Genomic DNA, 60,948 nt, shown 5'->3' with positions numbered 1-60,948 from the left:
ATTAAGTGATGTATGTAAGAACAAATTGATGTTATATACTGTTTCACTTTTTAAAATGAATAAAGAAGTTAAAAAAAAAAAAAGATGACTACAAAGAGGCCAAAACCAGAGCAGGGCAGCAGCTGTACTGGGAGGTACTCAAACATCCCTTTTCCTCTTCTAGCACCCTTTCAAATGGCACTATTCACTGCAGGGACTGCCAATGGCTCCGATTGTCAGGATAACCCTAGGACAGGGGTGTCAAAGTCCCTCCTCGAGGGTCGCAATCCAGTCGGGTTTTCAGGATTTCCCCAAAGAATATGCATGAGATCTATTTGCATGCTAATAGATCTCATGCATATTCATTGGGGAAAACCTGACTGGATTGCGGCCCTCGAGGAGGGACTTTGACACCCCTGCCCTAGGAGGTGTGGAAATCTCTCTCTTGCATATGCAGTACGAATATGCTGAAAATCTGATCCATCAGTGGCTCTTAAAGTGACTTAGAGTAAACAGCGCTGCTTTAAAAGGTGTGCTGGGAGATTGCATCGTTATCTCCTCAGACTTCCCCAGTCCTGGTTTTGTTCCAGGCAAGGAGATGGAATTTTGGTTCCCTGCCCAAGGTAATGTGGATGACCTGCTAAGTTTTGCTAGAGCAGCCAACTCTTTTAATGGCTTGGGCCTGGGGGTCAGGTTTTCAGATGGGAAAATGCCAGTACACTTCCCCCTCCGTATTCGCAGTGGTAAGGGCCAGAGCCAGCCTGCGAATATTAAAAAAACGCGAATAATATTCAGGCCAATTCTACCCTTAACCCCCGCTAACAACCAGCTATTTTAAGCCTCCCCTCCCCTTAAGCCTTACCTGGTGTCTAGCGGATTTTCGGGGCAGGAGCGATCTTACCACGCTCCTGCCCCGTGCAGATAGCTCACAAGAAATGGCTGCCTTGAGCTCCCATCGTAGTCTCAAGGCAGCCATTTCCTGTGAGCGATCTGCACAGGGCAGGAGCATGGGAAGATCGCTCCTGGCCTGAAAACCCGCTAGAGCATCAGGTAAGGCTTAAAATAGCCTGAAAAATGAAAATGCATTTTTTGGTTTAAAACCGTGAATAAGCGAATCCGTAGATACAGAATTCGCAAATACGGAGGGGGAAGTATAATGTTCAGCCTCTGCCACCACATGGCCTGCAAGCAAAGCCTCAAAGAGTCACATTCAAATTTCTCCTCTTTCTTTTTTTGAAGTTTTGGGTTTATTATTTCTGCACTATAAAAACAGTCATCTTAGTGCCTGAGTTATCAGGGAATAGAACTTAAACAAAAGCTTCAGGGCCAGAGACACCAATCACATGTCAAAGAATGAACCTGAAGAGACCTTCAGTTTTTTTATGTGCACAGCCAGAACAGCACAAGGACTGTCCTAATTACAGATAACTGGCCTACAAAAATGGTGGGACTAAAGGCCCAAAATTAAAAAGAAAAGAAATCAGACCGGGTGTGGTTCTTTATGGAGTGCAAAGATAATCAAAGGCTGCAGTTCCAAACCTGCCTCTCAAAGACTCGCCCAGCCAGGCAGGTGTTCAGAATCTCCAAACTGACTACATGGGACACTTCTATATTCAGTGCCTGGCTAGGCCTCAAGCACCAGGCTAGGGAAAATCGGGAGTGTAAGAATTATTCAGAAAGCAGGGGAGAACACTTGGATTTATTCTCCAGAGGGTAGAAACTAATCACATCTCAAGTGCCACCTAGAGCAGAGTTCTCAATCTAATCCTCAGGGCCCACCTAGATAGTCAGGTTTTCAGGATACTCACAATGAATAAGCACGAGATACATTTGCAACACAAGACAACCGCTCTCCACTCTAACAAATTACTGTATTCCAACCTAGCACCTGCCATAGACAAAGGAAAAAGCCTCAGGTCCCAGGTGAGCATGGAGTAAGCTCAACCAGTCTAAATATCATTGGCATAAAAAAACTTTTGTCTTGTCAACCAGCATAGGAAAAGGAGGGAAAACACACACAAAAAAATCTATGACTCAGCACTGGTCCTTCCCGTTACAGCCAATGTTTCATGGTGATAGACCACTTCTTCAGGGCTTCTGGATCTCCATAGTTGCTCAACAGATCCATAATGTAATAAATTCCTAAATGTACCAGTCAACTATAGCATAGCAAACATGATATTTATAATTTTGTGCCATACTCACAGTTCCATGGTTCTACCATCTCTCCTTGCACAAAGCTTCAATATGGTGTCTCGGCGTCATAAGCTCCATATTGACCAATCAAGTCTCTCTTTGATCCAATAGGACAATGGAGCTAACAATCAAGGCTCAATTATGGCACATATGAGCTAATATCTTGCTCCAACAATTTGTATGTAAAATGTATCTCATGCATATTCATAGTAGATATCCTAAAACTCTGACTGGCTGGGTGTGTCCAAGGACTGGGTTGAGAACCCCTGGTCTAGAGCAGAAGACTCTTACTTTTGGAAATGCAAAACGTTTCTATATAAGTGCTCTCTTATCTGTAGAACAAGAAAAACTTAATCAGGGTTGAAATAAAAACCAAGTGTGCAGCTTGCTGGATCAATAAACAAAAATCCTGAAAATAAACTACACATCGTAAGAGTGATGTCAAAAAATAAAGCAGGATCACAGCTCATTCTCTGAGGGGCCACCAATGTCAGCTAAAGAGCATGCTGAGATCTCTGCTGGCCAGTACACCTCTTACTCCTTTCCTCCCCTACCTAGGGTTACCATATGGCTCCAGAAAAAGGAGGATGAATTGAGACATCCGGGTTTTACTTCCATTGCTTTCAAGGAAAGTAAAATCTGGAGGTCACAATCCGTCCTCCATTTTGTGGAGGACTTATCTGTAAGGGCAACAGATGACAGGAGACAGAAATTTAAAAGAGGGCCTAACCCCCTAAAATGTCCTAGTGCAGGGAGCACTCAAGACCCCAGGACCAGGGGTTTTGAGTCTTTGCCCTAAGAGGAGGAACGCATGTTATAAATATTAAAACCAGCGATCACATACAAAACAGAAGAGCTTGTAGGGTATATCTTTACCCAAACCCACAAAAGCCCCACAATATACAGATAATGCCTTTAAGGAGTGTGGTTATGGAAAAGGGATTCCCAGCAGCAGAGTTCCTTCCACGACCAGCAGAGAGACTGTGGCTCGTAGGAGTCTTGCCTCTCTGCCTTACAAAGTTCACAGCTTCCTCCTTTTGGAGTTGGTCAGAGAGAAGAGGATCACAGACACATTTTCAAATGCACAAATCAGCATCCCAGGAAACATTACAGAGTACAACTGAATTCTGTGAAACCTGACAGTTCCTGGGAAGATACAACAGAAGCTTCCATCTTAAAAATCTTATGTTTGCAATGGGGTTGTATCTATCCAGTCACTCTGTTAAAAAACACAGTTTACTTTTGATGAGTTAACACCTTTCTTTCTGGTTATTCTCAGACTGCAGTGGTTTACTGGCTGCTGCAACCAAACTACTGTATCTTTAGATATGACCCTAGATTACACAGGAAACCAGAGGCCTTGTCCACTATTGTTTGCAAATGACTGAACTCAATGAGGTATGTCTACTTACAACCAAACTGCACACCCCTCCACCCACACACAATGCACGGTATGTGAATATACCGTGCTACATGTAGGCATCATCAGCCATGCAAATGCACACGCAACACATGTACATACAAATCTCCTTCTCTCCCCACCTCTTCTGACAGTGCCAATGGAACTAACTGCCTTAATGCAGCTTTCTTCCTGTGGCTTTCAGTTTCTGTCCTCAGCAGGAAGAGTCCGATGTGACTTGCTGTACACTGTGTCTAGATCCAGCAATGGGCTTTATGAAGAGCGGCTCAGTAGAGAGGAACCTTGGCAAGAGACTGCATGGTTACACGAAGGCTGTGAGAACCACAGCATTTCATTGTAACATGAGGCCATTATCTCTCTGGCTGGCTGAAGACTCCTCGCTTTTTCCATCTCAGAAGGAATACTGATGGTACATCCAGCAGCACTTCCACCCAACACAGGGTGACAGGTAGGCATGTATCAACTTATGACAAAAGTGTTGGAATTTCCTTTGCTTTGTTTACCACACAAGTGGTTCTTGAACAAATGTCCACCACAGTAACTTATCTGCCACACATTCCATGGTGATCATTTATCGCCGGTAATGGTTGGGCGCATCAGCGAACATGTATTTGAGTCTGTAAGCCTCTGCCAGGAGAAGCCCAATCTCTTCGTTGCCCCAGTGTATTGTGGGTAGGTTCTGTAACAACATGAGAAGGCCCTGCACAGCAGAAAAGGGAGCATACTTAGCACCTAGCAATTAACTTGCACTTTGAAAGAGCAAAACACTACCTACAAAGCAGAACACCCGGACTAGGCAATTCAAACAAATAGAGGCAGAGAGAAAATAATCATGCATGGAGTACATGCAAACATCAGCTGATGTGGGTGTGGACCAAATACACAAAGAAAACAAAAAAAAAACTCTGTGGAGTGACGATGTTCCTAAATGGACTTTATTTGAAAGTGTCAAATAAAATAATTTCATCCACATAAAAATAAATCATCCACATAAGAGCCTTAAAGGACCTAGTCCGCTAGGGATACAGGACCCAACACGGTCCGTGTTTCAACAAAAAGTCTTCTTCAGGGGTCCTATAAATAATGAGGGGTACATTAAGAATGCATGTAAGTTATGAATAGCAGTGGTGATAAAATGTGAAACTGTGAATGATATCTGACATGCAAAGAGTATGAAAGATAAGTAATAAAGGACACAGTGAAAAAGACTTTTTGTCGAAACGCAAACCGTGTTGGGTCCTGTATCCCTAGCGGACTAGGTCCTTTAAGGCTCTTATGTGGATGAGCATTTGACCTAGTTGACCACACCTTATTACTACAGATTCTCGACGCCATAGGAATCTCAGGCAAGGTCTACAAATGGTTTCAAGGGTTCCTCAAATCTAGAACCTACAGGGTAAAATACAATGATATCAAATCAGAGCCATGGGCAAATCCCTGCGGAGTTCCACAAGGATCACCTCTTTCACCTACGCTCTTCAACCTCTTTATCTCCTCCCTAGGAGCCACTCTTGATACCCTAGATGTCACATCCTTCAGCTATGCTGACGACATCACCATACTCCTCCCTTTCGACCCATCAGAGACCGCCACCATAACAAAGCTAGAAACAACCTTAGATACAGTAGAAAAATGGATGATGGATCACAAACTAAAACTAAACTCAGAAAAAACAAAATTCCTTTTGCTCGAAAAGGCCCAAACTCCTACCATCACCAAACTGAAAATCAAAAATACCAAATACCCAATACAACCCGAACTAAAACTCCTCGGAGTTACGATAAGACAGATGTTGCACAATGCAGTCCCAGATCAACAAGACGACCCAGAAAGCTTTTCTAACCATGAGAAATCTACGTAAAATCAGAAAATTCTTCAACCAAGCACAATTCAGACTAATCTTCCAATCCCTAGTCTTAGGTCTGCTGGATTATTGCAACTCCCTATATCTTCCTTGTCCAGCCACCATGATAAAACAACTCCAGACCATACAAAACACCGCCCTCAGACTGATCTATTCACTTAGAAAATACGATCGCTTAACAACTGCCTTCTTAGATTCTCACTGGCTACCCATACAAGCACGAATTCAATTTAAATTCCACTGCCTAGTATTCAAAGCGTTACACGGCTCTTCCCCCTCCTATCTAAACAACCGCTTAAACCAGATCTCCACCTCAAGACACAGAAGAACCTCGAACCCTTTCGCCTTCCCTCCACTCAAAGGCACACAACGCAAGAAAATGTTTGACAACCTTCTGGCAACACAAGCAGCAAAACTCAACCATTCCATCTCCAATCTGATGACAATATCAGACAACTTCAAAACATTCCGAAAAGAAATCAAAACCTTCCTTTTCAAAAAATACATCCAAATATCTTAACCCCTCCTCTCTTACCTCCAGAAGATTCACCTACCTCCAGATAATTCTCCCCCAAATTAACCACCTAAACACCTTCCAAGTAAACAAACCCCAAAAATAGATTGTAATCTTACCCTCTCTAACTGTATTCCATTTCTCTCTTTCTCACAGTTCTGCACTGTCAGTTTAATATCCATCCCTTAAGTTCCCATAGGATTCTATCCAGCTATCTCCCTATGTTTTAAAAAAAAAAAATTGCATCTTCACTGGAAAATGTCCAGACAAATCTTTTGTAATCCGCCTTGAACTGCAAGGTATAGGCGGAATAGAAATCCGTAATGTAATGTAATGTAATGATTTATTTTTATGTGGATGAAATTATTTTATGTGGATGATTTCAGTGTACCTTTGGAACTTTGACACTTTCAAATAAAGTCCATTTAGGAACATCGTCACTCCACAGAGTTTTTTTTTTTTTGTTTTCTCTGGATTTTCTTCTTTGTGGATATTTTGGGGTCAATTCCTTCTGCTTTTTCCAAATACACAAAGAACACGGGGAAAGGAGCCAGATGAATAGCGAGGCCAAATGCAAAACCCTACAAAGCATGTAACAAAAACATACAGACAATACACAGAAACATGATAGCACATGAACGCCAAACGGCCTATCCAGGCTGCACATTCATACTAGGATCCTTTTACTAAGGCGCGCTAAATGTTAATGCGTTCATTAGATCCTATGGACGTGTTAGCGTTTAGCGCACGCCTTAGTAAAAGGACCCAATTATTAACTAACCTCTCCTTAAGGGACCCCATATGCTTGAATTCAGATACAATTTTTTCATCTTTCCCATCTCCCCTGGGAGACTGTTCCAAGTATTTACTACGCTTTCCATGAAGAAGTATTTCCTTAAGTTACTCCTGATTTTGTCTCCTTTCACTTTCATCATATGACCCCTCGTTTATGCCACAGTGATACTTAAATGTTTCTTATCTCTCTCCCCTCCTGCATTGCTTCCAAAATTATATATATTGAGATCTTTAAGTCTGTCCCCATATGCTTTATTACAAAGACCACTAACCCTCTGGACTGACTCCATCTTGTTTATATCTTTTTGAAGGTGTGGTCTCGAATTGTTCACAGTATTCTAAATGGGGACTCACCAGAAACTTATACAAGGATACCATCACCTCCCTTTTCCTGCTGGCTCTTCCTCTCCCTATGCATCCAAGCTTTGGTCGGCACCTTTTCTACCTGTTTGGCCACCTGAAGACTGTCAGGTACAAGCACTCCCAAGTCTCACTCTTCTTTCGTACTTCACATGCAATCAAGTGCATAGAGGGAAAAAAATACATGCAGACGGTGTTTAGGTCAGATGTGGAGATTATGTATGCACATATGTAAAACAAACAATTGTGCACACAGAAATGACTGCGCAAGAAGTAGCACAGACATATGCAGCTAGATTTAAAAGACAGCACCTGTATTGAATTCTCCACACTGACAGCTACAAGGGGGGGGGGGCGGAAAAGTTCTCAGCTCAACCAACCAACTTTCTAAATTCTGAGTGTTATTTTGCCACTATAGATGAAAAAGAGTGTTAAGTGCCAATTTGCCAAGGTCAAAAAATTCAATGTTTTGACCTTGTTTCAGATCATTGATTGACTCATATCCACATCATTCTCACAGACCTGGAATGCTCTTCCAATTTATTTACGAAGGGAGCAGGACCTAGGAAAATTCAAAAGTAATTTAAAAACATTTCTTTTTAAAGATGCCTTTGATATTTAATTTCTTAATACCCAGGTCATTGATTTTATTCTATTAATATGCTTTTATTTTTTGTTCCCTTATGTACCTTTCCTTTTTTGTTCTACTTTCCTATATTAAATTGTATTTCATTATCCCTTCTTTACCTTATGTTATGAATTTGATGAGTTAATTTTTAACCTATTGTATTGTCTTAAGTTTGTATTGTATTGTTCCCCTTTGAATGTATTTTAAATTGTTCATCGCTTAGAACTATGATTAAGCGATTAATCAAAATAATTAATAAACTTGAAACTTCTTGATTGGGCTGCAAACTTTTCAGCACCCCGTCAGCAATAATGAAAAACAAGAAAACAATCCACCTCCACAGCATCCCACCCAAAAAAGGAAGAGCTGGAGGGTACTGAATGGTGCACCTGAAAGTCCTCTTCATCCAGGATCTCCTTCCGCCATTTGATGAGGAAGGCAGCACAGACATACAAATGGAAATGTGAGAAGCCCTCGGGCTCAGCCTGCAACAGGAAGAGACAGGTCAGAACTTAACTTAAACCACCCGGACTGACTGTGGTATTAACAAATCGCAAACAGAGAGCACGATTGGGTCTCCTCTGCTGTGTAGAAAGCGGTCACATACTAGAAAAGTTTTGCCAGGAGCAGACATTCTCCCACTGAAGTTTCTGTTCTACAAGTTCTGGACTGATCCTGGGATTTCAGTAATGTGTCCACTGAAAGCTAGGGCCAGTCTTGGACGAAACTAGTCTGCACTTAGGTCCTGATGTACCTGGTAGGTGTCCCAGAGTCGGATAGTGCAGCGCAGGGGAAGCTCTCTCATCAGCAGATTGTTCATCCAGCGGAAGGCAAATTGCAGGTATTCCACCTCATACCGTCGAAAGTGGTTATGCACCTGATCTAAAAGAGAATAAGCTTCCTTTACAATATGAATCTGAGGAAAAGTTGTGCACACACATCCCGATGGACAGCGAGATAACCACAGGCACCACCCAATCCCTCTTATTCTTCAAATTCTGTACGCTGGACTCCATCCCCCCACCATGCGTCCCTCCTGTGGACACGCACCATCTATTCGGCTCACTAGCTCTTCCAGTGCTTTGACCTTCTTCTGGATTCCAGGTTGTGCAAATGTATAATTATCCTACAACAGAGGAAAAAGATTGGGGGGGGGGAAAAGATACACACCAGATGAATTTCAGAGATCTGACCGTTGCCAGAAACAACTGCACACACCCAGGATGATCCTGGGACAGTTCCAGCCAGGAAAATAAATATACCCAGGATGAGCTTAGCACTGCTGTCACCAGGAGGAGGAGGAGGAACCCCCCCCCCAGGAAAACAGAGGGCCTGATGGCAGGTAAGGACTGCAAGATGTATTTAGTGTACCAAGTGTCATTTAAACCTTCCAAATGATCTCTGGCTTCTCCTCCCCACCCTGGCTACTGATCACAGGCTTTCTTGAATTTCATTAGCATTTTATCTCTCCACCACATCCCTTGGAAGTCATTCCATGAAGAAATATTTTCCAGTGCGACTCCTGAATGTTATCTCCTTGGAGCTTTAACCCGATCTTTTATTCTAGAGCTCCTACCATGAAAAAATGTATATTTCTAACCTTAATGTCGAACTTGTAGCCCTCTTCCTTATCTCCCAGTCTTTCTGCTTCTCTAGAGTATAATATTTCAATCTGGCTTCAGATGTTAAGGTTAAACTCTGTACTATTTCAGTACCCTTTCTCTGGACTACCTCTAACCTGATTACATTCTTTCACAGGTATAGGTCTTGAGTACTGGACACAATATGTCCCCATAATGAGCTAGAACAGCTTTAAGAAAGCACAAGCACCTGAGCTACCTGCAGGATAAATACTGTACCTGGCATTAGCCTGGACTTTGCTAATGAAGATTACCTGGATTCCATCCAGTAGTTTGCTCATACACCAAAAGCTGTCAGCTTCGATGCTTCGTAAGATGTCTTTACTCAGGCTCTGCACAGCAAAGTTTTCCACATCCTCCTCTGCAAACAAGGAAGTAGGCTTCAGTCCAGGTCCAAAAACAGAGAAAGGAAGAGGAGAGACATGGCATGCCAGCCACTGCTATGCAAATAGGACAGCACTGGAAAAATGATTCTTTTTGGCATCTTATCAGGCACTTCACCAGACAGTCCTGCAACCAAGGCTGAGAACCGGGGGAACTGGTTTAATTTCTGCTGCAGCTCCTTGTGATGCTGGGCAAATCACTAACCCAATGCACCAGGTATAAAAATATAGACTGTGAGCCCAAAAAGGACACTTTCATTATACCACAGAAAAGCAGTATATCAAATCCATGACCTGTCACCCATGATTCCTTTAATAAATGGTGTATATTGATGTTTAACTTTATTTGATTCCCAATATACTGCTTTTCTGGAGGTACAACCAAAACAGTTTACATATTGCATTCAGGTACCGTAGAGAATTTACACAGTGACAGAATTAATTACCGTTCCCGTCCCCGTGTCATTCTGTAAGGGAAGAGGGAATAATCAGAGTATTAATGGCCATAGTCACTGACCCTCAAGCCCTGCATTGAAGAATGCTGGTGTAGAAGGACTGAGAGGTTGAGACAGACACCAAAGAATGACAAGGGATGGTTTCCCGCAGTTATCTGTGGGGATAGGAATGGTGGTTAATTCTGCCACCATGCCATTCTCTACTTGATAGCAGCTTGCTACCTACCTACCTACATTTTCCTGGATTCTATGGCTATATGAAGTACAGAGCAGAAAGCCTGGAAGATGAGGAACAGCTTTTCTTTAGGCCAAAATCCTTCCAGTTCCCTTTTATTTATTTATTTCATTTTCCATATCGTTCTCCCAGGGGCGCTCAGAATGGTTTCCATGAATTTATTCAGGTACTCAAGCATTTTCCCTGTCTGTCCTTGCGGGATCACAATCTATCTAATGCACCTGGGGCAATGGGGGGGTTTAAGTGACTTGCCCAGGGTCACAAGGAGCAGCGTGGGTTTGAACCCACAACCTCAGGGTGCTGTAGCTTTAACCACTGCGCCACACTCTGTTGACTCCAGACTGTAATTCTGAAGTACTTAGAGGCAGGTGTTCCCTTAGGAAACACCAAAGATTAACATAGTCTGTGCACTACAAAGCGTCTTTCTTTAGTGAGTAGGAAACAACCTGAGGGTTAGATTTAAAGACTGAGCAAAACTCACAGAAGGGCAGGTGCAATGTTTTATGCAGTCACATACTGCTCTCCCCCAGCTCCCCCTCCTTCACCAAAAGCAACCCCCATATTAAAATAGAGCAGTTCAGGGCTGGCTTGGTTATCTTGGGTTTGACTTCTGGCTCAAGTTTTCCTCTCCCTGGTACAACTGGGCTTGGGGATTGGGGGGGGGAGGGAAGTTGAGGAGAACTGCCAAATAACTGTGGTGCTTTTTGGCTGGATTTAGGATTCTGTGATTGGAGAGTTCCCAAAAGAGCTGCAGTATATGACTCCCAGTCCAACCCTGTCGCTACAATGGTTGAACTAATATAAACTAGGAGGGTGTATTAAAAAAAATCAGGGGAAGAATCCCCAATTAGTTGTGAATGAAGGCTCATGACATTAAGATTCCCAGTTCTGAGCTGGAGGAAACTACTAGTTCAAAAGAGAAAAAAAATTGCAGGCAGACAGACATCAGACATGTATCGAATGGAAGAAGAACAAGATAAAGGACTCTCACTATTCAGTTTCCTGTGTGAAGACGGTAAATACTTCTCATAATATTCTCACATACGGGTTACATCATCCACAGAACCTGGTACAGACTCTGCCAAATACACTGTCACTTTAAATCTTTAGGCAGTGCCCGTACTATGTATGTGCCTTCCTATCCACTGTTGGTTCACAGGCCATCATTTCTTACATTACCATGGAGCCAAGAAGCTGGGTCTTTGGTTCCTCCTCAGCTTCAATATCTTTTTGTGCTTTCCCAGTTTCATTTTATTGGACTTTACTTCATAATTCTTCATTTTTTAAATTTTTGGCCTTCAGGTCACTTCTACAAAATCCTGAATGGAGTAGAATGGGTACAAGTAGATCAATTTTTCACTCCATCAAAAATTACAAAGACTATGAGACACTCGATGAAGTTACAAGGAAATACTTTTAAAACCAATAGGAGGAAATTTTTTTTCACTCAGAGAATAGTTAAGCTCAGGAACGTGTTGCCAGACGTTGTGGTAAGAGCGGATAGCGTAGCTGGTTTTAAGAAAAGTTTGGACAATTTCCTGGAGGAAAAGCCCATAGTATGCTATTGAGAAAGACATGGGGGAAGCCACTGCTTGCCCTGGATCGTTAGCATGGAATGTTGCTACTCCTTGGGTTTTGGCCAGGTACTGGTGACCTGGATTGGCAACTGTGAGAATGGGCTACTGGACTAGATAGACCATTGGTCTGATCCAGTAAGGCTTTTCTTATGTTCTTCTAATGTTCTAGCACTGTGGTCTCATCACAAACAAGATCTCCATATCAATCTTCTAGAGCTGCAAGCGATAGGGAACACTCTCAAAATATTCTAGGACTGCCTCCTTCAACAGGTAGTACTCATCCATACAGACAACCAGATTGCCATGTTCTATTTGAACAAATAAAGAGGCACAGGATCTTATCTCCTTTGCCTGGAGGCAGTTGCGATTTGAACCTGGGCCACTGCTCATGGGATACATCTCGGGCGGTTTACTTGGTAGGAAAGCAGAATGGGTTGGGAGACAAGTTGAGCAGACTTTTTCAGCCTCACAAACGGTCTCTCAGCACAACAGTCTTGCATCCGATTTTCTCTCAGTGGGGAACACTGAACATAGATATCTTCGCTTCCCCTTGAACAGCAAGCTTCTACAACTTCTACAGTTCCAGACTCTTTGCCCCCAATCGTATTGAGTCAGACACCTTTCTATTTTACTGGAGGCACAAGTTCCTCTATGCATTGCCACCAATCCCTCTTATTGTGTAAACTCTACTCAAACTTCACCAAGATTGGGGCACCATGATCCTCATAACACCCATTTGGCCACGACAAGTTTGGTTTTTACTCCTCCTAGAGCTCTGATTAGGAAACTGTGAAAATTGCAACCATTTTCATCATTGCTAACTCAGAATGAAAGGTTCCTGCTTCATCCCAACTCCAGCTCATTAGCACTAACAGCATGGAATTTTTCACTGAACAGTAAAAAATGCCTCTTGGCTGCAATATCCGTTGTCATTGACGTGTCTAGGGAACCTTCCAATTAGCGCTGTTATTGCTTCAAGTGGACTTGCTTTCCTTCCTGCTGTGCATTACATTCTCTAGAGCAGTGTTCTTCAACCTTTTTACACCCGTGGACCGGCAGAAAAAAAATAATTATTTTGTGGACCGGCAAACTACTAGGACTAAAATTTAAAAATCCCGTTTCCGCCCCATCTCCGCGAGCTCGGTCCCCACAAATCATCTGATCCCATCCACACAAGCCTCAGTTATGATTTTATATTGAATGCATTTTATTAAAGTATAAAAAGAAACAATATTCTGTAGAATTGTCATTTTATAAATACAAATAATTCAGAGCAAGGATCAACAAAACCCCTGTCTCCCCTCCCCTTCACATATATCCCCTCTACTATCAAGAAAACTGAACAAGCCAAATTATTACAGAATGCTACACAGAAATATCATGCTAACAGAATACTGAAGTAACACATGACAGGAATAGTTTTAGGGGAGTGCAACTAGGGCAACTGCCCCCTGGTCAGAGAGCGCCCTAAGCCAGCTGAAAGCTAAAGAAGCACTGCCTGGGTTTTGCAGTCCCCAGTTATGTCTAACACCAGCTCTAGCAGGATATATATTTCAAATCTGATATATTCTAATCACAAAATAGAAATAAAATTATTTTTTTCTACCTTTTGTCGTCTCTGGTTTCTGCTTTCAATCTTTTTTTCACTCTCTTCCTTCCAGCGTATGCCCTCTCTGTCTCTTCAATCCAGCATCTGCCCCTTCCATCCACTATCTGTCCTCTCCCCCTTCCATATGGTATCTGTCTTCTTTCTATGTCCCTCTCCCCTTTCCATCCAGCTTGTGCCCCTCTCTCCTATTTACATGATTCATTCCAGCTTCACTGCTCTCTTCATTTTTATCTCTCCTACACCAGATCTATCATCATTGTCCCTCTGCTTATTTTTCTGCTGACCCCTTCCTATCATCAATCTCTCTACTTTCTCATGCCTGTGTCTCCCCTTCCCCTCCTCTAATCTCTCTGCCAGCTGTTTCCTTCCTTTTTTCATTCTCCCTTCCCTCCTCCTCCTGTCCAGCAGTAACTCTCTTCCCTTCCTCCCCTCCCAGCAGCACCTCTCCGTCTCCCTCTCCAGTAGCAGCTGTCCCTTTTTTTCCTAGCCCAGCAGCTTCCTAGATTCCTTTCCCTCCTCCCCTCCCAGAAGCATCTCTCCTTCTTCTCCCTCTCCAGTAGCAGCTGTCCCTTTTTTTATCTTGCCCAGCAGCTTCCCAGATTCCTTTCCCTCCTCCCCTCCCAGATGCATCTCTCCTTCTCCTTCTCCCTCTCCAGTAGCAGCTGTCCCTTTTTTTTCCTGGCCCAGCAGCTTCCCAGATTCCTTTCCCTCCTCCCCTCCCAGAAGCATCTCTCCTTCTCCCTTTCCAGTAGCAGCTGTCCCTTTTTTCCCCTGCCCAGCAGCTTCCCAGACTGATAGTGGTTTTCTCCCCTCCCAGCAGCTCTTCTTACTTCCCAGCGCAGCGATTCACGAAGGCAGCCTCGGGTCCTTTGTTGTGTCGCGCCGCCTCTGAGGAAAGAGGAAGTTGCATCATCAGAGGCAGCCGCGACTCAGCAAAAGCCCCGAGGCTGCCTTCGTGAATCGCTGCGCTGGGAAGTAAAGGAGAGCTGCAGAGAGGGGAGAAAGCCACTGTCGGAGGCTCCCCAAGATCTCTCCGGCCCAGCGCACGCTTCCGATGCTGATCTTGCCGGTCCTACGCGGACCGGCAGGAAGTTCAAATGAGTCAATCTTGCCGGTCCTGCGCGGACCGGCAAAAATTTCCTGCGGACCGGGACCGGTCCGCGGACCGGCGGTTGAAGAACTGTGCTCTAGAGCCCGTCTCATGTCCACCTCTGACCATCCTCGACTATCTTCTCCACCTCTCTAACTCTGGTCTAAAAACCAATTCAGTTAGAGTTCATCTCAATGCCATCAGTGCATTTCATTCCCTACTGGACAGCAAACTGCTTCCTGTACATCCCTTAGCCCATTATGTGAAAGGCCTATGCCACACAAAACCCATATTATTATTACCGTATCTATCAAACCTCCTCCTTTCACTTGGGATCTTAACATGGTTCTCTCTTTTCTTATGAAATCTCCCTTTGAGCCGCTTATATATTGTTCTCTCAAACTACTCATTTGGAAAGTTATTTGCCCTCATAACCCTCCCATCTGCACATCAGGTGAGTGAACTTCAAGCTTCTTATATACAAGGTTCTATCATGACAGGGTAGTCCTTTGAACACATCCAAAATTCCTCCTTAGTTTCAGAATTCCACCCCAATCAATCCATCGTTTTGCCTATTTTATTTCCAAAGCCATATTTTCACCCTGGAAAAGCCTTTCACAGCTTAGACTGCAAATGCACTATGGCACACTAAGCCACATAGAGGGTCCTCCCAGCTCTTTGCTGCCTTTAATCCTAATAGGCTAGGAGTTACTGTATCCAAAAGAACCATCTCCTCTTGACTAGCGGACTGTATCTTCTTTGCATTCCAGGCTAGTACAATGAATTCATTTTGGAATGCTCTTATTCCCCAAGTCTTACTATTTATTCAGAAAAATTCTTAAAACTTACCTGTTTGATAAATATATGACTTCATTGCCAATTTTGTATTTTCCGAAAAATATTTGATAAGCTTATGCATGTAATTCACTGTTTGTTCAGCCCTTTCTGGTTGTAAACCGCCTTGAATTAATGGTTTGGCGGTATATAAGAATAAAAATTATTATTATTGTATATACTCAGGCTGGGTTGATGCTACAAAGCTGTGTGACAGCCTACAATGTACGGGCTATGGCTGCCTTGGTAGCTCATTTTTGTTCTGCATTTATTAAAGAAATCTTCACAGCCGCTACTTGGTCCTCAATCCATTCATATAAGACTTTGGTGAGACCTCATTTAGAATATTGTGTACAATTCTGGAGACTGCAACTTCAAACAGATATAAAAAGGATGGAGTCGGGCCAGAGGAAGGCTACTAAAATAGTGCGTGGTCTTCATCATACGGCGTATGAGAACACACTTAAAGATCTCAATACGTATACTTTGGAGGAAAGGGGAGATATGATAGAGACGTTTAAATACTTATGTGATATATATGCACACGAGTGGAGTTTCTTTTATTTGAAAGGAAGCTCTGGAATGAGAGGGCATAGGATGAAGTTAAGAGGCGATAGACTAAGGAGTAATCTAAGGAAATACTTTTTTACAGAAAGGGTGGTAGATGTATGGAACAGTCTCCCGGAAGAGGTGGTGGAGACAAAAGACTGTGTCTGAATTCAAGAAGGCGTGGGATAGGCATGTGGGATCTCTTAGAGAGAGGAAAAGATAATGGTTACTGCAGATGGGCAAACTGGATGGGCCATTTGGCCTTCTGCCATCTTGTTTCTATGTTTACTTCTCACTCTTGTTTAGAACACAAATCCAGAAGAGACATCAGTTTGGGTAAGTCGTTCTGCAAAATCTATTCTCTACACCCTATAGGGCTTTGCCAAGCTTATATACTGTATATATTCAATGTTTAACCTCTTCCAGAGACTTGATCCTTGCAGCTTGAAAGTATCATATGTGAGAATATTATGCCTGCTTGAGCTTGGAGAAAGCAAAGATACTTACCTGTAGCAAATGTTCTCCAAGGACAACAGGCATATAGTCTCACAATCTGCCACCTCTCCTAGCTGGCTTCTTAGCTTTGTTACTGAACTAATGATCCTGCGAGCCAACATTGGGCAAGAAGATACCGGCACATGTGTGGTAGGGGCACTGCCTAAAGATTTAAAGTGAACATGCACTTGGCAGTGTTTGTACCGGGTTCCATGGATGATGTTACCCACATGCGATAATATATGCCCGCTGTCCTTGGAGAACACCTGCTACAGGTAAATATCTTTTCTTTCCCACTGTAAGGCCGATCAACAAGTCCCAGAAAGCCCACAGTGAGAGCCCAGCACATAAAATAATCCAGGCTGAATTCAGATAGTTTGATTTTTAACTATAAGAAGGAACTTCCATTTCCGATGGATTCTTAGACTAGATATTGTAAAGCCCCTGTAAAAGGCACCTTGGTTTTTCCCTTACTGGTAACACAATGGGGATTTTGGCACTTTTGTTTATGCTTTTCATATATAGGAGATACAGATAGCAAGGGACGGGTGCTTCTTGCTGGGTTTTGTCGATCAAGCCTCTTGAGCTTTCTGTGTACAAACCATAAAGCCGCTCAGAAAGCCTCCAGCATAGTTTCAGTATCAGATGTTCCACCTCAAAGCCTGTCGGTACAGTATTGGTTTTCCTCAAAACATCGAAAGCATGACTTTAGCTGCAGAATTAATTGTTATGAATTCTATCCTTTTGCCACATTTATTTTTGTTCAAGTAGGTTTAACATCAGAACACACACAAGGATAGATAGTTCAGGGTTTCTGCAAACAATGGCTGGAGAACAAGTGAAATTTAAATTTTTGGATGGATTTCAAGAAATCAGGAAAGTGAAATTCTAAGAAAGGAAAGGCACGCAGGACTTCTGAAATAAAGCAACACTGCCCTATTGGAAATGCACAAATCCAACAGGCTGAGAATCTCAGACCATTCTCACAGATTTAGGGCGCTGGATCTTCTTACCAACATGTTCGGAGAGGAAGACAACAAAAAAGGGTGTGACGAGGTCATTTATTCCCTGCACATAGCCACTAGCCGGATGTCGGATTGCCCAGATAAACAGGATTCTTTCAAATATCTAAAAAATTAAAATCAAAACAAAACTTTTAAAAATCCAAAATCAACCAACCCCCCCCCCTCCCCGTGTCACATGTCACTCCATAATTGGTCTGGTGGGAACAGCAGCAATACCATGCCCTCAGTGTGGACGTAGCTTAGAGCACAAATCTTCTCCAACACTGGGACAAAGGAGATGCTGGACCCGGGAACATACAGAGCAACTTCTCTCCAGCTTAATGCTCTTACTAGGCCCAGGTTCAAGCTCTGTCTAGAAACTAATGAAACAAGAGGCAAGAGATCTAGCCCACACGTGACCAAATACTGAAGGCCCTCCTGTCCCCAGGAGAGGAACTGGGCACACACAGAAAGTAGCTCAGACAAAGAATTACACATGGAGGTGAGGATTACACTGTGGATGGATACCCAGACTGAACAGGGAACTTTCCTCCTCCCAGACTAGCATTTCCTCACTAGCCTTGACGGAAGTCAGCTCTTCGTGTAGCACCTCAGCCCCTCCATCCGTTAGAAATGAGACTTGAATCTGAGTGTCCCTGGCTGGAACAAACTTCATTGAAGCTCATACAAGGAAAGACAAACTACCCTCTGTACAGAAATCCCAAACTTTCACTACTACCATGAGTTCCAATAGGCAAATCCATTCATTCATTGTGATCTATTAATCACCATGAAGAGTCACAACAAAAATTAAAATTAAATTATCACAACCAATTTACTGTAAAAATGCATTCTTCTAATCCATTTTGTTAGATACATTCTCATATCTCCACCTCCCCAAAAGCCAAATTGCCAAAGCCAAGTTTTTATCAATTTGCAGAGCTGCAATTAGTTTCTAGACAAATCCCATTCAGAAGCCTATTCCATCACATCGGACCTACTAGGGAAAAAGTTCTTATCTCTAATACACTGAAGATGCGCTTCCTTGGAACCTCCAAAAAATTTAAGTTACAGCTTCGTGAAAGCCACTAAGCAGCCCTGATGTGGTGAAAGCAGTTAGCTTAGCAGGGTTTTAAAAAGGTTCGGATAACTTCCTATAAGAGAAGTCCATAAGCCATTATTAAGATGGATGTGGGAAAATCCACTGCTTATTCCTAGGATAAGCAGTATAAAATGTTTTACTCTTTGGGACCTTGCCAAGTACTTGTGACCTGGGTTGGCCACGGTTGGAAACAGGATACCGGGCTTGATGGACCTGCGGTCTGTCCCAGTAAGGCAGCTTTATGTTCTTAAAGCATGTAAGGTCTTAAATATGCAACATTAAAACTTTAAAAATATTCCTATATAAATACTAGTGGTCAGTGCAACACCTGCACAAGGTGAGGGAAACATGATCCTGAACATCTAACCCCCCTACCCCGGTAGTTACACCACAGGAGTCCCTTACCTGCACAAGTGTATTTAAGGGCATTTTTTTTAGCTACTTAAATTCAAAAAAAAGAGACAGAGCTGAACAAAGGGCATCTTTATTTAATTTTAAAATTTATATTCCGCATAGAGCCTAGAACTTTCATTACAGATGAAAGATTCAGAGACAATCAGCTGGGATAGAAAAGCCCTCCCCCCCCAAACACTACATAAAGGAATTGCAGAAAAATTAATGCAAGGCTTATCCAAACATAAATCTGCCCCGAATCTATTGATAAAAGATGAGCCCCCTTCAGTAAAACCCTGGACTATCCTAGAGCAACAGTAGCTTGTTACTATATAATAAAGGTTATGTAAATACCAATATCATTTTTTCAAAAGTGAGAAAACAGTTCAAATCAGTTGGTTCACTTCCTTGGACTAAAGACAGAGGGAAAGGCTACTCACCTCCTGTACTAAAGGCTGCTGAAACAGGGGGATCAGGGGGTTCGTTCGTGGAATGTCGATATGTATCTGAAAAGTCAAAAGTAGTTTAGATCACATACCTGGACTGCAAGTTGTCACAGACACACACACACACACACACACACACATATATATATATATATATATATATATATATATATACACATAAGCTCATCAAATCACACACGCACCATAACTGGATTACATGTCTTTTCTCCAGATCACAAATTATGCAGAAGGGAGATAGTGGAGGAAAGGGGGTGGGTGAAGGGTAAGAGAAATCGAGAGTATGAATTAAGAAAGGGGAGAGGAAAGAACTGAATCAATGAGTAGAGAGGGTTAGAGCAGATATGGCAAAATCTGGCCCGCCAGACATTTTCAACTTTATACTCAATCTGGCCCGCCGGCACGAACTGCTGCCACTGCTGCTCTTCATTCACATCTGCCTTCATCTGATCGCCTCTTCAAAGCAGCCTGCTGAGGATCACTGGCCAGCTGTAGCGAATCTCACAGGCTGTTGTCAACCTCGGTAGCACATTTCCTCTGATGCGATCCTGTATGTCAGAGAAGGGGTGGGATTGTGTCAGAAGGAATGTGCTACCAGGGTCAACAGAGGCCCTGCGAGGTTTGCTAAAGCAGGCCAGCGATCCTCAGCAGGCTGCTCTGAAGAGGAGACCAGGCGAAGGCAGACGCGCGTGAAGAGCAGCAGCAGCCGCTGCTGGCTGGCCAGAGACCAGGAAGCCGGGATGGAGAGAGGGTAGAAACGGCAGGCCAAATATGAAGGTGAGACCAGGAAGAAGGGGAGAAAACATGCAGGCCTTCGGGAGGGGGGGTGGGCCCTGGTGTAAATACCCAGAGGGAGAAAAGGAAGGGTCCAGACGTGCATGTGCCGGACTGAGGAGGAGTGACATTGCTGAAGGGTTAGAAGGAAAGGTTTGCCTCTTTGCTGATGATACCAAGATTTGTAACAGAATAAACACCAAGGAGGGAGTGGAAAACATGAAAAAGGATCTGCAAAAGTTAGAGGAATGGTCTGATAACTGACAACTAAAATTCAATGCAAAGAAGTGTAGAGTAATGAATCTGGGGATGTGCTGGGAGGCGAGAGGCTGATATGCATAGATGGGGATGGGGAGAGGGACCTTGGAGTGAGAGTGTCCAAAGGACCACTAAGTATCTTCATTAAAAATTTGGCCCGCGACTTAGCCTCTTTTTCAGATTTCGGCCCCTTATGTGATTGACTTTGACACCCCTGGGTTAGAGGAAGGCGAAGGGATCGGCTGCACAGCTCCTACCTGTCTGTACGTATCCTGATGATGCTCCTCATTTCTAGAGTCATAATACTGCTCAATGAAGCCAAAGTACTCTTCCCGCTTCCTCTGCAGTGTCAGCTTCCGCCTCTCCATGTTTGGAGGGAGATAACCCTAGAGTCAAACAAAATACACTCGCAAATATCCTGCTTTAGGTTCCAATCTAATTACACATCACGTACGATGACCACTATGTAACTCCCTATATAAAGGAATCACAGACTTCAAATCATACCAAATACAGCAATAAAACTTATAATGAAAGCAAAAAAATACGACCATGAAACTCCACTACTTATAAAAGCACACTGGTTCCTCATCTCATACTGAATTACATATAAAATGCTACTCCTTACATTTAAGAACTTAAAAACAAACTCCCCTGACTTTTTAAACCGACTATTAATCCCCTTCACACCATCCAGATTGTTAACCTTTTCCTGTCGTGTGTCCCGGATGACGGGACATTCCAAAAATGACATAGACAGTGGATAAAGAGTCTGACTGGACTAATAAAGAGCCAGGAACACAAAATATTTGAATTTACAGACTTATGACTTATTTACATTACGTTTACAATAGCCATAAATGATAAAGGGGAATAATACAAAACTTTGCTAAAATAATTATGATTGGAACCAGCGTAATGTAAAATTTATTACGATAGGAAAAAGTTAAAATCACAATCCCAACATTTACTTACAATACCCTCTCTTCATCACATAAACTACGAAACAACCCGATCTTCTATCTTTTCGGTAACAGCTCCCACACTCTGGAACTCTATTCCAACTTATATAAGAGAAGAAAACCAATTAAACCTCTTCAAATCTAAAATAAAAACCTTCCTATTCACCAGTGCGTTTGAAATCTGAAAATTTTTCTTCTGGGCTAGCCCAGATTTAAAAAACTAAAAGTTTTAAAACTCCCCCCAAAAACAACAAAACAAAACCCCTGAATTACTGCTCAAACAAGATCCTCCCTTCCCTTAAATGTTTTACTAGTCTATATATTTTATGGATTTCCCCCCCATATCCTTCTGTCTCTAATATGTCTGTAATGTCTTGTCTGTTTAGTTTTATATTACCGGTATCAGTTTGTAATTCTCCTGGGTTGTTTTTTTTAAAAAATTTTCTGTACACTGCTTAGAAGTACGATAAGCGGTATAACAAATTTTAAATAAGCTATAAACTATGTTTATGCAGTGTAACTGCCGTAAATAAAAGGAGCATGAGCCTTGAAGTGCAGATGGACCATCACGTCTTATTCAGGTACACAGATATACAATGTTTCTTGCTACTCACCGAAAGAAGCCTCCAGGTAACAGGCCGCACCTCTCTTGGGATGCCCGGCCAGCTGCATTTCCTCAGTTCTTCTACAAACGCAAAGGATATTTGCTTGGATTACAGAGCAGGGTTTCTGATCAATGTTCTAACACATGAACCAAACGACCTCCCCAGTCCTCCTCCTCTTCCCTCAGAGACCCCTGCTCAGGCTCACCCAGGTCTGTGTTGGTGCTTGACAGTAACTGCTTAAATTTTTCCAACCGTGTTTTCTCCCGGACAGTCATTGGGGGCATCCCAGAAGCATTTTGGTCAGAAATCCTAGCAACTAGTGGAATGATGGGTCGGAGTGGGAGTGACTGCTGTTTCTGGAGAGGGTTCCTTGCCAAAGAGTCGCCTAACAGAGGAGAAAAAGGAGAAAGAATTGTATTGAGGGGGGAAAAAAGGATGTTACATCAGCCAGAGCTCTTTCCATCACACAAAAGTTCCAGTTAGAGAACATTCTGGCCTCCTGCAAGTCGCATCACTTTGATCTTCATCCTGGTGGGAATCTCACACTGTGATCACTTGCATCTTTCAGTTCTCTACATGAGCTCGGTAACAGAAAACCCCTCAAAAAAAACCCACCCTATCGGGGTCTTTTTTTAGAAGGGTGAGCACAACTAATCAAAAAAATTCCTCGACAAAACCTACGCCTTCCAAGCCGCCAAAATAAACCCTTGGCTAGCCCAAATGGCCCTCAAGGCCTACAACTACCTCGACTTTAGAAAACTGTTCAAAACTCACCTATTTCGAAACCAAGACCCTTAATGCCCCTTTTATAGCCCCCCCCCCATCTGATCTTCGATCATTTTGATATGTAACCTCTTGTAACTACTCCCTCCTTACTGTTTGCAACGCTATGTTCAATTTGATATGTTACCACTTGTAACCACTTGTTCAATTTGATATGTAACCACTTGTAATCTTTGTCTAACTAATGTGAACCGCCTAGAACTCTTAGGGGTATGGCAGTATACAAAAATAAAGTTATTATTATTATTATTATAATCTAATCTAATCTAACGCTTGGCTTTATATACCGAGACATCAGTCCAAGAAGCTCGATTTGGTTTACAATAATTATCTTAACTAATAAAAACCATAAAAAATAAGACTAAGGGCTCCTTTTACGAAGGTGTGCTAGCAGTTTTAGGGCACGCACCGGATTTAGCGCGCACTAGACGAAAATCTACCACCTGCTCAAAAGGAGGCGGTAGCAACTAGTGCGCTATTCCGCGCGTTAAGGCCCTAGCGCGCCTTTGTAAAAGGAGTCCTAAGTTTCGGAAGATTCATTTTCAAAGTGTTTAGCAAATAAAATGGTTTTTAAAGATTTACAAAAAAGTTGGTGTGAACCGGAACTCCTTAAAAGGAGTGGGAGATCATTCCAAAGCTGAGAGAGCTTAAAAATCAGAGACTGAGTGAAAATCTTGACTCCTTTTACCCCTTTCTTGGAAGGAAGAGATCATTTCAATTGTTGATGACCTCTTGCAAAGGAAAATCAAACGTTCCAAGATAAAGGAAGGAGAGGAGTAAAGATACCATGTAGGATCTTAAAACACAACACAAGCACATTTGAATTGAACTCTAAAATAAACCGGGAGCCAGTGGAGACTCTGGAGCAACGGAGTCACGTGGTCAAATTCACGTTTCCTAAAAATCAATTTTGCAGCAGTGTTTTGAATCAGTTGCAATCTATGAAGACAAGTTTTTGTGATACTGAGGTAAAGAACATTACAATAATCGAGACAAGATAATATAACCTTCCATGAAACGATTCCGTACGACATGAAAACTAAACTACAAATCTACTTCCCAAAACGACCACTGAGGTCCCAAGGAGAAAAACGACTGACCATACCTTCTGGCCGTTCCCTCAAAACTGAAACTGCCCGCAAACGCTCCTACTCACATTTCATCCCCAAACTTTGGCACACCATCCCTCCATCTATCGGATCACTAGATGGACTCTGGAACTTCAGGAAGGAACCTTCCTCTTTACTAACCCAGCGCCTTAAAGTCATTCACCCTGAAATGCCACCCAGTCAACTCACCTTTGTCACTTAATTTCACCAGATGCTACTTAGTACATATGTTTTATTGTCATGTCTATATTGTAATTTATGTAAACTGTCATCTATATTGTAATTTATGTAAAATGTCATCTCTGCTCTGTCTGGATTATTATGGATGTACTTTGTAACCCGTTCTGGGCTCTTTTGGGAGGACGGGCTAAAAATCGAATAAATAAATAAATAAATAATTGACTGAACTAATATGGAAAAATGTTGATGATGAAAGAGATATCTAACTTCCTCAATAAACACAGGTTAAAGAAGCATTTTTTGACTACAGAGTTGATTTGATCCTTAAAAGAAAGAGAGGAGTCAAGAAGGACTCCCAAAAACTTAGCAGAAAACTCAATCTGTAGAGAGGTACCAGAAACCAGAGCTACAGAAGGAGGAAGACAATCCAATCTTGGGCCTTTGTGAATTAAGAGATCTTCCACCATTTGTGTGAATTAGCAGGGGTTATTTCTCCAAGTACTAGTTTCAGTAACTTCACACCAACTCTTGAAAGGCCTCATTCACTGGGTCAAGATTTGACAGGACAAAATGTAAGTACTAGACCAGATCTGAGGCCTCTTGATCCTTCTACAGTTTCAGGATGATGCTTGCATGGTGCTGGATCTAGCTAGTTCACAAATGCAGTTATTATCCCAGGACAAGCAGGAAGTATATTCTCACATGTGGGCGACGTCATCCACGGAAGCCGGTATGGACAGTGCAAAAGTATACTCTCACTTTAAACTTTTTGCAAGTTTCAAGACCGCCCATGTCTATGCTTTCCTGTTCGACGTCAGCCTGTGGGACCATCAGTTCTTAATTTTCCGCAGAGCTAAGAAGCTATGGGTTGTTTTAGTTTTGTGGGGTTTTTTTGTTCTATCAAAAGTGTGTCAAACTCGTATTTTTGTGCCTTTCCAGTTCTTTTTTCCTCATTCTTTTATTTCATTTTCAATCCCTTTTCTTTGAAGAATTTTATTTTTCCCCAAGGTTCATTTTTTGGGCCTTCAGCCCACCCCATGCCTTCCCTCAAGCCAGAAGCCTCAAACTTTTTCAGATTCATTTTTACTCGACCTCCTGGACCATAGAGTCCTTTGATCTTGCATCGGTGGTCTTTCCCTCCATAAAATCTTCTAGTGTATTCAAGTGATGCACTTGGTGCAACAGAGCTATTTCTATCACTGATCCACATAATTGGTGCATTCAGTGTCTTGGACCTGACCACTGTGTAGACACTTATCAATGCTGCTCTCAACTTCAAAAGAGGTCACTGAAGACTAGATAATGTAGTTCCAATTTGAAAAATTTTTCAGGTCAACATCAGGAGCATCGAGAATATCTGCAACCTTCAACGCCAACACGCAAGTTCCATCTTCAGTATTGAAGCAGGCACCGATAATAATGCCTCACTACAACCATTGGGAGATACCGGTAAAAAGGCAAAAAAGCATAGGCATGCTTCTCTCTCCAAACATGCATCGGCATTGTCCCAGGCATCCACACAGATGCATTCAAAATGTTGACGCTTGGGAACAAGGTCACCATCTTTGCTGGTATTGTCTCCTACAAGGCATGCCTCTTCATCGAGGTCACCAACACCTCGACACCCAGTACCATCTGTAACAATGACTACCACGGTACCGGTGCCTTCCCTCCAAGATCAAATCACGGAGATACTACAAAAGGGAGTTGGCTGGCATTTTAGATGAAGTCAAAATAGGTATAAGTTTTGATTAGGTTGTCACTGAGCTGATCACCCACGATCAGTTTAGCAGCCCAGGCAATCCGTCCGTCCCCCCCGGCGAAAACTACCTGCCGGACACCCCCCACCCTCGAATGATCGCCAGCAGGAGAGATGCCTGTGTCCAGCTGGCAGGTCCGCCTTCACAGGAATGGCGGGCCTGCCCCTTCTTAGTGCATCTTGGGATTTCAGTTGGCCCAGGAGTCTAACCTTAAGCGCCTGGGCCAATCAGGGCCTTTACCCCTCTCTGATGCATCCCAAGATGCACTGGGAAGGGGCAGGCCTGCCATTCCAGTGAAGGCAGGCCTGCCGGCCGGATGCAGAAAGGACCTGTCCATCCATCCATCTAAAAAAGGTTAGGGGGGGTCCGGTGGGGATGGGCTCCCTTTAAGGAGGTGGGGAGTGTCCGACAGGAAGGACTGGGCATCCCTCCCACCAAAGAACTTTCAGGGGTGGGGGTGTCCAGCAGGAGGGACTAGGCATCTCTCTTACCAGTGACTGATGAGGGGGGTGGGGGGTTGTCTGGCAGGAGAGATTGGGCATCTCTCCTGCCGGTGATCATTGTGGGTGGGTTCAGGGGTGTCCGGTAGGAGGGACTGGGCATCCCTCCTGCTGCTGTTTTTGCAGGGGGGGGGAACGGATTCCCCGATTCTCTAACCTGTGCTTATGACAGATGCCGGTTAGAGAATCGTGCTGTTAGGTGAAGGATTGGCCCCGCCTAAAAGGTCTTGGTTTGGGCATTTGAGACTTGGGCAAATTTCTGGTTGGGAATATGTTTTAAAGATGGACGTAGTGGCGGTCTGGGCAATTAAACACCTGAACATACAGGTAGGTCATCCTCGAAAAAACCCCCACATTTAGATGCTTTTTTTGAGAATGGACATTTCCCTGTTGCTGACTTTAGGCACGTAGTGCCTTAGGCCAAAAAGGGACTTGGACTTTTTTTGTTTAATTGTGCACCTCACTATGTTTAAGAATTGGGAAGTACCACTTCTAGTTCCTGTGGTTCCAAGGGAACTCTTTGTACAGAGCCCAGTCTTGCCCAAGATTTGACAGACCAGAACTCCAATATCAATCACTGCTTGTAGAATCTGCACTGAAGAAGGCTAGCAGCTCCAGAACCTATGCTAGCACACCTCCTGGCAGAGAAGGAAGAACACTGGACAAATCTGGCCGTAGACATTTTCAAAATTCAATGCTAGCCAGAAGAATATTGAATTACAATTTCTATATGACTTTTTATAGGAAGTCTCTAGTTCAGAAATTATCTCATTATGATCAGTATCAATTGTCTGATTTTCAACACACTTTTAATGACTTGTTAGAAACAAGGAAATAAGATCTATGTTTAATGCTTTTGATGTCACTTCAAGAGCATCAGCGTTATCCATCACCATGAGGAGACAAGCATGGCTAAGAGTTTCTGATTTGGATGCCAATATCCAGGAGCACTTGGTCAACATTCCATGCTTGGGTGATGAGCTCATTGGGGACAAGACAGAGGAGGCCACCCAGAAAATTACAAGGCATGAGAAGTCCATGTCTACTTTAAGTCTTCAAAATCTCACCCTGCCAAACGATTTTATAATCCTAAGTGCTCTTCCTATTAACCTAAGTGCAGATACATACCATCATCTACCTCTTCTAGAACTCCTCCACAAAAATGCTCAAAATATCAAAGGACTCAGAAGCTCCAGTCACAGCAAAAATTGCAGCAGCCCTTTTGACTTTCTTCTAGAGAGCCTAGCCAATGTAGTTCAGCCTTCACCACAGACTCTGCCCATCAGGGGTCATCTCACTCACTTCTACCACTGTTGGTCCCTCATAATAATCAGACCACTGAGTCCTACAAATAGAGAGACAAGGTTATGCTCTTCAACTGAAATGTACACTTCCAAATCACCCCCCAAAAGTGTCTACTTTCAATTCCTATCAGAACACACTTCGCCAAGAATTCTCCACCCTCTTCCAGTTCAACACAATAGAACAAGTTCCTCTGTAATTCCTCAGTTCATACCTTCACATCACATTACTGTCTGCAGAATCATTCCAGACAAGTTAGTTGATTTAGCCAAGCAGTTCTACAAACTTTATTCTCAGCTTAAAAGCCAACTACCCTTCAACCTTTTTGTTTCTAGCTAGGGAGTCCCACATGTGAGAATATCCTGGGATAAAGCATGGTTACTTACCTGAAATAGATGTTATCAGAGGACAGCAGGCAGATATTCTCACAACCCTCCCACCTTTCCTGTTGGCTTCTTAGCTTTTTTACTGAACTGATGGTTCTACGAGCCAACGTCGGGTGGGTAGGTACGAGTTGATGTGCAGTATGGGCAGTCTTGAGACTTGCAAAAAATTCAAAGTGGCTGCATACTTCTCCTCAGTCCGTATCAGGTTCCATGGATGACATCACCCACATGTGAGAACATCTGCCTGCTGTCCTTGGATAACACATGTTACAAGTAATTAACTGTGCTACATGTGCTCACCAGTGGAAAGAAATACCATACCAACTCTTGTATCCCGCAAATGTCAGCTAGGAATCATTGCAGCTTACACAATATTAGAATTGCTACAGAGACATGAATATCACTTAAGTGGATTAGAATGATAAAGCTAACCTTATAAGAGAGAAAACACCAACCCATGTAAAGCTGTGGCTAGCCATGTATCCACCTAGGATTTCAGCTATGGTAATCTGGAACAAGAGACCATAATTATGGAAAACAGCACACAGGTTGCACCATTGTCCAAGAAATTATCTTGTAAGGACCCAGAAAACAATTAGCAGTCTATAATTTACATTGATCAGCATAGTTAGGGCAGGATATTAATGAAGCCAGAGTGCTTACTGGAGGCTCTGGAGAGGTGGGCTTCGCTGCTGGACTTGATAACCTTGCAGTTGATGGGCACCTCATCTGAGATGGACTGAGACCATTCTGGCTTCTCTCGCAGCTTGCTATGGTTTTCAAGCACTTGGGCTGCTGTGGCCAAAGCCACCTTGGAGTTCAGGGCCTCAAAGGATGGAGGGGGGAAATCCTCCTCTTCATCGTCACCAATGTCCCAGGCATCACTGGTGCTGCGAGCAAATTCATGGAAGCTGGAGGCTTTCTTGCCCTTCATAGGCAGGGCATTCACCTTGGAGCGATCCCTGATGAAACTTGCAAAGAACAAGACATAGCATTTAATTATTAGCCTATGCCTCTCCCACCTCAACATAGTCCACTCTGTTTTTAGGGGCTGGTTAAGTACAGACAGTCCCCGGGCTAAGAACAAGTTACATTTTTAAAGCTGTTCTTAAGTCGGATTTGTATGTAACTCAGAACTTGTAGATTTTAAGATTCTTGCTGCTTCCCTCTGCTCCCAGCTGACAAAAGGGCCAACTGTCCCTCTAAGGTACAACATTCACAACCACACTGTTCTTTAATGTGGCCATGCATTCCTGAATCTGCTACAGGAGAAGTGTAGGAGTCTATGCCACTGGAAATACTGCTCAGTGAAATCAAATGAAACCACAACCATGTTCTTAAGTATGAGTTGTACTTAAGTTGGGCGTCTGTAACTCGGGAGACTGCCTGTACTAAAAACTATGGAAGTAGTAGAAAATACATATGCTTCAAAACAATCAAGAGAGTCTCTTATATCCTCCTTTGTACAATGTTCTCCCCCGTTTCCTACCTACAATTTTATGCAGTACACCCAAAGGAGATGTCATGGAGAACAGACAGTTTGTGCTGTACAGTCATCCTCAACATTTTATCTCCATTCAAAATATGAGAGGCAACCAAGTTTTCTGCAAGCAAATGACTAAACATTTGTATTATGGCTGAGTTTTAGCTCCTCTTTCATCAAAAGAGAACCAGGAAGTGATATTCTAAGGAAGTTGTGCACGACTGCTGATGCCAGAAAACCAGAAGGCTCTTCACCTGCTCCCAGGCCCAACACCCAAAGAATTCAACTGAATTCTGGCAGTCAATAGCTCCAGGACAAGAGAAATTCAGTAAGCTCACAGGAAGCCGGTGCTCTAATATAATGTCATGCAATGTCTATAGAAGTCTCCACAGCAATTCAAATATTACACTCACTTTTTAGTCAACCGCTGATCCAGGGGAGGGTGCTGAGCTCCATAGACAGGCTGTATACTGTGAAAGACACCAACATTTAAAAGCGATAATATGTATTTATAGTGCACCTTTTATACAAACATATGTTTAACGTGCTTTAGTTTTGAGCTGGAAGCACCCAACTGGGTTCTGGAGCCACATCCAACAGGGTCTTCAGTGCAGGCAAATCTCTCTCATAAGCATTTATGATGGACTTCCTGAAAGCAGAGCAGCTGGCTGAGGCTCCAGGATCCAGTGGGAAATCAGTGCTTTCTGACACTTTATAAGTCCATGCATGGGACAGTGAGCTGGAGACATATGTCTAGTATTGCCACTGTGTCCTGTCCTCCCTAAGAACTCAGAATGGGTTACAGGTTAGCATACATAATATGCCCCCTCCCATGGCTGCGCCTCCTTTGGAGGTGCACCCTAAAATCTCAGCCCACGTTATAGAATGGTGCATAGGGCAGATTCATTCATAACTCCTCATGAGTGTCAATTAACAAATATGGATTGTTAATGCCTCATTAACTAGTTTACAAGCAAATCTGTGATCTGTGTTAGGCAACCTATCTAGAATACAGCAGTATGCAACTAAGCAAGAACATAATTGTAAAATACATTAAGTATGTGGGAATCTATCTATATCTATGTCTATATTATTTGATTGGGGGGGGGGGATTGCGGAATGCCATCAGTAGGCTCCATCTTCCACAGCAGCTGCAATAAAGATAACAAAGCTGGGAGATGTGGCAAAAAAAAAAAAATTCATCACTATATATATTGCATTTTGTAACTCTGTCCTTTATTTATTTACTTATTCAATTTTCTGTCCCGTTCTCCCAGGAGAGCTCACAATGGTTTATGTGAGTTTATCAAGCATTTTTCCCTGTCTGTGCTGGCGGGCTCACAATCTAATGTACCTGGGGCAATGGGGGGGGGGGGATTAAGTGACTTGCCCAAGGTCACAAGGAGCAGCGTGGGTTTGAACCCACAACCTCAGGGTGCTGAGGCTGTAGCTTTAACCACTGCGCCGCACTCTCCCTTAGTATTTGTGTGTGACATTTAAAGCCCACAAAACCCTCTTTTATTACCATAAGAAACTTCCATTTATCATAACAGTTTGCATTCCAAGGGCAAACTTGATCATATTTTTCCTATTTGCTTTTCAGGTCAGTGAGGTAAAAGTATTTTGACTTTGTGTTTACAAAATGTGGATGCTCTCCCTGATCATGTGTTTTGTTTTCATTTTTCTTTTTATGAGATTTTACGACATAGCTTTGTGGTCTCTCTTTATATAGCATTGAGAATTAAATAAATAAATGTATGCACCGTACTAGCTTTTGGCAGGTATACGGTCTGGTACCGATACATAAAAACATAAGAATAGCCTTACTGGGTCAGACCATTGGTCCATCCAGCCCAGTATCCCATTTTCACGGAGGCCAATCCAAATTACTCAGTATGGTGATGAACCCTTTATGCCTCCTTATGAAGTGCAAGAGAAATCTTAATGCTTCCATCCTATAACCCAGGGGTGTCCAATGTCGGTCCTCGAGGGCCGCAGTCCAGTCGGGTTTTCAGGATTTCCCCAATGAATATGCATTGAAAGCAGTGCATGCAAATAGATCTCATGCATATTCGTTGGGGAAATCCAGAAAACCCGACTGGACTGCGGCCCTCGAGGACCGACATTGGACACCCCTGCTATAACCCTTCTGTGTATACCCCACTCCTTTCTTAAATCAACTACCATTACTGTCTTGTCTGGGAGAGCATTACATGGCTCCGTCACCCTTTCTATGAAAAATATGTTTGTTTCCTGAGTCTGTCCTCGCTGGCCCAATGACCCTTGATTGTTGGCTATCAAGAAGATATTCCTGTATCCTGACAGTCCCCAAAATCTAGATGTGACATAAGAACAGTCAAGGAGGGTCAGACCAATGGACCATTTAACTCAGTGACCTCCCTCACCCCACTGCAACCGAACCAGCAGAGGCAGATTCGGTTTTGCGCCATGACATGCAGAGAGATCTGTGTAGCTCTGACATTCTGGAAGTCCATGAGGACTACGACTCCCTACATGCAACGGGGCAAAACCTGGTGTGGATCGCCCTGTTCGGTTGACCGGGGGTGGTGGGGAAGGTAGGTGACGACCCTCGTCGTGCGCGAAATTCGGCATCAAGCGAGCTTGCCTCCGAGTCCCGAGAACTCTGGCCGCGCCCGTTGAAGCTGGCCGGTGACCGGAGCGGATCCGCGAGGCGGTTCATCCACTCGCCCCCGGGGGGGCCAGCTCCTCACTCACCTCCCCGGAAGCTTGGCACTCCTCTTCCAAAACTGCTTGCTGTGATCCGCGGCCATATCGCGTTGGGAGCTCGAGCGTCCGGGCGGGGGGCCCAGCGCGCTTCCCCGGACCCCAGGGGCAGAAAGGCCGCCGCCGCCTCACTCAAGACACCCGCTCTCGCGCTCCGGGGCAGCCATCTTGGATCCGGGCACGCAGCGCTCTGCCATTGGCTGACGGAAGAGGCGACACAGGCGGAGCCAATCGGAGGCGCCGACGCTGCGGGGTGAGCCAGCGAGGCCTGGCAGGGGGGGGTAGAGGCGGCTTCTTGTGACAGGTGGTTCACGTGATGGGAGCTGCAGCGTATCCTGGTTGGCGGCTGCGGTCCGAGCGAGCTCGTGAGGGTTGCAGAGTCGCGCGCGCGAGTCCTGTTCCCAGGCGCAAGAGGAGAAGGGGGAGGGGTAAAAAAAAAAAGTGCATCCTGCTGAAAGAGCTGTGAAGTTTGGCCTGCTGCCTGTTCCTAGGTCAATGCCGCACTGCGTACAACTGCATACCTTTTGTCTTCTTTTATTAAAGAGAGAGTTAGAACTATAAACGCGCACGACTGCGAATTTAGGGGAAGGGGTAAAACGCGGATCTTCAAAATGTGAGGCGGCCCTAAACTTGACCAACTCCCCACCTCCATCTCCCTGTCCTCTGGCTCCACTCTGCAGCTGGAGTCCTCAAGCAATGTTCTGGGCATCATCATCGACTCCACTTTGTCTTTCAACGACCACCTCAATTCCTTGGCCAAAAAAAAATGCTATTTCAGCCTTCACATAGCCTATTTCCATCAAAACCACTTTACTGTTCTCGTCCAATCTATCATCCTGTCCAGATTGGACTACTGCAACTCAATCTACCTTACCAAGAAAAGCCTTCATAGACTTCAGCGGATCCAGAATGCCGCGGCCAAGCTCATCTTCGCAAAAAGTAAATTCGACCATGTCTCACCGCTCCTGTCCAAGCTCCACCGGCTTCCGATTATCGCCAGGGTCCACTTTAAATGCGCCTGTCTAACTTTCAAAATCCTCCATGGCATCCTCCCTCCCTTCATCCCACTCTCCTGGAACTCCTTAACCCTTAATACCACCAGACCCACTCACAAACTTAAATTATCCTTTCCTTCGTTAAAAGGCATTTCCCACGCAGGAAAACTAGGGACCTCCCTCCCCTTCAGACTCACTGAACTCTGGAACAACCTTACCTCCCCCCTCCGGACCCTGAGCTCTCTCCAACTCTTCCGCAAACATCTGAAAACCTGGCTGTTTTCAAAAATGTAATACTTACCCATCTTTGGCATCGTAAGCCCCAATCACCCTTTCTCTATACCCATAAACCTTCATGGAGTTCCTTTCTCTCTCAACTCCTGTAAACCGTGCCGAGCTCTACGATTGTGGAGATGATGCGGTATATAAACCTAAGGTTTAGTTTAATTTAGTTTAGTCTCAGCCTAGGTTATGGCTCTTTTCCTTATAAAGCAGAACAGAAGTCAGAAGGAAATTCAAAGTAACAAAAAGCTGACTTCCATAGAAAAACTGTCTATAGAGAGTGATCAATTAAATATATAAAATGCTCAGAGACATGAAACTCTGAAGGGAAGGCTACTAAAGCTCCCTGCAATAAGAGTTCACCTTCCAGTCATTGCAACTTCATAAATCAATGATCAGGGCTCTAAGACACAAAAGAGCTACTGTATTTATATAAATGTCAACATTTTTGTAATCCTTCAAATATATTGAGAGTGATATCTTCTCTTCATTTATCGAAAAACAGCCATCGCTACGTTAATTAGATGTATTAATGTTCACTTAGCTTTTAAGCTTAGTTTGAGGGGTCCCAACGTGGCCCCCGTTTCGATCTCTGCTTCAGGAGACCGGATTGTAGATTTTCAAAAAGCTTAGTGCTGTAAATTGTAATAGTTCTTTAAACTTCATGACGTACAGTCACTGTTAGTTCTGAAGGATTACAAAAATTTTGAAATTTATATAAATAACTCTTTTGTGTCTTAGACTTAGAGTGTGATCATTGATTTATGAAGTTTATTTGTCACCGTTCCTGAACTCGCGGATAAACGCGGGAAATAATCCCATGTCATTTTCTAGTGCCTATTTCAACCTTGGTCCTTCTACGCCAGCATTCTTCAAAGCAAAGCTTGTGGGTCAGTGGTTGTGGCCATTCATACTCTGATTCTTATGTGAGCCAAGGATAATGAAGCCATTGTGACATCACTGATGTAATTGGCTCTTAGGCACTGGTGGAATGAGGCATTATGACATCACAATATCTGCTCTGGATACCAGAGACTGTCATTCTGTAGTGTCTGTTTCAACCTCAGTCCTTCTACACCAGCATTCTTCAAAGCTTGCGGGTCAGTGGTTGTGCCCAATTATACTCTGATTCTTCCCTCTCTCTTAAAGAATGACATGAAGATGGTTTACCGCGGTTATCCGCGGGGACGGGAACGGTGATGAATTTTGTCACCGTGTCATTCTCTACTGTACATGCAACTATTTTTTCTTATTTCTATATTTTTAGTATTTATAGCCTAAGTGGTTTACATTCAGGTACTCAAAGCAGTTTTCCTTATCTGTCCCAGAGGGTTCACACTCTACCTAATGTACTTGGAGCAACAAGGGATGAAGTGACTTTCCCAGGGTCACAAGGAACAGCATGAGATTTGAATTTACAACCTCATGGTGCTGAGGCTGTAGCTCTAACCACTGTGGCACACATCTGCACCTGGATGGGTAAAATTATTTCTAGGTGAATAGATAAGGTGTCTGTGTGAATGACTGATTGATTAGTACTTATATGTGTGTGTATACTTCCATAGTGCTTGTGATTGGGATAATTAAAAGGCAGGCTACAAGAAAAGAACATAGTCAACAAGAGAGAAATAAAAGACTAGAAAGCCAGAGAAAAAGAGTCTTTGAGGGGGTACTGAAAAGTTCTCAGCCCAACCCACCAACCAGATCATTGGCTGAACCATATCCAAGACATTCTCATCTCGGTTGGGCTGAGAACTTTTCAGCACCCTCTTGTAGAACTGAGATTCCAGAACTGAGATTGTGATGTCATAATGCCTCATTCCACCAATAAGAGCCAACCTCATCAGTGATGTCACAATGGCTTGATTGTCCTATACTTGGCTCACTTTTATTACATACAAGGGGGGTGCTGAAAAGTTCTCAGCCCAACCCACCAACTTCCTAAATTCAGAGCTTTCTTTAGCCACTGTATTTCATTGAGTGCCAATTTGCAGAGATGAAATTCTATGTTTTACATTGTATCAGATCATTGATTGAACGATATCCACATCATTCCCTTCTTGGCTGGGCTGGCAACTTTTCAGCACTCCCTCATATGTATAATAATAATTATATTCTTATATACCGCCATACCGAAATAGTTCTAGGCGGTTCACAAGGTGAGCTAATACATGGGATACAGATAAAATACAAATTAGAATAATGGGCTTAAAAACAGATAAAGTCAGAAAGCATTTACAATATAATGCAGAAAATACTGGCATGGCAGGGAAAGAATACATAGAATGGATAAATGTAATGTAATGTAATTTATTTCTTATATACCGCTACATCCGTTAGGTTCTAAGCGGTTTACAGAAAATATACATTAAGATTAGAAATAAGAAAGGTACTTGAAAAATTCCCTTACTGTCCCGAAGGCTCACAATCTAACTAAAGTACCTGGAGGGTAATAGAGAAGTGAAAAGTAGAGTTAGAGGAAAAATAAAAATAAAATAAAACATTTTAACAAGACAGCATTGATCTAAATACTTTGGAAGGTAGAAGAGAGGAGAGAAAGGAATAGAAGCAGAAGGGGGAGCCGTTGAACAGTAGAATTCTGGAGAAATTTAAATGATAGAAATAGAACAAAACAAAGACAAAAGGCAAAACAATAGATAAGATTAAAGATAAATCATAAGCTGGAAAGAAAAATACATCAAGTTGAATATAAGGAACTTGCTTGAAAAGATGAAGCAGAATGCATTAAGAAACCAGCCTATGAAAGGCAGGTGTTTGTGCGAAAGAATTCCTATGAGCATCAGAGCACTTACCACGCTGTCCCACACTAAAAGCCTCTAGCACAGCTTGATAAAAGTGGAGGGATTCGATTGTAAACCCTCCAGGAACAGAGAAATACTAGTGTACACCTTGAACAGGCGGTAGTTTTCAGGCCAGTGCCGGGGTTAACACGTGATGAGAAGTCACGTGCGTTAACCCCGCTAGTGTGCCTTGATGAAAGGAGCCCTGAGTGGAGGATACAGGGCAGGCCAAGGAATGGTGAGAAAGGGCTAATTATTATTAGTTTATTATTAATAGATTATTTTTATATATTTGGATTACTGTAACTCTTTGTTAAATGGATTACCTCAAAAAGAACTTCGACGGTTGCAACTTATTCAAAATACTGCAATAAAACTAGTCTACAAAATAGGTAAATTTGAACATGTCACCCCTCTTCTTAAAGAAGCTCATTGGCTCCCAGTCACACATCGCATAACCTACAAAATCTTACTGCTTACCTTCAAAATCAAACAATCCCACTTACCTTTATTCCTCGATAAATTATTAATTCCCAAAAGCTCTCCCCGATCCTTACGATCCACCGATCAAAAACTTCTTTTTGTTCCGTCTCTAAAAGAGTCCTACTATACTAGGAAAACTAACTTCTCTATTACTGCTCCAACCTTATGGAATTCTCTCCCTCAATTTCTTCATGACGAAAATCATCTACAAAAATTCAAAACCAATCTTAAAACTTTCCTATTCCAAGATGCCTTTACCAAATCCTAATCCTTACTTCATCTATTAAATTTTCAACACTCTCACGATTCTCATCTTCTTCATTAGGGCATCTCATAACATCACGCACAATTACCCTTCATGTTCTTTCCCTTCCCACTATATCATTTCTTCTAATATCATGTAACTTTTCCCCTCCTCCCCATCCATCCTCACGGTCGTGTTTGTCTGTATATGTTTAATATGTTTTCCCTATACTCTTTAATACACTATTAACTCGTTCTTACTCTTTTATTTTAAATTTTTATTGTTAACCGGTCAGATATTTGCTTTATGATCGGGATATGAAAAACTAATAAACTTGAAACTTGAAACTAGCCAAACCATCAGTTCATGGCGGTTTACACAATAATAATTACGCTAGGCAATTAGAAATACAAAGCCATGTAACAATTATTATAAATAAAAATAACACAGTTCAGAGTAAAAGGAAGTGGATTTTTTTTTCCCCATTAAATACCATAAGAACATTAGCATTGCTATACTGGGACAGGCTGGAGGTCCATCAAGCTCAGTATCCTGTTTCCAACGTTGGCCAATTCAGGTCACAAGTACTTGGCACGATCCCAAATGAGTAAAACCCAGTGGATTTTTCCCAAGTCAATCTTAATAATGACTTGTGGACATTTAGGAAATTTCCAAACCTTTTTAAAACCCTGCTAAGCTGCTTTTCCACATTGTCAACAAATTCCCATTTTATTTGTTAATTTTTGTATTGGGGTAATCAGTTCAGAGTGGTTTACATGAGCTTCTGAAATGATGTTACAATACATGAGCTTCTGTAAAGGTGTTACAATGCAGTTAGCATTTTCTGAGATAGTTTTCAAACACATATCATAAGCATCCTACGGATATACACATATAATACTAGTATGGTGTACTATGTTCATACTAAACCCTACTTATTTGCACACATAATACCTGTATCGTGTTCTATGTTCATCTTAGATTTACATACTCCTGATAATTTGTTTTGAGTGGGGGTGGTTTATCGATGTTTATTGGTTAAAACCTAAAATCAGAAGCCTTATATATAATGAGGGCAAAAATTATTTACCTGAGTAAATAACTATTGAAAATGTCCCACCCTCCCTAAAGATGAAAGCGCACACTGATAGTTCTTTGAGTTTGCGTGATCAACTGATGTGCTTTGACCTCAGCTATTTGTCACTCACCAGAAGCCCTATAGCATTTTTTTTGCTACTTCAGCTTGTCTGTGGGGTGTCAGGTCAAAAAGCGCCGGGACAAAGGCGCGCGCAGACAACTGAGCGCAACGCGGAGCCCTGCGCCGAAGAAAATGACTGTTTTAAAGGGCTCCGACGGGGGGTGTGGGGGCGAACTCCCCCACTTTACTTTATACAGATTGCGCCGCGTTGTGGGGGGTTTGGGGGGTTGTAACCCCCCACATTTTACTGAAAACTTCACTTTTTCCCTATAAAAACAGGGAAACAGTTAAGTTTCCAGTATAATGAGGGGGGTTTCAAACCCCCCCCATGCCGACGCGATCTGTATTAAGTAAAGTGGGGGGGGGGGGTTCCCCAACAAAACCCCCCGTCGGAGCCCCTAAAAACACTATTTTTCTTCGGCGCGCGCTTCCGTCTTGCACTCAGTTGTCGGCGCGCACCTTTGTCTTCGGCGGTTTTGTCTATGAACCATCTGCGGTGTTCTTTGCTCACGTTTCAAGACAATAGACTGTTTTCAGTTCAATTCTTTATATGTGAGTTTGCAAACCATTGGACCCCTGAGGAAGGTGTGTTCGCCGAAACACGGACCGTGTAAGGTCCGGTTGGATTTTTATCACTGTATTTTTTATCATTGTATATTTAAATTGAATTTTTATGTTTTTATATGTCAGTGTATAATAAATTATCTCCAGAACATCTGTATCCACAGTTTTTTGTTTTTGTATTCGCCAGAAGCCACCACTCTAAGTGACTCTCTAGTCTGCGTAGTAGTAAGATAGATAGAGATTACTAGTAATTGCTTTGGAAGAAAGGCAGAAAGCGAGATAAGTCCACAGTTTATGGTCTAAATGCCTGCTTTCCGATTTCTAAGAACTTGAAATGTGCAGGATGTTTCTGCAACCCCTGATTATCTGAAAAAGCCATCAGCTTTCTGGGTGAAATTAGGCCCCGTTTCCTGCCCTTGCTGCTGGGTTTGCAGCTCTCTTCTGAGGTGGATCATTGCGCACACATGCAGAAGGCACGCAGTGCTCGTTGCCATCTTCCAGTGCAGCTCTGGAGGCAGAGGAGACACCTGAAAGGAAGACTGCAACTCATGATAGAATACTTTAAGGCCACTGCTACTTTGAGAGGCCTCTTGACGAGTTTCTGTGTGATTGCGGCAGGATTAACTGTTGGGCAGGCTCTAGGCAAACAAGCATGCCGCTCTTCCCTCCATACCGTCATAATATAGGTACATTTAAAAACTCACATTTTTATTGAAGGAACAAAATAAAAATACATTCATATAATACATAAAGATATTCCTTACAAATAATTTCACATAGTTAAAATTCCAATCCATATAATCTATAAAATATTATCATAAAATACTATAATTCTACCAAACAATTTATATAACAAACCATAATCCCCCCATTATCACCCCCCTCCCTTCCCCTCTCCCTCCCTCCCCTTCCCCCCTCCCTCCATCCCATTCTACCTTCCCTCCCAGGATGGAAGGTGACAAAAACAGCCAGGTTTTGGAATACAATGAAGGCAACCATAGTTTCAATGTAATTCATTAAGAATTTTTTATTTTATTTTTTATTTTTATTAATTTTTTTCATATAACAACAAGTGTATCATAAAAATTCATACAATTACCTTAAGTATACACTTGATATCTCCATAACATACTGTACATACAACATATCTTATATATTCCTTACTACAATTTTAGACATCCTATAAAATTTAATAATTTTATCAACTATTATTCAATTATGAATCCCTTTCCCTCCCCTTATTTTGTTAGTTGCACACAATATAACAACTATTATGATAATTTATTTATATTTTATATCAATCATTACAAAAATCTGTTAATGGTCCCCAAATCTTCTTAAACTTATCGATATATCCTAAGAATTAAACTTCTTGCTCTAGGTCAGGGGTGTCAAAGTCCCTCCTCGAGGGCTGCAATCCAGTCGGGTTTTCAGGATTCTCCCAATGAATATGTATGAGATCTATTAGCATACAATGAAAGCAGTGCATGAAAATAGATCTCATGCATATTCATTGGGGAAATCCTGAAAACACCCCTGCTCTAGGTGAAAGTTTTTGAATATAGGGGGTCCCAAATTTTCATAAAAAGACGAGTTTGTCTAGGAGATCAATGAATCTCCCAAACCTCAAATAAAAGTAAACGATGTAATTGATTCCTCCATTGCCAAAAACTTGAAGGTTCTATCTGTAACAATATTGCAAAATACATTTATGATTTATCATATATGCTTTCTGAAATAAGACATCTCCCTTATATACCCCACAAGCAGCTGCCTTACCAAAAAGTACTCCCTTTGGAGATCCCACAACAGTACTACACATCTCCCTCCGTATCCACGGTTTCCATATCTGCGGATTCGCTTATTTGCGATTTTTTGGCTGCTGAATCCCCCCCCCCCCAAATTACATCATCATTAAAGTTATTTTTCCTTTTACTGTACCGATAAAAAAGTTTATTGCTTACCATTCACTCAAAAAATCGCTGCTTCCATGCTTTCTCCCACAAAATCGCTGCTTCCCTGCTTCCCAGTGTGCACTGAGAAAAACGCTGCTTCCCAGCATCCATAGAGAGAAAGGCTTCTTCCCAGTATGCATGGAGAAAATCGCTGGGAATCGCTGCTTGCCTGCTATTAGCCCTAAATTCTCAGTACTGTATTGAACTCTCAGTATTGAACTTTTTTATGCCCTGAGATTATGACTGTACAGGTATTGTTGTATAATAAAAATTTGCTAATTTCAATAGTAGTAATAGTGGCTTATTTCAAAAACCGCGAATAACAGTAGAAAAGTTATTCGTGGTTTCAATAATAAAAATGACATTTTATCGTGAGTGTTATCTTACTCAAGTTCAATTACATAAAATGGGAGGTATTGACTCTCCTCTATGCCTGAAATGTGGCCGGGATCCCAATACTCTAGCTCACTCCTTTTGGGATTGTTGGACTATACAGGTTTTTTGGAAGGCTATTGTTCACTACTTACGTGGCTTATTTTTGAGCACTGTTGTGGGTACTGTGGAGCAGTTGGTTCTTGATCTTCCTGGTTTCTTTTGCGGCCTTCCTAAAGGGGGTCCCCTCTGGTGTCGTAAGGTGTGTCTCCTTGCTCGCAAATGTATTTTGAAATCCTGGACTATTTCTGAGCCTCCCTCTTTTTGGACCTGGAGAGCTCTGGTGCATACTTTGGCCATGTGGGAGGCCCGAGAGGCCGTTGGCCACCCTCGTTGCCGCCGTCGCTTTTTGCTTGTGTGGGGAGTCTATTTGGACTCCTTAACTCCTGGCGGGCACAGTTTCCTGTTGAATCCACTTGCTTAGTTTTGTTGAGATTCTTTGCACCTACTCCTCGGGATCGGTCACCGCAGTTTTTTGGGTTTTTTTTTTTTTGTTTAGTGTGTGGGGGGGATGTTCTTCTCATTGGGTCTGCCAGGGGCCACCAGAGCACGGGCCTTTGGCAATTTGGAGTTTCGTCTTTTCGTTTCTGTTTGCTTCTTGGGATGGGGGTGGGGGTTGGTGAGGGGGAATTGGGTTGCTCGGGGGGGGGGGGGGTTGGGGGCTGGGGGTTGTTTCTTCTATTTTACCTCTAAGCCGCATTGACTCTTGTATTGTTGGTAGCTTCTTTTGTTTTTTTTGTTTTGTTTTTTTCTGACATTGCTGTCATTGTGGTTTGATGTTTTGTATTCATACCAATAAAAAACTGATTTGAACGTAAAAATGACAACATTTTCTAAAAACCGCAAATAGCATATAAAAAGTTATTCGTGCCTATGGTCTGCCCGCATTCCCCATGAATAGAGGGAGAAGTGTATACATTTATATAATACAAAAATATATTCTTTACAAATTATTTCACAAATTTGAAAATTCTAATCCAAATATTCTATTAAATACTATCATTCCTCCAAAATTTTATATGATAAACCCTAATCTCCCCGTTCCCTTTCCCCCCTCCCTTCCATTCCCCTCTCCCCCCCCCCAGGATAGAAGGTGACAAAGACAGCCAAGTTTTGGGATATAATGTAAGCATCAAAGGCTTCACGTTAAAAAAACAAATGCAGTTTTTAGCGCAGGCAGTTCCTATGAGCGTTGGGAGCAGCGCAGAGCATTCAGTGCGCGCCGGCTTGCAGTAAAAACTGCTTTTGCGGTTTTATAAAAGGGAGGGTGAATGAGGTAGAGTTAAAATCACTCAATTGAAACTTAATAATAGGATGACCGTGAAACTGTGTCAAAAACATACTTAATAACAGCACTGAAATTCAAGTAAGGGAGATATAGTGATGTACCAAAGGGGGGGTGTGGTCCGCCCAGGTTGCACAGCTTGGGGGGGAGGGTGCACAGCTGGCCAGGTCTGGGTCCTCCTGCCCTTCCTTTCCCCCGGTCCGCGCCTGCAATCTTACCTTCCCGCTGCTGCTGCTAATTGCCAACAAGAATTCTTCTTTCCGACGTCAATTCTGACGTCAGAGAGGACGTTCCAGGCCAGCCAGGCAGTAATTGGCTGGCCCGTAACGTCCTCTCTGACATCAGAATTGACGTCGGAAAGAAGACTTCTTGTCGGTGATTAGCAGCGGGGAAGTAAGATTGCAGGCGCAGACCGGGGGAAAGGAAGGAGAGAGGCGCTTTATTTTTCTGCGTCAGGGAGGGAAGGATGTAGGCAGGCAAGCTGGCTGACTTTAGCGCGGCAGGGAGGGAGGGAGATAGGTAGGCAGGCAGGCAGGCTGGCTTTGGGGGTGGACAAAATCTGGAAGGCAGTGGGGTGACATAAGGAGGCACTGGGGGCACTAAGGACACGGGAAGGGGGCACTGGGGGCACTATGGACACAGGACGGAGGCACTGGGGTCACTATGGACACAGGACGGAGGCACTGGGGGCACTACGGACACAGGAAAGAGGCACTGGGGTCACTATGGACACAGGACGGAGGCACTGGGGGCACTATGGACACAGGATGGAGGCACTGGGGGCACTAAGGACATGAGAAGGAGGTACCAGGGGCACTAAGGGCACAGGACGGAGGCACTGGGGGCACTAAGGACACGGGAAGGAGGCACTGGGGCACTAAGGACATGGGCAGGAAGGAGGGAGGGAATAGAAAGGGACAATTGTTGGGGCTGAGTGCAGAAAGAAAGAAATTAAAGAAAGGATACACAGTCAATTAATAGATGTCCCTTTTTGATGAAAAAAATTAATGGTCATGTACCTCTGACTTACTTTCTCTGCAGTAGAGTCGGCAGCCGCGCTGAGGTGCAGGAAGGTCCCGCAATGACTCGTCTGCCGGCTCTGCTCCAGAAGAAGTAAGTTACGTCGGAGGGGGTGGACCCGGCAGATGCAGTCATTGCGGGACTTTGCCACAATTCCCTGCGTCTGCCGGGTCCACCCCCTCTGACGTAACTTACTTCTTCCGGAGCAGAACCAGCAGACGAATCTAACTATTAAGCTTTCCGTTTTACCCTTCTCTCTCCCAATCAGCATTTTTTCCATTCCACCCCCCTCCCCCACCCCCACATCTACCTTTCAATTTGTCGTAAAAGTAGCAGTGACAACTCACAGAGCTACCCCGCTGCTGGTCCCGGCGTTTTCTCTCCGCTGCGGTTCACCCCAGTGGAAACAGGAGGTTGTCAGAGAGGGCAGGCCACAGTGAAGAGAAGAAGCTGGGACTGGCAACAGGATAGCTCTGTGAATCGCTACCGCCGCCGGGCAACTTTTATGACAAATTGAAGGTAGATGTGGTGGGGTGGAATGGGAAAAATGCTGATGTGGGGGAGAAGGGCAAAAACATTAGATGCCAGAAAGGGGAGCAGCAGAGAGAGCCGACCAGCAGGTAGGCTGGACAACAGCAAGATGCCACTTCAACAGTGCCGCCTCGGTTGGCCTCATTATAGGGCCACCCCTGGTGTAATGCACAGGGTGGAATGCCCACCTTTTAGCATGTAAACTTTTCTGGTGCTGTCGGTAGCATGAAGGTAGGAGCATGTTACCGGAATTTCAAACATTTGCTTGAATGTTACCATGTGTTTTGTGTATGTGTGTGTCCTGCGCCTAACAGCTGAGTCTAAAATCACGCTGGAACACAGACTCGAAAAAAAATCACCATAGCAGAGGCTTAAGTTGCAGGTTTTTGGTTTTGCCCTTGCTTGCTGCTTTTTTGAAGCTCTGACAATCACGACTCTGTGCTCTACTAGGCCTGAGCGCAAGAACTGGGTCTGCCACTCAGCTCTTGTGCTAGGCATGTTCCTTCCTCTTATACCGCCTGTCCTCAACACAATGTGTATTTAATTTGCATGCTGTTTGTGTTGAGCGTCGCCCGGTACAACTAAACCGCCCCAAGCCCCTTTCTCAAACCCTGCAGGTTTGAGTTTCAAGTCCAGCCACTAGGTGTCACCACTGCGCATGGACTTTGATTCCCTTCCCCCAGGTCAGATTTCACTGTGTGCTGGATTCAATGTTTGTTCTTTGCTCCACCTCCATGGTTTTAAAGAGGGCGCTGGACAGAATACAGTGTGAACATCAGAGAGGGAGACACTTCCAACATGCAGTACTGAGGGACCATGCTTGGAACTGATGTGGAATTAAGCAGAATATTAGGATGGTTACTGCTGTCTGAATCTTAGCCAGTACTAGGAAGTTGTGTTTAAGTGTTAGTTCAGTGGATGGAACATTGAGGACATTAGTAATAACACCTTACACTGCGAGTAAGTGTGAGGAATTTTTTCCACCATCTCACTGATCTCAGCTTGTGCTTTTTCTTGAAAGAAGAGACTTCTGCAAAGTCTGTGTTCTACTGGTTAAGCTTTCTTAATCTGTTTAGAGTCACTTACTGCTACAGAATTGCTTGCGTATTAATCCCATCACATAGCAACTTTGGTGTCATTTTAGCTCTGTACAGTTGCAAATCTTGTTCTCTTCCTACACTGCTTGCGTATTTTGGGAGTATTGTGAGAAACGCGATTGGTGGGATAAAGTTACGAGGAGATGCTGGTTAAAGAGCTTTTCTAACTCTTGACTATGAAAAGAGCTTTCCACCTTTCAGTGCTGTAACTCGTAGTCATGGAATAAACTTCCTGAGATTATGTTTTAGGCCTCACTGCTCAGGCACATTCAAATCCTTTCTAAAAGCCTAGACTTTAGAAATAATTTTTCGAACGAATATGACTCTTGAAGCCTGGCTCACCTTACAGTCTTGTTGATTTTAAAAGCGGAGAAAATGATAGCGGATTAAAACCATATGGTCTATCCAGTCTGCCCATCCACACCATCTACTAGGCCTTTGAATCTCTTCCTTTCCCCAAGCTTATCCTATGGTTTCTTGTACTCAGAATTTCAGATACAGACCTGGTCTCCGTCACCTCCACTGGGATGCAGTTCTGCATATGCAACACCCTTTTGGTAAAAAAATATTTCCTTAGGTTACTTCTGAGTCTATCCCCTTTCATCTTCATCCCAACCCCCTCATTTTGAAGCTTCTTATATGCTTTCTCCTTCCTTTTTTAAGTCTGTCTTCATATGCTTTACGACAAAGACCATTAGTTGTTTTCTATAATTGTGGAGCTTACAATTTCTTACTGCATAACTTTGCTTATGTCTAGTAGCAAGACATACATGAAAGCAGCAGTAGATGGGGACAAAGCCTCAGGGCTTTACAAAAATACTCTTTGAATATGTGCTGTGTGTACTTTTAGATAGATTGTGGTTGGGGTTGAGGTGCAAAGAGAGACACTTGAGCAACCTTTCTAAGTATTGCACTTCAAAGTATTTGTTCCCTGATTAGCTGCTGGGGGGGCGGGGGGAGGATGTAATGCCACAAATTCCTGTGCAAGCCACATGAGAAGTGGCCTTGCTTTAGCCACTGTGGTGGGGTTTCCGATAATTAAACAGTTGCTCTCCAACACATACGGGAAGGGGGAGGGCCTTTATAATCTTGTGAAGGGAGGGTGGGCAGGGTGAGCGTGTCGGAGGGTGAAATGAGTTACGGTAATTGCAGCTGCCAAGGTGGGTTAGAATATTGAGTTGCGGTGGTAGGATCTCTCTAGACTGAAGATTATAAGTTAAATGAAACTAATGACCACCACACCTGTATTTAGAAAACTTTAGAGTATAGGAAAGTAGATGCAGAAAAGCTTTATAAAATAATAATAATTGGGGCTAATTCTGTACTTTCTGTCTAAAATGTGGTTATCATGTATAATTTACCTTTTCACCAAGATGATCAATACAGGGTACAACAAATCACATAAAAATAATACAATCTATAAAACAGAAATAGAGCAAAATAAAAACCAAAATATTTAAAAGTCTGCTAAAAGATCAAATAAACAAGTTGTAAAGTGCATGAGTACGTATTGCCTAAAGGCAAAGTGACTGGTTGAGGGGGGGGGGGATTTTGGGTGCAGATGAGTATGGGAAGTAGTTTTGGGGATTATGTCTTATGTATGACTGCAAGTGTGAGATGGAAATTTGAATGTGTGTAAGTGAATGGGGAGACAATGATGGTTGTGTCTCTGAATTTGTGAAGGGGTGGGGCACGCTTGTGAGTTCGGGATGGTACAGAGGATGTAGGAATACAAATCAATCTCTCCTTTCCTTCTTTCTCTTCTTTCTCTCCTTCCTTTCCTCTATTTTCTTACCCTCCCCTTCCTTCCCCCCCCCACACCCCTTTCCAGTCGCATCTTTGTAGACCAATCGTTGCCAGCACGAGCCTGTGCTACTCTGCACTAGCAGTTTCTAGTGGGGGGAGCCGCAATGAATGGCCCGAGCTGCTCCCGACGCTCACATAGCTCCTATGAGCAGTGGGAGCAGCGTGGCTCTCTGCGCTAGAAACTGCGCTATCGCAGTTTCTTAGAAGAGGGGGTTAGTGTTTGTGAAGACAGGGCCAGTGCAAGAGGATTGGATGCCCTATGTGAACTTTCAGCATTGCACCCCCTCTCCAACCAAGACTTTGATAATGAACTCAACAATTATCACCCTCCAACAGCACAATCCTATGAAAATGCATAATTAGACACCATACTTCTAAATATTCAACTTTGGTTGGTTTCTGCACTAGTTAGGATCTATTGGATTCTCGCCCAGAAATAGCTAAGAAAAAAAAAAAATTTAAATTGAATCAGGTTGGGCAGACTGGATGGACCATTCGGGTCTTTATCTGCCGTCATCTACTATGTTACTATGTTTATTGATGTGGATTATAACTGTTCCTTGTGGTCCCGTCCCCCCCACAAAAAAGCTGCTGCCCTAGATGACAACCTACCAATTGGGAGACGATGACCTGCAAACAAACCGATGCAGACCAACATATTTAGGGGATAATTTATTAAAACAAGTATCTGATGTAGCCATGTTTCATCCTCCCAATAGGGCTGCATCAGAGGTTAAAGCTATTAAGGAGCTTAAAATAAACTTTCCCCTAATAGCAATCTCTATTCAAAATAGCACATACAGCACCTCCTGAAGATTAATTTCTGCCTGTGGAGCAGGAGTGGTGCTGCTTTGGAAGAATTTTGTACTTGTTGTAATGGATAGAAATTGCAACTAGGGAAAATTTAAGCTCTCCAATAGCTTCAACCCCTGATGCAGCCCTAATGTGTGAAATGTGGCCACGTTGGGTGCTTGTTTTTTAAATAAATTATCTACTTCTATGTTTGCTGGTCTGCTTCAGTTTGTTTGCTGCTAGGTGACAGCCTAGTCTCACTTAATGGTTGAGTTGGCTTTCTTTAAGGCAGTGGTTCCCAACCACCAGCCAGTCGGGTTTTTGGGATAGCCCTAATGAATGTGCATGAGAGGTTTGCATATAATGGAGGAGACAGGCATGCAAATCTGCTACATGCATATTCATTAGGGCTGTCCTGGAAACCTGACTGGCTAGTGGTCCTCCAGGACAGGGTTGGGAACCACTGCTTTAAGGCACTGTACACAAGCCACCTGTTATTTTGGGTGGTCCTTGTTCATTAAGAGCTTTAAAAATAAAAGGACCAGTTTAAATTTTGCCCAGTAGTCAATGCAGGGCCTTCAAAACAGGACTTGTCATCTATGTAACTACAGCCTCCCAGAGCTAGGACAGCATTTTAAATCTTCTGGCATCACATGAACTTCTAGACTGTAGCATAAGATTAGAAAATAATGCAAGTGATACTGGGTACCTGCTTTCCCCCCCCCCCCAATGCAACTGTAATGTTGAACTCCCTTTGCCCCTATATGGAAGTTTAATCTCCTAGTTATAGTACTGTGAGACCACCATTAGGTGTCATCATTTCCATTTGGAAACCTGGTGCAGGAACAGAGGAGTACTTCCACATTCCACCATTGGGCCACAAGGGATGATGACCTCTGGATAAGGTCTAGAGGGAGTAGTGCTGCCCAATTTGCTGATTCATCGATTTACTTTTTGATTCAGATCGATTCGTTGTCCAAAAAAATCACTCACCGATTCAGCAACCAACAACACCCCCCACCCGGTGAGACCTGACATACCTCCAGGCCTCCTAAAGTAGCAGCAGTGGCAGTGACTGGTCAGCAGAGGTAGCGCTCTGAACTTGCTGCTCGCAGTCTGCCCCACAGAGGCCTTCCCTCTGCTGCATCACTGATGACACAGCAGAGGGAAGTCTTGGCAGGGCATGCTGCAATCAGCCTGTTCACAGTGTTACCTCTTCAAGGTTGGACTGTCATGCTGCTGCTGCCTTGGGAGGCCCGGAAGTGTCAGGTCTCACGGTGGGAGGGTTGGCGGGGTGCTGCTGCACAGAGGGAAGAAAGCTGCTGTTCAGGGGGATAGGAGGGATGGAAAGTTCCTGCTCAGGGGGACCGGAGGGAAGATGCACATGGGGAGGAGAGAGGAAGAATTGTTGGTGTGCAGGAAAGGGAGAAATGAAACAAAGAGGTAGAAAGGGGTGAGGGAGAAATCCTGCAAATGGTGGAAGGGAAGGAGACATGCATGGAGGAGAGGGATAAATGTTGGACATAGGGTGAAAGGGAGAGATGATGCAAGGGGAGAAAGAAATGTTGCACATGATAGTGGAGGGAAGGGAAAGATGCTGCATGAAGGGGAATAGAGAGGTTTGACCCAGGGCCTAAGGCAGGGAAAGAGAGAGAAATGGTAGACAGTGGGAAAGAAACAAATGTTGGATATGGCAGTGGAAGGTAGAAAAAAATAAAATGTTATTTTCTATTTTGTGATTACAATATGTCAGATTTGAAATGTGTAGACAGCGAGCGTGAGCTGGGACCTAACAGAGAGAGGGAAAGCTTTTTTTTATTTTGTTTACACCACAGCGCCATGAGGTAAGTGGAAAGGCTATAAAATAAACCCAATTGGGCAGGAAAAGCGAACCGAATCGAAAAATCAATTCAATAGGCCAAATCAAATTGAAATTTTTTTTCCTGAATCGTGCAGTACTAGTAGGGAGTCAGGAGAGTTGGAGTGAGGATAAGTTGGGGAAGGGTCATTGTGAGAAGGTGGGGCTCATCTGCATGTTTCTGCAAGGTGCCCTTTTAGGCATGACTGAATACATGTCATATGAGGATTCTTAAGGTGTCAGAGAAGTAAGTCCCTGTGTTAGAAAGGTATACTGTATTCCAGAGGACAGCATTAGAAAATGTTGACTGATTAGGGAAGAAAAATCATGCCAGCAGACAACTTCAGTTAAAACAATTTTTATTTAAATATGTACAGTATAAAAATAAGGCTTTTTCATTTACAATTCAACTGGAATAAAATGTTTGGGCTGTATGGCAGTGAATACAGCCCCAGAGAGTGACAAAATACCAACATATGTCCTACAATTATATAAAGTTCTCCCTATTCAAAGTGATCAGTTCTAGACCACTACAGAATACTAGTACATACTAACACATGTACAAAGAACCTATCAAATGATGGCCCTGGTATTTATACACAATGAAAGTTTCTGCTGCGCAGTTTTATAAGAACTCGTAGCAGTGAAACATGAAACAGCGCTGGGCAGTGCATGAAACCCGCAGGTCATAGACAATGCTGGACAACTTCCGCAATGCCATTCAGTGCAGGCTAATTTTTTACATAAATAAATAAATAAGTTTCCTCAAAGGTGGAAAATAAATTACAATCTCTCCCCTCCCCCCCAAAAAAAAAATTAAATAAAGAAAATTCAAACCATGACCATTATTCACAACTTGAAATCTGTAATCACATCTACTTACAGTCTGTACAACCAACTTACTATACAATCTGAACATATTTACATATTTCATATTCCATTTTATTCTTCTGTAGGAGCTGCATTGTTTGTGCCCTTGCAATGGCACCCTTAGCTGCAAATGTGAAATGCAAAGCAAAATTCTGACAAGATTTTACCCCCCCTCCCCCTCTCCAACAATGAGTACAAATTATCAAAGATCTACCCCCTAAGCCTTCTTGCCTCCCTCCAATCCCCATCTTGTCCCTACAAAACAATGTGAGGAGAACCAGGTCAGTCTTTTGTAACAAGCAGCAACAGCGCAGGAAGGTTCAAGTATTTCTCAGCAGGGCCTAGATCACAGCAGAAAGGCACTCGGATGATGGTGGGAAGTGAAGATGCAATAAAACCGCATAGGCACTCATCATGCCCCTTGTCCACCCTGCCCAAGACATTGGGCCCAGTGGTGAATGAGGTCTAGTCAGTCTTTCCCAGAATAAATCAAAATTCTGCAGCTTGCTATAGCTAGCTGTGCATAATGGTACAAGCTAGCCCATCCTTCTTTGCAGAGCCCCCCAGACAGTGGTATAGCCACGCTCTCTATGAAGTTTTTTAGGAGGGCTATGGCTCGATGGCAAGGTATCTAATTGCCGGATTCCAGGGACAGACTGTGAAGGTGGATCTCATTCATCTGCTGTGGAAGAATGATCTCCTCCATCCATGAGTGGTTCAGAATATCTTCAAAGGATGGTCTGTCTGAGGGTCGCTGGGCTAGACACCATTTAATGAGATCTTGACACTCTGAAAGGGGGAAGGAGAAAGAACAGTGTTAATATCACATCAAAACAAATGATCTAGTTCAAAAAATTCTAGACCGCTTATTCCTAAGCGGTTTACAGTAAAACATTCACACAATAGTTCAAGACATACCACAGAAAATCAACTAAAAACATCTTTACTGCATCTTTAACATACCCGTTGTATAATAACATATGATTTAACACACATTATGTTCTAAAGCACATTCAAATGTTTTAAATTTAAAATGAACTAAATAAAAAACTGAAAATTGGGAAAATTACCAAAACAAACAAAAACTTTCGGCTTCTGCACTTTCCTATTAGGTAGAGATCCCTTAATGCTTTTCTTCCTCTCTTAAGACCTGTACAATGTACTTAATTTTATTGGACCTGCTGGGCCTGCCCCAGGTCCCTAGCTCACACATTCAGCGCGTTTTGGAAGGTCATTGCTACTTGTATTTTGCATGATCTGAGAACCTGGCAAGATGTTGCATCTCACTGTGCAGTCTCAAATGTACATTGAGAAGCTGAGACTGAATTTAAAAAAAGAGTTCTCGATACCTAGGGCTTAGCACAACTCCAAATGGATTAAAGAAGCAAAAAAGATGTATACTCCAGGTACAGAAGAAAACTAAATGAGCTGAATCTTGCTGAATTTATTAAAGGACTTTTATGATAAAATACTCTTAATGCTCCATGGCATGTAAAAGACAAATCAAGATGAATTCTTACAGAATTTAAAAAGGAATCACTTTAGCACTGTGCCTACCTGATGACACTCTCCGCCGGAACAACACAGGGCCCTTAAGAATTTCATCATCATGTTCAAAAGGAATATCCCCACAGACCATGTCATACAGCAATACACCCAAGGACCAGACAGTGGCTGAACGGCCATGATATCTGTGAAAGCGTATCCACTCAGGAGGACTATACACTCTAGTACCTATAGGGGAAAAAAAAGATCCCACTAGTTAGGAAGGTAAACAAAACAACAGAACCTACAAATAAAAACAAGGGTCCAATGTCAAGTTAGGATAAAAAACTTGTATCGTAAATTTGTACTGAAAAAAATTATATATGTTTAACCTGTAACCCGTTCTGAGCTCTTTGGGGACATTAAATAAATAACTCTGTCACTGAGTTAAGGGGTGGGCACCCGAGGTCAAAGCTCCTCATATCAAAATGCAAAGACAAAATCATGCTAAATTGTTTTAGACAAATAATTTAAGTATTCGGGTTTAAATTAATTAGAATGAGGGATCCATTCAATCATCTTCAAGGCATTTGCAAACAAACCCCAAAAAGTGCTTAGAATGTATCTAAGCACTTTTTGGCAAGGCTTTCCCAATAAAAACGAAGCATGTGGTAGTTTTTTTTCTCCCTGTAATGTTTGGCGGCTTCTGCTCTCATCTGGCAGGAAGGGAGGTGGCTAGGGAGGTCAGAGCCGCTTTGAAGCCATGTGACGGGCTTTGTTTACAAACTTTAGGTTGTAAAAAAAGAGCCAGTCGCCCACCAGAGGGCGCCAGCAGCTTATTGCTAGCGACGGAAAGGAGGGGGGGGGGGAGGGACAGCCGTTACAATGAAAACACACGCACGCCATTGTAGAAAAGAAAACACGGGACACACAACCAGAACCACGACGAAAGTAAACTTAAGGGGAAGCAAAGCAGCCTGATCACTGCATCTCGGGACTGTTTTGCTCATAGATGCAGAAAGTAAACAGGGCAAGAATATTTAAGAGAAATGAAATCGTCTCCCACCCCCGTCTCAATCATAAGGGGAAAAACCTTTGCCGTGCGATTCTCAGTTTCTCCACTGACTCTCATTAAACAAAAAAGACCTTTGTGTGTGTGTGTGGTTTCATCTTCAAAAACTTCCCCTGACCTGTGGAAACTCCATCTCATTTGAAAGCCAAGGCCGTGAAATTCCCCATTCCCCGCCCCGAAGGGTGACCTAAAACCTCAAATTGATTCCCCAGCGGAAGAAAAGCTGACCGTAACCAAACCACCCACCGACCCCCCCCTCCCACCCATCCCCACAACGCTTCATTCCGTGAGAAACTTTTTTTTTCTTCAGATGGACGAGTTAATTGCAAAGGAAATCGGGAGAATCCCCCCCCCCTTACTTCGTCTGCAAATGCATTTACATCCCGTTTCCTACTGGGCAATATCGACCTAGGGCTTCTCCCCCCGGCAAGATCAGAGCTGGGCAGGGACCCTCTTCACTGAGCCAAGCAAGTCACCGTAAGTTCTTGATCGCTTTGACGGTGTGACCTTGAACAGCCCTTGGGATGGCCAAAGCACCACTTAGATATCTCGTTTCCAAGTGCTCATAAGGTCCGTCACCAAAAAGGGGAAAAGTCTTTTCTTACAAAATATCTTCCTAATATGACAAAGTTTATGTCACAATTTTCTCTTATTTTATTTAATATGTGAGGATAAAGGGGAGGGTTATTATTGTTTGTTAATGATTTTCTGTATATAAAATTCCCTTGACTTAAAAAAAGGGGGAAAGGTTTCTCTGTTTTAATGACTTTTTGCTATTAAATCACAAAATTTTACAAATATTTTAAACAAAAAAAGTTTCAGACATGCAATCTAGCAAAAGAAAAAGGCGCCTGTGCCCATGCAACTTCTTGCCCTTTTGAAAGCCCCTCTGCTTTCTAGGTGCACGATCTGGGGGAGGGGGGGGTTGTTGCATGCCTCAAGGGGGCTCACCATCAAACTCCGTGTAGACCGAGTCCTTGAGCAGGGCCCCCGATCCGAAGTCGATGAGCTTCAGCTCGGCCGTGCGCAGGTGGACCAGGATGTTCTCGTCCTTGATGTCGCGGTGCACCACCCCGCAGGCGTGGCAGTGGCGGACCGCTTCCAGGAGCTGTCGGAAGAAGCTGCGGGCCAGCTCCTCGGGCAGGGCGCCCCGCTCCGTGATGAAGTCGAAGAGGTCCTGCGCCGGCTCCGGCCGCTCCATCACCAGCACGAAGCTGTCCGCCCGCTCGAACCAGTCCAGCAGGCGGATGACGCCTCGGAAGCCGCCGCCGGCGCCCACCTTCTTCAGGAGCAAGATCTCCATGGGGACGCGGGTCCCGCCGGGCTGCGGAGAAAAGAGCACGAAAAGGAATCCTCAGGGTCACGACTGACGACAACATCTGGCGACACCAGCCACGGAGGCGATTGTTGCAACTTACCAGCTCTCCCCAGTCGACGACCCGGTCCCGGGACACGTGCTTGATGGCCACCTGCATGCAAAAAAAGGCAAAGAAGAATACATAGGCAACCGATCCTAAAGCCCCGGTAGGTCCCCATCCCAGCAACTGCAGCATGGTCAAAGATGCACCGATGAGCAAGGGATGAAGGAGTAGAGATCGGCACTTACCGGCGCGTTATCCGACAACCGGATCCCCGAGTACACAGAACCGAAGCCGCCGCTGCCCAGTAGGGGACCGACCTGGTAGAGCTTCTCCAAGGGCTCCTTCTCTCTTCCTGCAGGTTTGGGGGGGGGGAGGGAGGGAGAGAAGAGATGGAGAAGATGAGGCAGAGTTGAGAGAGGGGCCGCCGCCTCTCCCCGCTTTGCAAAAGCCATATCCGGTCTCACCTGTCGGTAGCTGCAGCTTGCCCGGCAGGTCTCCCCCGGGACTGGAGCACAGATGCGCCAGAGAGTTTATCTTGGACAGAAGCATCTCCTCGCGGTTTTCGGCCTCCGCTGCCTTGCTTTCCCGTTATCTTTCGCTTTCGGCGTTTCTCTCTCGCTACGCCCCGGCGGCGGCGGCGGTGGTGCTGATGCTGCCGAGCCCTCGCGCCGCCCTTCCTCCCGGTGCGCGCGCTCTCTCTCTCCTCCCCTAAAGGCTCAGCTCTCGTGTCTGGCGCGCCGGGAGCCGCTCGCGCCGCCTGTACTCCGCGAGGAGGATGGAGCCGCGCGAGGGGGAGGGAGGGAGGGGCGGGGCCGAGCGGGAAGCGAGCCGGCCCAACCAGACCGCGCCCCTCCCCCCCTCGCCCTCCTCCACCCCCGACAGCGGGGGGCACGACTGCGGGGCCGCGGACCAATCACGGTGCGGCAGTCGGCTGCGAAGCGGCCGCGTGGGCACACCGCCTCCTCCCTCTCGTACTGAAAAGAATGGGCTCGAGAACGGAGGGTGGGGGGGAAGTTGGTGTGGCGGGAAAGTGGGGGAGGAAAGAGGCGCCAACTGAGACCGGGGCTGGGACCACCTGAGGGGGGCTGGAGGCGCGGGATCTCGCAACTGTGACGACAAGGGAGGAGAAACAGCGGCATGTGAAGCGCCGCTGTGAGGGAGAGAGCGCTGGAAATTTTATTTATTTTTATTTTTTTTAGCTTATACTAATTGTCAGTAAAACACCACTGATTTATCGACACCTAGACTAGTCGGGAACAAATCGGAAATAAAATTCTCTTGATAACTAGCTTCCTGCAGAGGGAGGGCGGAGCGCGATCGGAGCGCGGGAGAAGAGGAGGAGGCCCATTGGAGAAAGCCCGCGAGGCTGTTGCGAACATTGAGGGGAGGGGGGGAGGGGCGCCCCTTTGAGCCCTTCTCAACTCCACCCAGCTGGGCGGGACGTGGGCGGGAGAGCAACGTTTGAATTTTTAAACCGAAACAACAACAATTGAAAACAACAAAAACAAAATAATAGTGAAGGAAAAGCGCGCCAAAAAAAAAGTTTCTGGCGAGGAGAAAGGGGGGTGTTTTTGTTTTATCTGATTCATTCCCCCCCCCCTCCCGTAAAACGATTATTGAATCTCGGGGAAGGAGAGATTTCAATGGAAAAGATAACTAAACGTGACTCATTCTACCCTGGGATTGTTTTTTAAAAAGAGAAAAACGAGAGTCAAGATGGCCAGTAGAAATAAGATCATTTTGCTTTCCGGTGTTAACGCTATCCGAATATCTAAATACACATTGCCACATACGTTTATAATAAAACGGCCGGTCTTCCCACGTCAGAGGACAAGAAATTCACCCCTCGGTTTTTGACTAAAAAAAAAAAAAAAAAACAACAGCAAACCAAACTTTGGTCGTTTTCCGTTCAGAGCAGCAATTGATATTAGCCACGCTTTTAAACAAAGGGGCTCCGGCTGAAACCTCATTTCCATGGCCAAATTGCTAGTATTTCAGGAATTGCACGTGTATGTAGGCTTATGTGCAGCAGGAGTATCCATTTTACCACTGTGTGGAAAACATCAACCCCCCTTTTACAAAACCATAGCATTTAGTGTTGGCCGCAGAAGTAACAGCTCCAACGCTTATAGAATTCCTATGAGTGACTGAGCTGTTATCGCTAAAAATTGCGTGTTTTTGTAAAAAAAAAAAAAAAGTGTGGGGGGAGTGCTGATACACATTTGTCTACCATTTTAAAAATCTACATGTGTAAAAGCTCCTAATTAAGTTTGCAGGCTGCAATTTTTCTGAACTGTAAATTTTGAGGGGGAAAATTTTGGGATAAATTCCAATGTTATATGTGCTTTCCCTTCCTGAAATGGAGAATGTGTGTATAGATTTTGGTTCTGCTAAGTCCTCACCCAGATCATGACCCCTTGCCTTCTGCATATAGTATAGATTTACATGTATAAATATTGGCTTTCTAGAATCAGGTTTTCAACATGTATTAGAGATACACATTTAAATTACTACCACTACTACTAATTATTTCTATAGCGCTACTAGACATACGCAGCGCTGTACATCAAAACATAGAAGAAAAAGTCCCTGATCAAAAGATTTTACAATCTAATCGACAGACAAACTGGACGTGAAGGTGCATTTATACACAGTGCTCAGGTGGGGGAATTACAGAGGGAATTATAAGACAGATATTAGTGGTTAGAAGGTGGGCTTTGAGTCTGGATTTGAATACTGCCAGAGACGGAGCTTGATGTACCGAGTCAGACAGTTCCAGGCATACTGTACAGCAAAGTAGAAGGGACAGAGTCTGAAATTGGCCATAGAGGAGAAGAGTACAGATAAGAGAGACTTAGCTCATGAGTAGAATGCCGGGGGAGTGTGGGGAGAGAGGAGAGATACTGTGGAACAAATACACTTGTAGGTCAGTAAGAGGAATTTGGAAACGGATAAGGATCCAAGAAGTGACTTGAGGAGAGGTGTAATATAGGCATAGTAACATTGCCGGAATATGAAATGTGTAGCAGAGTTCTGAACAGATTGAAGGGGAGAAAGATGGTTTAACGGAAAGCCAGTGAGAAGCAAGTTGCAGTAGTCTAGGCAAGAGGTGATGAGGGTCTTGGCAGTGCGCTCAGAAAGGAAGGGTCTGATTTAAACAGTATTGTAGAGAGATAAATGACAGATTTTGGCAGTCTGTTGGATATGTGAAGGGAAGGAGAGAGATGAGTCAAAGATTACCCCAAGGTTGCGAGTTGATGAAACAGGGAGGATGAGGGCGTTAAGAAATAGAGAATGGGAGAAAAGGAAAGATGGGTTTAAGTGGAAAGATAAGGAGCTTAGTCTTGGCCACATTTAATTTTAGATGGCAGCGAGACATCCAGGTAGCGATGTCAGACAAGCAGGTTGAAACGAGACTGATTATTTATCGAGATTTCAGGTGAAGAGAGATCTGTGAGTCGTCGGCATAGAGGTCATACTGAAATCCATGGGAAGAGATTAGAACACCAAGGGAAGCAGTGTAGATGGATAAAAGAAGTAGTCCCAGGACAGAGCCTTGAGGTACACTGACTGACAGTGGGATAGCGATAGAGAAGGATCCACCACAGCATATGCTAAAGATAGAATAGGAAAAATAGGAAGAAAATCATGCAATAACAGAGCCCTGAAATCCAAGTGATGACAGCATATCAATGAGTAGATGGTGATTTACTGTGCCTAAAGCTGTGGATAGATCAATAAAGATGAGGACGGAGTAGAGACCTTTGGATTTGGCCAGGAGCAGATCATTGGAGCCTTTTGTAAGGGCAGTTTATGTAGAATGAAGAGGGTGAAAAGTCCTATTGAAGCGGGTCAAGGTTAGGTTGAGATGAAAGAAAGTCAAGACAACGGCGGTGTACAGCACATTCAAGTAGCTTGGATAAGAACGGGAGGAGAGAGACAGGACAATAGTTGGAAGGGCAGGTAGGGTCCAGTGAGGGTTTTTTTTTTTTTGAGGAATGGTGTAACAATGACGTCTGAAGGTGGTGGGTACAGTTGCAGTGGAGATTGATAGGCTGAGAATATAGCAGATAGAGGGGATGACAATAGAAGATATGGTGGTAAGGAGATGGGTGGGGATGGGATCAGAGGAACAGGTGGTGAATTTAGAGGAGGAAAGAAAATGTGCAGTTTTCTCCTCAGTAATTCAGGAAAGGAAGAACAAAGTGGTAAGTGATGAGGGGGGATTGGTAGAGCAGGCTGGGGGAGGTGGTTTGGTTGAGAACTCAAGGTTAATTGTGTGAAGCTCATCACTGAAGTACTTAAAAAGGAAGTACAGTGGGAGTTGGTGGTAGAGGGAAGCGTAAATTTACATATTTTAAAATAGCCAAGTTTTCAGGTGTCTACGGAATAGTTGGAAAGAGCCCAGGTTGTGCAGCTGGCAGGGAAATTATTCCTCAGCTCTATAGTTTTGAAGTGAAGAGATTTCCCTAATTTTCCAATGTAGGTAATGCCTTTTAGTGAGGAGAAAGATAATTTGAGCTTTTGGATAGATCTGGTGATGTCAGGTCTCACAGCATTCCAAGATAGAGGAATTAAATGGGGAAGAATGCCATAGAGGATCTTGAAAGTTAGTCAGGCACATTTATCGCCACTCTTCTGCAACTCAGTGGCGCCTTAGGCAACAAAGATTATTATTACTATTACTATTAATTATTTCTATAGTGCTACCAGACACACGTAGCGCTGTACAGAGTCACAAAGAGTAAGAAAACAGTCCCTGCTCGAAAGAGCTTACAAACTAAACAGGCAAGACAGACAAACAAGATGTCCTGGATACAGTTAAGGAGAACGGTTAATCAGCTGGCTGGGTTGGAGGGCAGAGGAGTAGGGTTAAGGATTGAAAGCTATATCAAAAAGGTGGGTTTTCAGTCTGCTTTTAAACAAGGGAAGGAAAGGGGCTTGACGGACAAACTTGGGTAATTTATTCCAGGCATAGGGGACAGCTAGATGAAAGGAACGAAGTCTGGAATTGGCAGTGGAGGAGAAGGGACAATAGAAGACTGTTCTGTCAACTCAGTCCAAACAACAGCAGTCCTTTTGACTTCCTTCTGGAGAGCATAGTTAGTATTTCTCAACCTCCACCCCAGACTCCACCTATAGGAGGTTGTCTTACCCATTACTATCAACGCTGGACCCTAATAACATCAGACAGATGGGTCCTCCAAGTTGTCAGTCAGAGTTATGCCCTCTGGTTACAAAAGAAACCTCAGAAGTGCCCTCCAAAAGAGTCTCTTCAGCTTCCAGCAATGAAATCTTCTTCAAGAGCTCTCAGCCCTCCTCCAGCTCAATGTGACAAAACAGGTTCCTCTGTGAGATAGGGGCCGCACGGCACGACGAGGAAGAGTAAGGGGTCACATGGTGCAGCGATGTTGGGTGCCACCTCCCTGTGTACCAACCTTTCTCACTACACCATTGAGCATAGATATGAATTTAGTAACCTAGAACAAAAGGCTTACATATCCCTTTGCCTATTCTGCTGTCATTAAAGTGGGGAAGAAGTCTGAATAGTGTCGCTGTAAAGGCTTATGTTTCTTATTTGTGTATAATCATAAAGTAAATAACCTCATCCAGTGGTATACCATCATTCATAGATGTTTTGCTTCTGGTCCAAATTCAGTTGATACATGAAATCAGAATTGCTATTCTGCAGGTGGCAACTTTGTGTGTAAAAGATAGTTCCAGCTTGCTGCAGTAGTACTCAGACCTCTTTGCATAAAGCGAGTCAGTTTTTATTGACCTGGTTTTCAGTATTATCTTGTACTGCTATCTAAAACATTTTTCAAAACCACCTGTGATTGTTTTTCTATTTCTAGAAAGAGCATAAATTCCAGTAGGAGAGGGTGAGGAGTTCCGAGCAGAATCAATGCCATTCCCCAAAGCATCTGTCAGTTCCCGGGATGCTGCTCACTTTTTTTCAGAGATAGATAAATAATATAGGGGAAGTACAAGCTTCTGATTACTCATTCTATTAGTATTTAGAGCAAAGAGCTGCAACCCTCGGGATATAAATGATTCTGACAGCTCTCCAGTCCATTCTCACATCTGAATTCCTGGGTGGGTGAGGAGCCACCTACATTATACATGGTTTGGTAATGAATTGCTCAAAATGGGTTGGGTTTACTGGAAATCCTAGTTACCACTCTTTGATAGAGGTGGAGTTATTGCAAAAGAAACAAAAACAAAATTACTAAACAGCTGTGGGAGTATTGATGATTAAAATCAAAACTTTAAAGATTTGTAAAATAATCTTTCATGCAAAATACACTACTGTAAATACTAATTACTGCATATTGTACTTGTTCTATGTTGAGGATGGTGTATTGAAACAGTATTAATACAGAG

At 43.5% G+C, this 60,948-nt stretch overlaps 2 protein-coding genes across 2 annotated transcripts; both read right to left on the bottom strand.

Moving 5' to 3' along the window:
• Window positions 1-1,030: 1,030 nt before the first annotated feature.
• Window positions 1,031-32,797, bottom strand: TBC1D22B (TBC1 domain family member 22B). The gene is made up of 13 exons (XM_033918863.1): window positions 32,425-32,797; window positions 30,102-30,158; window positions 28,869-29,176; window positions 22,391-22,570; window positions 22,195-22,265; window positions 20,876-21,004; window positions 19,563-19,628; window positions 17,637-17,751; window positions 9,651-9,757; window positions 8,807-8,882; window positions 8,511-8,638; window positions 8,146-8,241; window positions 1,031-4,295 (listed from the first exon to the last, which is right to left on the bottom strand). The coding sequence occupies exons 1-13, from the start codon at window positions 32,478-32,480 to the stop codon at window positions 4,167-4,169; spliced, it is 1,518 nt and encodes a 505-aa protein (XP_033774754.1). The 5' UTR covers window positions 32,481-32,797; the 3' UTR covers window positions 1,031-4,166.
• A 17,327-nt stretch (window positions 32,798-50,124) lies between these two features.
• PIM1 (Pim-1 proto-oncogene, serine/threonine kinase) lies at window positions 50,125-55,349 on the bottom strand. The gene is made up of 6 exons (XM_033919174.1): window positions 55,029-55,349; window positions 54,810-54,916; window positions 54,622-54,672; window positions 54,155-54,527; window positions 52,204-52,380; window positions 50,125-51,435 (listed from the first exon to the last, which is right to left on the bottom strand). The coding sequence occupies exons 1-6, from the start codon at window positions 55,111-55,113 to the stop codon at window positions 51,278-51,280; spliced, it is 951 nt and encodes a 316-aa protein (XP_033775065.1). The 5' UTR covers window positions 55,114-55,349; the 3' UTR covers window positions 50,125-51,277.
• Window positions 55,350-60,948: the final 5,599 nt, after the last annotated feature.

Source organism: Geotrypetes seraphini, chromosome 13, assembly GCF_902459505.1.
Source record: "Geotrypetes seraphini chromosome 13, aGeoSer1.1, whole genome shotgun sequence".
Lineage (NCBI taxonomy): Eukaryota > Metazoa > Chordata > Amphibia > Gymnophiona > Dermophiidae > Geotrypetes > Geotrypetes seraphini.
This window is presented reverse-complemented; position numbering and strand designations above follow the sequence as displayed.

Bases quoted from the DNA above. Each gene is read 5' to 3' on its own strand.
- PIM1 (XM_033919174.1), bottom strand. From the start codon at position 55,113: ATGCTTCTGTCCAAGATAAACTCTCTGGCGCATCTGTGCTCCAGTCCC. The intron at 54,917-55,028 runs GTGAGACCGGAT...CCAAACCTGCAG, and splicing joins CAAGCTGCAGCTACCGACAG to GAAGAGAGAAGGAGCCCTTG. The intron at 51,436-52,203 runs GTAGGCACAGTG...TCCCCCTTTCAG, and splicing joins CCGGCGGAGAGTGTCATCAG to AGTGTCAAGATCTCATTAAA.
- TBC1D22B (XM_033918863.1), bottom strand. From the start codon at position 32,480: ATGGCCGCGGATCACAGCAAGCAGTTTTGGAAGAGGAGTGCCAAGCTT. The intron at 19,629-20,875 runs GTAGGAGCTGTG...TTGACTTTTCAG, and splicing joins ATCAGGATACGTACAGACAG to ATACATATCGACATTCCACG. The intron at 9,758-17,636 runs GTAAGAAGATCC...CCTTGTTTGCAG, and splicing joins CTTCCTCTCCGAACATGTTG to AGGAGGATGTGGAAAACTTT.